Raw genomic sequence first — 64,603 nt, 5'->3', positions numbered from 1 at the left:
GAAACCCCCTGGGCCTGGAAGCACTCTGGGTCTTTGGAGCCTGGCACTAGGCCGGGGAGGGATTGTGAGTCCAAGGGGGCTCCCCCACCTCCAGATCTGGAGTCTGAGGCCTGTCACAGAGCTTGCCCCCTGTCCAGCAGTCCCTTCCCCACCTGTGGAGGCCCTCCCTGCGATTCCTACTTACAGACTCTGCCAAATGAAGCACAAACTTAACTACATCACCCCCCTGACAGGACAGGGGAGGGGCCGGGGCAGCACACTGGGCTGCTCAGTCCCCCAATCTAACCGCTGGCGGGGGTCATTTCAATTACAGACACCAGAGTGTGCGGGGGCCTGGCTGCTCATAAGAGCCTCCATGCTGTTGCTCCGCTAATTACGAAGCTCGTACCACCTCCCTCGGCAGGTAAATAACAGGCCTGAGAGGCTCAGGCTGCTGAGATGGAGTGTGAGCCAGGGATCGGGGCAGGGAGGTGCCTGGACTTGCAGGGAGGGAGGCACAGCCTTCCTGGAGGGAACATAGAACCGAGGCCTCTGCCCTGAGGTGACCATCCACCGTCCAGGAACTGGTGGATAAACTCCTTACCTGCACACCCAAGATCTGGAGTTTTTAGACACCTCAGGGCCGCAGGGCAGCCTCAAAGCTGTAAGCTCCAGCCCTTGCTCCTGGCCTCTCCTGTGGATGCGTAGGTCCTTGAGGAGTGAGAGGCCCTGGGGAGCCCAGTGCGGAGGGGAGGGCTATCTGTCGGGCGGTCTCATGCTGGTAGCTCTCTCATTGGCTTCCTGGTCTGACCTGTTCAGGCTTAAAGCCAGACCCCGCAGATGGTTGGGTCCTGGACATGGGAGAGACGAGGGCTCAGCTCCTTGCCCACTAAAGCTCCTCTCCTCTGCACAACCCAGGAAGGAGATGGGGTGTCTGGGAGGAGAGCGAGACCCTCTGCCACCGAATGAATGGCCACACAAAAGGCTGCAAAGGCTCCGAGAAACCGAGCAGCACCGGCAGTTATTCTGAGACGTAACGACGAACAGAGGCTGCCTGTCTAGCCGGCGGCTGTGCTTAACTACCTCTATTCCAGACGCCAACGTCCCCAGAATCGGAGTGTGGTTTCTTGGTGAGTGCGGAAACTACCTTCGGTTCTGGGGAACAGCAGATGGCAGGAGCACTCACAGCTGGGAAACCCCATTTCTGCTCTGTTCCTCAGTTCCCTTCCCCTGTGAAATAGGCAGCATGAGATTTATAAACACTTGGAGGGGCTGAGCTAAGGCTGCTCTGTAAATAGGGCTCCTGGCACCCCATCTTCCTCCCATGGTGGAGGGACACCACCCGGGAGGAGGTCTTCTGTGCCACTTGTCTTTATATATATATATATTTGATTTCAGAGAGAAAGGGAAAGGGAGAGAGAGATAGGAACATCGGTGATGAGAGGTAATCATTGATCCCCTGCTTTCTGCACGCCCCACACTGGGGATTGAGCCTACAACCCGGGCATGTGCCCTGAATAGGAATCGAACTGTGACCTCCTGTTCATAGTTGATGCTCAACCACTGAGCCACGTCGGCCAGGTGCCACTTGTTAGTAATGACATTTCTCTGGATGTAGAGCTGGCCCTGGGCCTGCTTTCCATGTTGAGATCAGTATCACTTGGCACATGAGCAGAGGAGGCCACACTGGCACCCAGCTTATCGGCCAGTCTTCATTCCTAAAGGGCTGCTTCTTATGGGCTGATGTAAAAAACTTGAGAGATGTTCTTTTTTAAAAATATTTTTAATTGAGTTTAGAGAAAGAGGAGGGAGAGAGAGAGAGAGAGAGAGAGAGAGAGAGAGACCCACTACCTCCTTCATGTCCCCTACTGGGGATGGATCCCAAAACCCGGACATGTGCCCCCGACCAGGATTCAAACCAGTGACCTCTCAGTGCATGGGACGATGCTCAACCAACTGAGCCACACCGGCCAGGGCTTGAAAGACCTTCTCTGGGAAGGGAGCAAGGAAGGAGCTGTGATAGGAGTGGGATAGAAAGTCCCTTTGGCAGCTCCTCCCCTCCCAAGTCCCCTACAAGGAGGCATGCGATGGCTTCAGCCTTGACCTTGGGATTCTAGAATAAAGCACTTCGGGAAGTACCAGAGACAATAACTGGGTTCTGATAGAGGTGGCTGGAATGGGAGCCCACACCAAAGACTCAAAACTGGAACCCATCTGCTCATAGCAAGCAGGTATTTTTATTTTGTGGTGTATTATTTACTCTTCAAAGTGCTGTTGAGTACATTGCTTCATTCTGATCTTAAAAATTCTGTGATGTGGATAGAGTAAGTATAAGCAGCCCCAATGTCAAATACTGTAGTTAAAGCTGAAGCTCTGAGAAGCTAAGCTCAAGGTCCCCCCCGTAGACAGTGGTGGCGCCAGGACGAAAACCAGGTGCTTTCTCCAAGACACGGCTGGAAAGGAAGGAGACTCCATAGCGGGGAGTTCGCCGCCAGCTTTTCCTCCTCTAGCAACGGAGGAAGTGAAGGGGGATTGAAGGATCGACTTAGAGGCTCACTGAGCAGGTCGAGGCAGAGGAAGCCAGTGGTACAAAGTAGGAAGTGGGGAGGGAGACAGGTGGAGGCTTGCATGGACACTTCCTGTTCACAAACTTCTTATGCTCCTCATTTCATTAACAGCAGCAGTGGAATTTCATGGGCAATTGGCATTGAGCACTAACTGGGAGGTAATGAGAGAGAGAGGATGCAGGTAAAGGCTGTTTGAATTTAAATTCTTTTTCTTTGGGGGCAGGGGGAAGGAGGGAGGCAGATTTTTTTAAAAGGCAATTTGAGTGCTGGAAAAGTTTTTAGCAAACAGCTTTGGACTTTTGCCTCCTCTGTGGCAGCGTTAGGAGTGATGACTGTCATCCAGCCCATGGTGCTCTCCTACCCACCAGCTCCCGGTGGCTGCCTTGGAGTGAGAGACGCGGAGGGACTGGGTGTTGGACCTTAGGCAGATGCTGCCCCTCAGACTTGGGAAGACACACTGGGAATATGTGCACCATCAATGAGTTAGAACGAGTTGCTCTGTAATAGTTATTGCAGAATTGCCATAAGCAAAACTCGGTATGGACCTGGGCAGAGATGAGGGATAAACTAGAAATAGAAAACAGGATTACTGCCCTAGGAATGTGTGATCTATTTGACAAGTGACGTACACACACACACACACACACACACACACACACACACACACAAAACATTCAAAGGGAGGAGGGTAAAGGGTAATGTAAGACTAAAGATAGAGAAGAGGGCAGGGTCATGAGGTGACAAAGTGACAACGGTTGGGGGAAGGAGGCTGCTGTGCACAGGACTCTCAGTGACACTCAGGTTAGTGAACTGAAGGGAGAGGCTTAGATGGAAGTAAGGCTCCCCAGGAAGGTGGCCAGCAGGTCCGCTTGCCTGGACTAAGGACTGTCATCGGAAGCAATGAGAAATGAAGAGAGTCAAGTGTAAGGGGAGGGAAAATTTGTGGAAGGCTTGAATTCTAATCTTCGGATTCAGGTTATGAAGCCACTGGAACTGCCACAAAATAGGCGAATCAATGCAGATTTGGCTACGAAAGAGTATAAGCCAGAAGTGGATTGTGTACCCAGGTGCCAGGTGATCAGGGCTCCTTTGTTCAGGATGAGGAGCTGTGGGCACAGATAGGAAGCTAAGGAGCCATTGGGGTGGTGAGGGTTAATTTTATGTGTCAACTTAGCCAGGCCATAGTACCATTCTAGATGTTCCTGTGAAGTTATTTATTTAGATGGGGTTAATATTTAAGTCAGTAGAATTTGAATAAAACTGATTATCCTCAAGAAAGTAAGTGGGCCTCATCTAATCTAATCATTTGAAGGCCTTAATAGGAAAAGACGGACCTACCCCGAGAGGAAACCCTGCCTTTAGACTCAGACTACAACTCTCCCCGAGTCTCAAGCCTGCCAGCCTCCATAATCACATCAGAGTTATGGGCTGAATTGTGTCTCCCCAAAATATATATGTTATATCTTACAAAATGACTATATTTGGATATAGGGCCTTTTAAAAGGTAACTAAAGTTAAATGAGGTCATTAGGACATGAGGTCAAATATGACTGTGTCCTTATAAGAAGAGGAAGTTTGGACAGACACACACAGAGAAAAGACCACATGAGAATACATGGAGAAGACAGCCATCTACAAACCAAGGAGAGTGCCCTCAGAATAAACCAACTCTGCCAGCACTTTGATCTGGAACTTCCAGCCTCCAGAGCTGTGAGAAAATAAATCTTGATTTAAACCACCCAGCCTGTGGCATTTTGTTATGGCGGCCCACGCAGACTGAAACAGGATAGATTATAAATTCCTTGAACCCAAGGGCCATGCATTGAGCCCGACCCTCAGCTCAGTGCCTTGCATGTGGTGTGTGCTGGCTGTGTGGACCTAGACTGCCCTGGAAGCCTTGGCACCTGGTTTCCCTCCAACAGTGATGCACTGGCTGCTGAGGCAGCAGAGGAAGATGGACTCACAGCGGAACAAGAGCTTCAGGATACAGGCATGGTGGAGAGGCTCAGGCTGCTGAGATGGAGTGTGAGCCAGGGAACAGGGCAGGGAGATGTCTGGACTTAAGGGAACTGAAGGTTGATGCAAGGTTGACCTCAGGAATCCAGTCAAGGGAAGGATGAGCTGTGACTAACTTGTTTTGTATTTTCTGGTGTGCTTAACACAATGCCTAGAATTTATTTGACGCCCAATGAAGGTTTTGTTGAATGACTAAATAAGTGACCCAGACAAGGCTGGGAGATGGAAGGATCTTACACTTAAATAAACCTGCTGAAACATACATGCATGCTGGATGTACTTAGGGATTTTCTGAAAGAGATTGCTAACTTTCCCTGTATGCCCCAAACTGTTATGCATTTTCATCATGACTACATTACTCCCGGGTCATTTAATCTCTCATTAGGTGTGCATACCTGGACTGAATGAAAAGAGGCAACAGGGGCTGGAGAGCTTTTAACCCACCATTCCTCTCCTCTAATCTCCCCACAAAATTTTCAGCCTCCACCTGCTGCGAGAGCACATTGATGGAGACCAGCCAAACTCGTCTTCACAGGCGGCTCCACAGTGCCCAGAGGGAGCACAGCGTGATGGCGTAGAGTCCCAACATCACAAGGTAGCCTTGAAAGAGCAGTCGGTCAACGCGTTCCAGGAGGGCCAGCCACCCGACCTCCTGCTGGGCCGCCTGGTCCTGGGCTTGGAAGTAGTTGCTGATGGACTGAAGCTGGGACAAGACTTCCTTCAGGGTCCCTGAGGGGGCCCGGTGCTCTCGACAGACAGGGGACTCTGCGTGAGAGAGGAGAACACCCCAGTCAACCGGGGACGGCCAAGGCCCCGTGGACTTCCCACTGAGGCTGACGGCCTCCCCCTTCAAGACAGGTTGTAGGCGAAACTGGGCAGTGGGCTGAGTTGGGGTTGGGGACTCTCTTCCCACCTGCTGAGGGGTTTAGAATGTAGAAAAAACCCTTTAAGTTTTTACATAGAACTAATATCAATATTACTAATAATTATAATAACTAGAAGAAGCTACCATTTCCTTACCACTGCTGTTTGCTAGGCACCAGACTGTGTTTCCTATGTTTTGTCTTAGTCAATCCTCACAGCAACTCTAGGGCTGGGTATTCTTATCTCCATTTTTATAGACAAGGAGCCCCAGGTTCCTAGAGATGCAATTGCTGAAGGGAGCCCCGGAGAGCATATCTATGTGGGGTGTCCAGGCTAGACCCATCCAGGAGGCTTTCTGAGCTGGGGCCAGCCCATGTTGACCCAGGCAGACCTTTGTGGCAGAGATGATTTTTAAACCTTTGCACATTAAGCAACTTTGCAATCCAAAGCTACACCTACACAGTGTGTGTGTGTGTGTGCGCGCGCGCGCGTGCGTGTGTGCACACAGCACCTAGGAAATAAAACAAGCTAAGGGAATTGAGGACCTGACCTCCAAGCTGAAATGAGACTTTCTGGGAAGCCAGCAGGAGTTGGTGGCCTTCAGTCCCCAGAAAGGCCATGTAAAATGCGGCACAGAGGCCGAAGAGCAGATGTTTCAGACTTTTCACGCAGCCCGGTGCTCCATCAGTGGGAACGGGTGCTGAGGGTAGGGACCTCAACGCTTCTCACAAACCTGTCACCCCAACAAGCTGGGCCCTGCGATCCATTATAAGCCCATCAGCATCAGTGTCCCCTCCAAGGCCTAGGAGGGGCCGCTCCTGCCCGCTGTGCTGCTGATCGTGAAGGAATTTGACCAACAAGATGGATTTAGACAAGCTGAGAACCAAGAAGGCCATGCAGACGGTGAAGAAGACGCCTGGGGGAAGGAACCAGGAGGTGGGGTTAGCTGGAGTCTCGGGGGCCTCTCCCTCCCCAGATCTGAAACGCAACAGCAAATCTTTGCCAGGAAAAAATGCAAGACAAATGTCTGGCGACCCCAAGGCTGCTCACCGATCAGAGGGGTGCTCACTGCGCTCTGTGGCATCTCGTCAGACATGTTGACCCTGAAAACGGTGTAGCCCACCAGCAAGCTGGTCTTGAATATAATCCTGGCACGGCAGGCGGGGGGGATGTAGAAGCTCCCCAGGTCCACGAGCATGAGGAAGATGCTGGGAATCAGCAGGCTCACCACATAGACCAGCGGGCGCCTGCGAATCACCACCTGGACAGGGACAAGAAATCTGTTGAAAAGAGAGTCTAAGCTGATGAACTAACATTTGGCCAAAACCAAAGCCAAGAAGTCCTAAATAGGACTTAGAAATAGGAGACTATTTTGTGGTTTAGAACCACCTGCTGTTTGCTAGGCACTGGACTAAGTGTTTCCTATGTTTTAATCTTAGTCAATCCTCACAGCAACTCTAGGGCTGAGTATTATTATCTCTGTTTTACAGACAAGGAAACCAAGATTCCTAGAGATGAAATTGCTCGTGTAAGCTCACATAGCTGGTGAGTAACTGTTTAAAACCAGGGCTTACACTAAAATCTTTCCTCTTAAACCATGTGTGATGCAACATATTGTGTGTATGGGATCTAGTCTGTCTTCTTACTTGGAATGCGAGCTTCTTAGCACCTGTGAGTGTATCCGTCGGAGTCTGGGCAGGAACAGAGCATAACTGACTTAGGAAATCTGAGGAGGGCTTAATAAAGAGATGGTTTACAGGGTGCGGGCAGGGCACAGGAGAGCCACAGGAAGGAGGGCAGTGTCCCATGGGCTGGGGGCACTGGTGAGCTGTTCCATCCCTCAGGCCTGAAGGGACCTGAGAGAAGCTGTGGGGGTAGGACTGCGACAGTTGTGCCTTCCTCTTAGGGACAAAGCCAGCCTGGCTGCGATAATGGAGAGAGAAGCACCCACTCACTCCCATCTTCTGCCTCTGCCCCTATTGGCCAAACATGGCCAGGGCTCCCGTCCCGTCCCTGCAGGCCACAGCTCAGTCTTGGGAGCAGGGAGCAGGGGCAGGAGGGGACCCGCCACAGGCCGACTGAAGAGGCCCAGCGGGGCTGGCATGCAGGGTGCTGAGTGGGTTTTGTAGCTGGAAATCTGAGTCTCATAAAATCACTATGATTGTTGTTGCCATTTTTTTTTTCGTTTCTCTGGGATGGTGACGGGAATTGTCTTTAATAAACACAAACTAGCCTCCTCCCTTGAGAGAAACCAGGGAATGACAGGGCTGCTTTCCTCACCAGACAGTGGACCTTTTGAGGGTGAAAACAGCAACCTGTTAAATCTCCCACACAGCCTAAAGGAACACCTATTTTGTAGCGGGTATTCCATGAGTGCTTGCTGATCAAATGAATGGTTTGGGACCTTACTGTTGGGGTTTGGAAAAAAACAACAGTGTCTGAAATTTCCTGTTTCTCTGATTCTCAAAGCAATAGAAGGTTTTCCACGTGTCAGAGGGTGTGCTTGGTGAGTGGTCTTAGGCACATGGTGTGGTTTATTTAATCCTCGCTGCGAGCTTACTGGCAGGTAACCTAATAGGCCTGCTTTATAGATTTTAACAAATGAAGCTCGGCCCCTCAGTGAGGTGAGTTGGTGGCAGAGCTGGGAAGAGCCTCGATGTCTCCCAATTCCAAGCCCAGGGTTCTTTTTCATACAGTGTAGCTACAACTCTTGATCTGGCCAGACCTCTGAGTTGAGTTCAGGGTTCTTCTCCCCCCTCTCTGTCTCCTGTTCTGGAAGAGAACCACAGAGAAATAAGCCAAGACAGAGGCCAGGGATGGCGCAGACAGTGGCAGGGCAAGAGCTTGCCTGGGTGAGGCCAGACAGCACCTTGCTGATGAGAGCGGGGACCCTCCCCCTCCAGCCCGCCATTGGGTCTGAGAGCATATTCCGTCTCAGTGGTGCTTGACAGGCCCGAGTGTTTGGCGGATTGCAGTCTGGCTGTTGTCTTTCACATTAAACATAATTGGCTGCAGATACCTAAACCAGAGCAACACTCACTGCTTTGCAATAATTCGGTTAAAACACATTTGTACCAAAGTGCAATCAACAGCAAAACAACAACAAAATGAACTGTCGTCAACCTGCACTCCCCCCCCCAGCTCCTGTCATCACGCTGCGCCTGACTGTGGTTAGATGGGGCAGTGAGCGGGGTGCCCAGTGGGCAGAGTCCATGGGGTCCTGGAGTGTGGGCCCAGGCTAGCCCACTGGTGATCTGGACATACGGGTGGGAGGTGACCAAGCCTGCTGTCTCTGGTGGGTAGAAGCAGAAGACCCCCCTAGAGCAGCGGTTCTCAACCTATGGGTTGCGACCCCTTAGGGGTCGCCTAAGACCATCCTGCATATCAGATATTTACATTACGATTCATAGCAGTAGAAACATTACAGTTATGAAGTAGCAATGAAAATAATTTTATGGTTGGGTCACAACATGAGGAACTGTATTTAAAGGGCCAGAAGGTTGAGAACCACTGCCCTAGAGACTTCATGGTGGATGTTAGATGAAGGGTGAAAAGAAAAGCATAGGTGGGCACACTGGTTAAGCAGAGAGTCCAGACGTTGTCCAGGGAACAGGGCTGCAGAGCCCTCGGCCCCAGGTCCTACATGTGCTGGTTTCTGTGATCCCAGGTGAGGTATTTAACCTCTCCATGCCTGATTTTCCCTTTTTAAAATATTTATTTCAGAGATGAAGGGAGAGGGAGAGAGATATAGAAACATCAATGATGAGAGAGAATAATTGGTTGGCTGCCTCTTGCACACCCCACCCACACCGGGGATAGAGCCCCACAACCCCGGCATGTGCCCTGACTGGGAATTGAATCATGACCTCCTGGTTCATAGGTAAGTGCTCAACCACTGAGCCACACAGGCCGGGCTGCTTTCCCTTTCTAAAAGAGCAGTTTACTGTAGCCTTGCCGAACATCTTGGGTGCAGTTGAGATTACCGTAGAACTCCCTCAGTGGAGTTCCTGTGTAAAAGCAGGAGCTCTCCAGCCAGAGGCGGCTGCAGGGAATGAGGGTAAACCAGGGCCAGACCCAAGGATGGCAGCGTGGCTCCTCCGGCCCCTGGTTCCAGGAAGGTGCAGTTGCCGGGGAGAGCTGTGGCAAGAGCTAAGAGGTCGGGAGGCAGGCCGGCTCCCGGGGCATGGAGCCCGTGCACTTTGTTAATGCTCTGCTGGTGCCATTTTAAAATTGTAGTAATTTTTGAACAAGGGGCCTTTTCACTTTGCACTAAGGCCACACAAATTCTGCAGCCAGTCCTGTCGGGAGGGTATTCCTCTCTGAGCCAACAGTAGCTGAAAGCAGAAGGAAAACGGTGGGCACAGAAAGAGACAGCTATGATGTAACGTAGAGCAGAAACCGCTCCTGTCTGTGTTTGGCTTATAAAATTATGAACCTAGACAGGCCCTCCAAAATGACCTCATCCATCTTCCTACCTGTAGCAAGGATGCTCCCGTTCCGAAGACCAAATAGTGCCTATAGTAGTGATGGCGAACCTTTTGAGCTCGGCGTGTCAGCATTTTGAAAAACCCTAACTTAACTCTGGTGCTGTGTCACATATAGAAAATTTTTGATATTTGCAACCATAGTAAAACAAAGACTTATATTTTTTATATTTATTTTATATATTTAAATACCATTTAACAAAGAAAAATCAACCAAAAAAATGAGTTCGCGTGTCACCTCTGACACGCGTGTCATAGGTTCGCCATCACTGGCCTATAGTTTGGATTTGCTTCAAGAGCGAAGGAGCCGCCTTTTCCTCTAAGTTGATTTAGGGGCAATGTTACCTATGTAGGCTAATTTTCTCTACAAGCCGAGGATTAGCCTAAAGAAATATTAATCTTACCACCCAGTTTTCAGAAATGTTTTGTTTTGTTTTCTCTTTTGATCCTCAAAGCCCTTTATTCCCTTGTTCAAGAGACATTAATTGAGCATAAACAGTGTCAGACTCTATCCTAAATATTGGAGTCAGGACTATTAATAGGAAACGTCCCCATCTTATGGGGTCAGGAACCAGACTCTGGCGGTTAGATGTTTCCCACGTCTACAGAGGGAGAGGAATGGACCATGCCCAGAGCCTGTGCCTGCTTTAGATGGTGAAATTTGGGTTCTTTTGAGTTTATAAGATGATATTTTGGTCTTAGAGTTGGAGCAGGAGTGGGGTAAGATGTTTGGGGGTGCTGGGACAGGGTGAATGTATTTTGGGACAGACACAAATTTTCAGGAGCCAGCGGGTGACAGACTATAGTGTGTTGAATAATGAGTCCAAGAATCCATGCCCTCCTGGAAGTTTATCAAGTGACCGAACTTGGCAATGGTAATTAGTTAAGAGGAGGTTGCACTGGGGAAGATGCGCTCTTCATCCAATATGACTAGTGTCCTTTTACGAAGAAGAGACACAAAAAGGAGAAGGCCATGTCAAGATGAAGGCAGAGATTGGAGTGCTACATCTGTGAGCCAAGGAATGCTGCAGACTGCCGGCAACAGCAGAAACCAGGAGAGAGGCACGGGACCGATTCTCCCTTGGAGCCCAGAAGGAACCAACCCGGCTGACACCTTGATTTCAGGCTCTGGCTTCCAGAACTAGGAGACGAATCAGCTCTGTTGTTTTAAGTCACACAGTTTGTGGTACTTTGTTATGGCAGCTCTAGGAAACTAATACGGGTGACTTGCCCAGTAACACACAGTGCACAGATGCCAAAGAATGGACTGGAATATGCTGCATTATGTTTAGTTGTATCATCATCACATAGGACTAGGCATAGTTTCTCGTGTTAGATTGCCTGGGCTCAAGCCCAGGCTCCACTAGTCACCCCATTACCTTGGTAAATTACTTAACTTCTCTGCAGCCCAGCTCATCCATTTGTAAAAACACAGACGCTTAGAGCACCTATCTCATAGAGGTGTGAGGGTTACATGTACAAACTCGTGAAACGGTGCCTGACACAGAGTAAATGCTCACTTCCGTGGTTATTGTTAGTATGTCTCCCTGGGCGATCGTGAGGTCTATGACAGGTCCCAGGAGCCTTGTTTTATTCATGTTTGTGTCCTCGGTGCTTACCATTGAGCCTGGCACAGACAAGAGCTCGAAAGATGTTTGTTGAGTTGCATTGTAGTCAATTAATAATTCTATGTTTAGTTCAATGGGGTGGGATCCTGGGAGTAGCCCAAATGGGGGCTCTGCAGCTGAGGTCAGCCCTCTGAGGGCTACCTCTCCTCGGGTACACCAGAGGCAACAGCCCTGCTAATTCTGGGGGAAGGTACGTCACCAGCTCAGTGAGACGCTGCTCTCTGCGGAGCTGCCCCTACCTAGAGCCCATCATTTCTAATGGACTAAGGGAGCTGGTGCCTTTAAATTTCACAGAAAGGGAAGGAAAAGCACTTTAGTTTCAGTCTGTGTTCTCCATTAGACACCCTTCAGGTGTTAGCAATATTATGCCACAATTTCATTATCCATTAAAGCCAGGTAATAATAAGTACACAAAGGTATTTGGAGCCTATTGTTGTTAATGAAAGAGATCAATCTAATTCAGAATGTGTGTGTGGAGAGCTCCTTGGAGATGGAATAGGCCCCAAGGTTAGCCTCTAATTGCCTCGGTGATGGTAGACCCCACCAGCACTCAATTTTGCATGACCGTCTTTATGACATAGTTGGAATTTTGACGCCCAGGCTCCGGCTTCATACCGAAGCCCATTTTCCTCTTCTCCCAAGCCCCTCTCCACATTCCTAATTCAGAAAGAATGGGAAAGTGGCTGCCATCTAAGTAAGATCCTTCCACCGAGTGGGAGTTTCTCAAACCCGGATCGTGGCTCAGCGGGATTAGCAGAGTCCGTGAATCTGGGATTACCTGAGTGACCCTGGAAAGACTTCTAGGGCTCTAAATTCATTCTCTCTCTCTCTCTCTCTCTCTCTCTCTCTCTCTCTCTCTCTCCCCGCCCCCATCCCCATCTCTCCCACTCTTGAACTGGTGGTGCTCAAAAGGATCTTCTATCAAGTTTATGAGCTGCATTCAATAGATATCTGAACAAAACAACTCTATCCTAAACTAGAAACGAAAATCATGTCAGGAAAAGAAGACGAGGCACCTTTCTTTCTCAAATGGCCCTCTGCATTTTCCTGGACGCCCCCTGTGGACCCCCATTCCTGCCTGAATGAGCATTTACTCAGTGTGCGGCACTGTGGTTGGACTCACTTTCGTTCCCACCGCGTCCAGCCTCTTCTATCCAATGTGAGTTCTTAAATTTTATTCCTACCTCCTCCCCTTCTACCCTCATTCTTTAAAAAACAAAACCAAAAGGCCACCATACCAACACCGAATGCTGGCCCTGCTGTTTCTGGGAACTAGCACCTCCGAGGGGTGTTGGGAGAAACCTCCCCTCCGGTGGCTGCTGGCTCTGGTGCCGGCTGCTCACAGACATCCTCGTAGGCAGGGGGGCTGTGCTCTGGGCCCCCCGGGGCTGCAGCCTCACCCCAGGCTTCGGCAGTACGTGCCCCAGGGCTGGCACATATGATTGTACATTCGCTGGAACTAGCGGGGTAGCCAGAACGTTGGATTTGGTTTCGATGGCAACAGTCCACCTCAGGCCCAGGTGACAATGTATTTAGAACAGATCATTGTAGCTCCTGCCTACCCCACCTGTCCCCGACCCCCTGCTGTCCCAGCCTGGACTGGGACACAGCAGGTGATCAGACTCAGAGGGCAGTGACTCTGCTGTCAGGACCCCAGCAGCGCAATGTCTGAATGGAACTGGGCTCCCAATGTCTCATCATTGGCCACGGGCTGCTGAAGGACACGTGCCTCGGCTGCTACATTCAGAGTAGGATGCGTGGTAGGAGGTCAGGGCACCTGAGCCCAGCCACAGTGCACAGAGCAGAAATGGGGAGGCAGGGGCCTGGCAGAGGCCAACGGAGACAGAATTGGGATAGTCACCAAATCTCCTTTAAGCTCCTCCCTGCCCAACCACAGACCACTGTGCGTCTACTCAGGATTCTTACTCTAGTCTGTTCTGGAGGACCAGGGTAGCCGCCAGCCCCGCTAGATCACCCACCTTCGGCCCCAGGCAGAGGGCCTCAGGGAAGAGCTCTCAGAGCCTGAAACCTTATCTCTGCCCGCCTTCAGCCCGCCCATCATAGACACTGAGTGGAGAATAAAGTGCCAGGACCATGGCTCCTGAGACCTGGGGGCCTCTCCTTTCGTACACAACCTTTCACACCACTGGTCATCGTAGTGCACAGACAGGCCTCAGCCAGTGTTGAGATGACAGATTACTACTGAGGGCAAAGGGTGACATGTGTCTACCGATATGGCTGCCTATGGAGAGAGTGTGTGTGTTTACCTACCCGTTTTCTGCTTTCCCTCGTCTCTCTCCGTGCAGCGTAGGTAATGGCGTGTGCAGCGTTCGCGGGGTGCTTGGTAGGTGCCTGTGTCCCACCTTGCATGTGCTGCTCCCTCACATTTCCCTTTAATGCTCTCCATTATTCGGCTGCATTAATAATGTTTGCGGGCTGATATCTTTAAAATTAATGAGGTGTTTACTCTGAGCCAAGAAACTCATTGAAATTAAAAAAGCTTTCTTTTCTCCACTCCCTTTCCCTCACTAAAAAAAAAAAAAAGTGGACAAAAGAGCCACAATGCAGGCTTTGCTAAAAACCAAGCAGAATAGGCAAGAACCCAGACCCCACCACTGGGAAGATATGAGTTGCGATCAGCCAGTGCCCAGGGTTATACATGGGCCAGGTTCACACAACAGCTGTCTCTAAGCGGGTCTAACTTAACAAGAGCTTTCCTTGAGAGCTGCAGACACCTTTCCACCAATGCAGGGGCATCTGTGCCCCCAATAACAGCTCCTTTCACAGCCACGATCCCTTAACATGCAATTATCCATTGTAACCATAGCACCTTCGTCTAGTCTGAATTTTCCTTCTTATCCAAAAGGCTTGTTTCCAGGACAATTCATCTTGTGTATCCTGGTCTGTCTGTAGTCTCTATTTTTCAATGGAATCCCTTACCTGACATAAAGGAGGCCCCCTCCTACCACTCCCCAAACTGCCACCACCACCGGCTGACTCTGTGCAGGAAAGCAGAGCTGAATACTAACGATGTGAGTCTATCGGTTGCATGGACTTGCTTTTGCTCACACTCAGGATGGTTTGCCAGGAGGGCCAGGGAGGGGAGAATGGCTCACTGGAGTGCAGAGCAGCAGGCTGCACTGTCCTGCACCCCACCCTTACCCCCCCAGCCCTGCTGTACAAATTTCTCTGTGAACAAGGCAGCCAAGAGCATTCGGGGTGGCACGTCTGAGCAGTTCGGGTTTTCATCACACCCTTTTAGGGCAGTTGTTCTCTCTGATCCGGAAACCACCAGCGGTCTCTGCGGATCCTGCAGGTGATTTGTTAGCTAATCTCTCCAGATATCCAAGTTAATAATATGGTAATTTTATGCACCTGCATCTGGAATTAATTAATAATTTACTCAACTAAAAACAGGACAATAGCGCCGAAGAGGCATTCTCTCCCAATTGGTGGTTGTGCGTGGGTTTTCTTTGGTTCCGCTCCGTGGGGATTGTAGGTGGCGGTGTTGGTGTGAACTAACAGGCCTGAGTGCCTGCTGTGGTGGCTCATGTCTTTGGAGTCGGAAAACCACTCTCTTTATAGTCACGTGGGGAACGGCTACAGCAGGAGCCCAGGGTCTGCGCCTGCCCCTCTGGCCTCTGAAACGCCGAAAGCCAGTGGCCGTCCAGAGCCGGCTGAATCGGCTGTTCCCGATGATAATGAGAATAAGCAACAGAGTAGAGATCCCTCCGCCCAGCAGAGAAGGCCAAAGAGTGCGGAGAAGTGGGCGGCGGTGACAGGAAGGGAAGGACCTACGTGAAACTGAATCTGCGCGAAATCTCCAGCGCTGCTCTGCAGGATGCTGTAGGCGGAGGACACAGAAAGAAGTTCCCACTCACTGTCATTGGAAAATGCTTTTCTGTCGTGCTTAATGTCTTCTCTGCTCCGCAGGAAGGCCAGGTCTACATCTTCCACTGAGAAAAGCAGAAACAGTGGGCACCAACACAAAATCCTTCCTTTCACTCCTGCCCCGCCATGTCCAGCCTTATTGAGATGGAGTTGATATAACCGTGTTGAATTAGGGGTAGAGGTGTGGGATAAAATCTTTCCAGCCATGGAAAAAGCATCTATGAATTTAGGGCTTGGATCCCACTATCCATACAGTGATGGAGCTGCCCCAGTGACTTCTATACCATTCCCAATGGCAGTAGAGGCCTAATATTGTCTTCCCAAACAAAGAGCAGCCACTGGGCTGTGCGTCTGGGCCCAGCGCCGCACTTGGTCTGAATTACAGCAGGAGCCAAATAATGGCAGGAAGAAATTTAGGTTTGCAAAACGTTAATTATGTGCAAGAATGAAATGGACCTGAAGAGTGGCATAATATCATTACACCAGTGTGTGCCAACAAGCCAGCACAGGCATGTTCCCCCCGAGAAGGCTGTACCCCTCCTGGCTTACCTGTGTGCAGAATGCTGTTGAAGGTTAGGCTGCAATTCTGGATATCAAATGGAAAAGCGTATGTCTCTAAACTGCAGGCAGAGACCACCTGGATGGACTTAGAGTTCCTAATGGTCCCGGATGAGTTCACATACACATAGTGAAGTTCAGGGAGTCTTTCAATGTCCACGCTGTATGAAACGCAAGAGAATTTGTTGTTAGAGAGAGAGCTTTAGTCATTCCAATGCGCAGAAATGATTGTGAGATGGTGGTGACGCCGACACCCAGGACTAACCTACAAGCGCAAGGACAGTCACTTTCCCGAGATGATTCACCCTAGCAAAGATGGATTCAGCAATGACACCTCATAAATTAACTCGCTACTGTTACGATACAAACACACTCCATGAGTAACCTCAAGCATTATCGACCAAATCCATATCTTAAACCAGTGGTTCTCAACCTTCTGGCCCTTTAAGTACAGTTCTTCATGTTGTGACCCAACCATAAAATTATTTTTGTTGCTACTTCATAACTGTAATGTTGCTACTGTTATGAATCGTAATGTAAATATCTGATATGCAGGATGGTCTTAGGTGACCCCCGTGAAAGGGTCGTTTGACCGCCAAAGGGGTCGGGACCCACAGGTTGAGAACCGCTGTAAAACAATGTCAACTTATGGTACTTTTAACCTGAATATTCCCAACAATATGCTGGTCTTTAAGTTGAGAAACAAAAAATAGCAACAATGAGTGAATGTAAGCAGAAACTATCCTGAATATTCTAAGACGTCTATACCCCACAGAAATACATCCAAGGCACTTACAATTCATTAATGATGATATCAGGGGCCCAGAGGGCACTTAGCGGTAGGGAGATCTGGCTAATATCATCGAACATGCTGGAGTTCCATGATAAAAACTCATCGTCCCAAACCTGTTAGGAGTAGCCAGAAAGGAAACTTATCAAAAAGGGGCAATATCAACTTTACCAAAGAACCGAAAAGAGACTTGGAGAAATAGCCCAACGGATCAGCCTGTTGGTACTGTTAGGGCAGAGGACTTCCCATCCAACACCAAAAGATGGTAGCGTCAACCAGGAAACATGGCCTCCACTTACATGGATTCTAACAAGTTAGGTTTGCTGCAGATCTAAGGAACTGTAAACACAGAGATAATGTCTATTCCTCAGAGTACTAACATGCTTCAACAGGTCAAGATCGGGAGGGCAGCATGCACAGAAGGAAGCAGTCCTTTACCTCACTGTACCAGACATTTGTCTTTAATTTTTGGTTCTGTGCATCCTGCAAAGCACAAAGAAAACACACACCAAATATTAGCATGTCAGCAAATCAAAGCCCAGTTCAACAACACGACAATTCAGAGGAAGAAAATCAAATGTAAATAAATAACGCTGATTTTAGAAACATTACCTTGACTCTCCAAGATTGGAGTATTTTCAGTTCCTATTCATTACATACACCCGTCACTGTGAGCTTTACTATATTGTCTATGACAAAATGGCACTTTGACTGCACTTGACATCTTGAATGATTTGCTAATCTCTTTCCCACTCTAATTAGTTACTCTGTCATTAATCAGACTAAAAAACGATATGTAGTCGTGGTAAGTTCTGGGCTAAAAGGATGAGACCAAGCTTATATTTGTAATCAAGATATTATTCATGCCTTTCAATGCCTGTTATCTCAGTCACTATTGGCAGCCATTCCTCAGTTACCTTATGTTTGGATTTCCATTCTTATAAATAGACTAAATGAGCATATGCAAATGAGGTATTTTTGATGATATAAATAGATGATTTCCCATGTCTGCAATGAGTCAGTGATTTTTTAATAGACCCCCAAAAAGAACAACCAAAATAAAACCTCCTTACTGATTTTTATATCTAATCTAGTAAAAAACAGTCTAAAACTACTATGTCCTAAGAGATTTAAAAGTTTTATACCATATAAAAATGAACTTGAAATGAATCATAAATCTTAATTTAAAAGCTAAAACTATTAAACCTTTAGAGAAAACACAGGAGTAGTCTTTCATGACTCTGTATTAGGCAATGGCTTCTTAGATATGACACCACAGGAACAAACAACAAAAGAAAAAGTAAATGAGACTTTATCAAAAATAAAAGCTTTTGCATTTTAAAGGACATCATCAAGAAGTAAAAAGACAGCTCACAGAATGGAAGAAACTATCTGCAAATTATTTATCTGGTGAGGGCCTTGTATCTAGAATATATAAATAACTCATAACTCAACAACAACAAACAGACAACCCAAATTAAAAATGGACAAAGTGCCAAAGCAATCTTGAGAAAGGAAAATAAAGCTGGAGGCATCATGCTCCCTGATTTCAAACTATATTACAAAGCTATAGTAAATAAAACAGTATGGTATTGGCATAAAAATAGACACATATTTCAATGGAACAGACTACGGAGCCCAGAAATAAACCCACACATATATGATTAATTAATTTATAATGAAGGAGCCAAGAATATACCGTGGGGAAAGGATAGTCTCTTCAATAAATGGCATTGGGAAAATTGGACAGCCACATGCAAAAGAAGGAAACTGGGCCACTATCTTATACCAGTCACAAAAATTAACTCAAAATGGGTTAAAGAATGAAACCATAAAACTCTTAGAAGAAAATATAGGTGGTAAGGTCCTTGAAATAGTTCTTGGCAATGATTTTTAAAACCTGACACCAAAAGCAAAAGCAACAAAAGCAAAAATAAACAAGTGGAACAGGACTACATCAAAATTAAAAGCTTTTATACAGCAAAGGAAACCATCAACAAACTGAAAAGACAACCCACTGAATGAAAGAATATAATTATTAAATATATATCTGATAAGCGTCAAATATCCAAAATATATAGAGAATGTATATAACTCAATAACAAAAAACATCTAATTAAAAATGGGCAGAAGATCTGCATAGACATTTTTTCAAAGAAGACACATAGGTATATGAAAAAATGCTCAACATCATTAATCATCAGGTAAATGCCAATCAAAACCACAATGAAATATCACCTCACACCTGTTAAAATTGCTATTATCAAAGGACAAGAAATAACAAGTGTTGACAAGGGTGTGGAGAAAAGGAAACCAACCCTTGTACACTGTTGGTGGGACTGCAGATTGGTGCAACCACTATGCAAAACTGAATGGACTTTCCTCAAAAATTAAAAATCAAACTACCCTATGGCCCAGCAATTCCACTCCTGGGCATTTATTCAAAGAAAATGAAAACATCAATTCAAAAATATATGTGCACCCCCATGTTTATTGCAGCATTTATTTACAATAGCCAATTTGTGAAAACAACTTAAGTGTTAACCAATGGATGAATGGATAAAAAAATTGTGTTACATATATAATGGAATATTATTCCACCATAAAAGAATAAAATCATGCCATTTGTAACAACATGGATGAACCCTGAGTGTCTTATGCTAAGTTATAAATTAGACAGAGAAAGACAAATACCATACGATGTCTCTTATATGTGGAACCTAAAAATAAAAAACAGCAACAACAAAATCCAAGTTTATAGATAAAGAGAACAGATTGGTGGTTGCAAGAGGTAGAGAGTGGGAGGTGTTTTGTTTTGTTTTTAGTTTTATTAAATTAAAATGTAAAATATTTTTAAAAGAAAACAAAATAACAACTTGATTTTCAATCATAATAAATGTTTAAGGGCTTTGCAAGCACTCTAAGTCATTGATTGTAAGTAGCTACTTACAATAAAACATTAGCTTTCCAAATGATATTCAAATGATAATTAAATTTGACCATAAACAATATAACAATTTGAAGAGAAAGCTTTGTAGTAAAAATAATCTGAAATTTTGTATTTCATAAGAAAATGTCAACATTCAAAAGAAAGCACACAAAAGAATATCTACAAAGGCTTTGAAGGCTATGTGCTTTATGTAATGTTTATTGGCTTCATGGTTAAATACACAATTCCAACTGGTTTCTTTTTAACTGTAAGGACAAAATTTAATTTCTCTATGAGAAAATACCTTACAGAAAAAAATGGACAAAGGACTGAATAGACATTTCTCCAAAGAATATATGTAGTCATATGCTGATGATAACTGGGTAATTTCTGAGAAATGTGTCATTAGGTGATTTTATCATAGTGCAAACATCATAGAGTGCACTTACACAAACATAGGTGGTATAGCATGCTACACACCTAGGCTTATGATATAGACTATTGGTCCTAGACTACAGCCTGTCCAGCGTGTTACTATACAAAATAACAGGAGAATAAATCAAACACAAGAGGAAATGATGCAATCAAATGCAGTAAACATGAGATGTATGAGGCTGCTGCCAGCATAACACAGCATAACACAGTTTTACTGCAAACTTTTTTACAAGTAGAAAGAGTATACCTTAAAATAACAATAAAAAGTATATATAGTAAATACATAAACCAGCAACATAGTTGTTTATTATCATTGTCAAGTATTATGTACTCTACATATTGTATGTGCTATACTTTTATACGACTTAGTGCGGTAAGTTTATTTACACCAGCATCATCACAGACACGTGAGTAATGGGTTGTGCTATGATATTACTAGGCGAGAGAAAATTTTCAGCTCCCATTATAATCTTACTAGTAGCCCTGTGCATGAATCCTTGCGCCAGTAGTTTGCCAGTAGCTTGCTGCTGCCCTCCAGTAGCTCTCTGCCCACTACTCTACCCTCCTGTAGCTCCTCCCACCCCCCACCCCGCCACCCCTAATAGCTTGCTGCCCTGCTCCCTCCTGTAGCTCTCTGCCGCCTGCTTGTAGCTCGCTGCCCCACCCTCCTACCGATCCGTGATCTAGTTGTTATGTGTAATGACCATTTGCATATTACATTTTTATTATATAAGATGGGACCACCACCATCCATGCAGTCCATCATTGACCAAAAGATTGTTATGCAGCACGTGACTATACAAATGGCTAATAAGCACATGAGAAGATGATCAACGTCACTACTATAGACCAAATTGTGTCCCTCCAAAGTTCCTGTGACTATTTGGAGATAGGGCTTTAGGAGGTAATGAGGTTAAATAAGGTCATAGGATAAGGCCCTAACCCAATAAGATTGGTGGCTTTAGAAGAAGAGAAAGAGAGAAAGATCTCTCTCTCTCCTCCACGTGAGGACACAGTGATAAGGCAGCCATCTACAAGCCGGGAAGACAGCTCTAACAAGGAACAAAATTGGTTAGAATTTTGATCTTGGGACTTCCCAGCCTCCTATTGTTTAAGCCACCCAGTCTATGATATTTGTTATAGCAGTCTGATTGACTAATCCATGTATAAAAATTGCATTCTTAGAACAAGAAAAAGAGAAATGGAAAAGTCAAGCAGAAGATGTGAAATAAAATGTGTAAAATGTTTCCCTTGATGATTTAGGTTCAGAGCTGAGGAGTTATTTAGATATCCTTTGTATTTGTGTAGTATTTAGTAAAATATCAAATTTTAATGAAATAATGGAGTTTGGGCGACTGGTGTCAAAAAGCAAATAGCAACTCAATTTTCCTCCTAGAACAGGATATATTAAACAAATTATCCAACCACATCAAAAATGTATAATTTTTGTACACAGGTCAAGACCACTACTCTCTTCAGTCTATGTGTGGTAGGTGACAGGGAGATACCATTGCTGTTTAGTCCATGCAGGTGGTGTACCTGGAATTGTGCAGTACACAGGCTATACAGACATACACAGGTTGGCATCATTTGGAAGAGAAACAATGAACTTTTTAGATTAAAGCTCCCCCTTTTTGCAATCAAGAAAGCAAGTTGCTAATGAATAGGCATTTTTAGGCATCTTGAGAAAGAAGAAAGGATTGTGAGCAGATATGCGGTAGCCCTGTTTTATGGGTCTTGACAGGGTCTGGCCTGAGTGAACTTGCCGTACAGATTTTTGTGGACTTCTGAATGGATACTTGGAAAAGGCTGGTTATAAAGTAGTATACAAAGTGAAAAAACTGAATTCACAAGGTTTTCCACAAGGAACAGCTTGGAGGAGAAACAGAGGGGATGCCCAGCCAAGATCAGCAATGCATGGGGCCTGGTAGTAAAAAAAAAAAAAAAAGCCAAAACCGGTTTGGCTCAATGGATAGAGCGTCGGCCTGCCGACTGAAAGGTCCCAGGTTCGATTCCGGTCAAGGGCATGTACCTGGGTTGTGGGCACATCCCCAATAGGAGATGTGCAGGAGGCAGCTAATCGATGTTTCTCTCTCATCGATGTTTCTAACTCTCTATCTCTCTCCCTTCCTGTCTGTAAAAAATCAATAAAATATATTTAAAAAAAAAAGTCCTCTGTTGAGAGCTCAAGGTTAGGTGACTCCACTTCCTTCCAGTCTTACCAGCTGAGAGACCCTGAAATTAGTCATGTCTCACCCAGGAAAGCACAAAAGTCTCTAGGCTTAGTTGCAATCAACAAGGGTTCCCCACTAACAGGGGAAAAAGCAAGTCCAAGTGCAGTTCATTTCACTGGGAAATACAGCTGTTAACTACTCTTTTACCACAAATACACTTCTACATCTAGGAAATGCCTTCAGCAGTTTCTTTATCACCGCCATGCCAAGTCAGGAATCTCGTTGACTCAGTCATGTAGCTGGGAGAAGGTCTCTATGGTTTTCACTTTATTTTTTATTTTTGGTTGATTCTTATTAAGTACCATGTTGAAACCTTAGCTCATTTTTCTCTGCTTACCCATTGCTTTGTCATATGATATATAATACTAGTGTTCAGAATTTCTTCTCTAACATCTTCTGGGGGGGTGTGGGAGGATTCGTCATTCAGCCCTAAAGAACACAATGTCAAAAAGGAGTCTGAGGCTGAAGCTGAAATCTTTTTTGTCAAAGGAAACAAGTTTCTCAATGCCAGCTGGTGAACATAATTGGTTCTCTAGTGGCATTATTCACAGCGTTTCCCTCTGTGTCTCTCTCTCTCTCTCTTTCTCTTTAGATAACTTCCATCTTGCTTGTTAAAAGCAGAGGATATTTCAGAGAATTGGAATTCATTAGTCTTCCTAACAGAGGGAGTCTATTTAGATCTAAATTGGTGGTTAGCAAATATATAGATAATTCCCGCACATTCTTATTTCTCTTTCCCAGTCCCGAAGACTATAGAAACAGATGCCTCAGCGTCTGGCTGGGAGGCTCTACTCAGTGTACTGGAATACAAAGGTATCTGGGATTCTGAATTGACAAAACTCAATAGAAACAAATTGAAACTTTCACTGTTGAGTAGATTATCTCTATAATCAGATTTCCCTAAGGTACTCATAATACCCAGAAATTCTAAGAAGAGACTATAATCTTTCATAGAAACAGAACAAGAGGAAGAACATTATAATGAAAGCGAGGTGTTATGATGAAAACTGGGCTGGAAGCTTTCTCCAAACAAAAGTTGCCAGCAGTTCAGCTGCCGGCAGTTGCATCCAACAAGTTATCTATTCACATTGGGAATGTCCTTGTCTGAGCTGAATCTGTGCGTGATCTGATCAAGTCCTTCAAACCTGGTCTTGCCTCTGGAATTAACTTTAGGTTTAGCCCAACTGAACGTCATAAAGACATTTGCCAAGCATATTAGTCATAAAAGCAATCCTAGAATTTGTAGTTATACATTGTAATTAATTAGTTTGTTAGGCAAACATCTATCCACTATCTTTGAAGTAAGATATATTGTGTTGCCCGGCAGGTGTGGCTCAGTGGTTGAGCGTCAACCTATGAACCTGGAGGTCATGGATTCCATTACCAGTAAGGGCACATGCCCAGGCTGTGGGCTTGATCCCTGGTGGGGGGCATGCAAGAGGCAGCGATCAGTGATTCTCTCTCATCATTGATGTTTCTCTCTCTCCCTCTCTCCCTCCCCCATCCTCTCTGAAATCAATACAAATATATTTAAATTTTAAAAAAGATATAGTGTTGCATATTGGGGGAAATATGAGTTAGAAAGTCCTTCCCTCAAGTAGCTTATTAATAAATTAGGGTATGTAACATTTTAACAACTATGTGCATTGAGAAATACACAGACTTCAGTGGATTTAAAGAAAGGAGACACTGCTGTCAGCTTGGAGAATTGAGGGGAAATTACACTAGGAGCTAAGACTTGAAGGACTATACTATTCTGCAGATGGAGAATGAAAAGAAAGATATTTCATGGAGAAAATAGCAGAATTAATGGCATACAAACAGGAAACAACAAGGGGTTCAGTTGCAATGTAGTCTTGAGCACATGTAGATGATAAAGTTAAGACAGCAGATAGGGATAAAAATAGAGGAAAGGGATATAAGGGAAGTTTACCATGCCCAATAACATGATATGTCTAACTATTCCAGTAAAAATTAATATATTCCACAACAGTGGAGAAAAACACACCTTTGAAAAAAATAATGTTCTCCTTAGTTGCCATAAGGAATCCGATTTCATTTTTCTTATTAAGGTAGGAAGAAAGAGTTAGGTAAAAGTTTTCAATTTGATATGGTTGTCCTAAGGGGAAATCCTATATAATAAAAGGCTAATATGCAAATCGACCAAACAGCGGAATGACCGGTCACTATGATGCACACTGACCATCAGGGGGCAGATGCTCAACACAGGAGCTGCCCCTGGTGGTCAGTGTGCTCCCACAGGGGGAGCGCTGCTCAGCCAGAAGCTGGGCTGACAGCTGGCGAGCGCAGCGGCTATGGGTATTTATGTAAAAACCATACTCCTTTTCTATATTTACCTCCAAAAAGCTTCTAAAGGAAAGTCTGAGCAATTTTACTCTATATGAATCAATTTAGAAAGTAGGAGGAAGAGAGATCCAGAAGGTAGTCTTAATCCCCTACTCAAGGCTGGTTATTCCTCTGCCCCGAGGTTTCACATCACATGGTTCACATCATGTGTCTATTCAAATCATGCTTTTTTCATTGTATGGTGTCTGATAATAACCCACTGACAACTAAGCAGCAAGGACTAATATTTCTCAAGTAGGTAAGGATATAGCCCTAGGAAATTGTTTCCAAAATTCTAGTTCAATATCCAATTAGGAAAGAGATTTAAAGAAGTTTTCTGTTGGAGTTTGTGTAACAGGAGGCCTTTGGGAGCAGAGGTGGGTGTTTCCTGGCATTTAATTAAACAACATTTTTTAGGATCTTAGATCCAGTACTTTCACTAGTGTGAATGAGAAAATAAAGCTAGGAAAAGTAAAATTGGTTGCTAAAAGGGGGATTTTTTTTATTAGTTTAGCTTTCCTGTTTGTAAAGAAATAATGACTACAGGGGTATATAAGCTGGAGGAAAATATTCTATAATAACTTGCATCAGACAAAAATAATCATTTAAACCCTGTTATAACATATCCATTATACTTTTAGTTTCAAATTATTTTTATCAATTGCAATGTCTAGTTCTTAATCAGAAAATCAGAGTCTGTAATGCATAGCATAGCAGTCAGATATTTACATAGAAACCACCTCCATGGGTTCCTCAAAAGCTTAAATATGGAACTGCCTTATGATCCAGTGTTTCCACTCCTGGGTATATAGCCAAAGAGGCCCCAAACACTAATTTGAAAGAATATATGCAAATATATGCCATATGTTCATTGTAGCATTATTTACAATAGCCAAGATAGGGAAGCAACCTAAGTGCCCATCAGTAGACAAGTGGGTTGACCTAGAGGGCATTATGCTAAGTGAAATAAGTCAGACAGAGAAAGACAAATACCATGTGATTTCACTCATATGTGGAATCTAAAGAGCAAAATAAATGAACAAGCAGAACAGAAAAAGACTCATAGAGAACAGACTGATGGTTGCCTAAGGGGAGGAAGGCTGTTGGGGGGACTGGGTAAAAAAGGTGAAGGGATTGAGAAGAACAAATTGGTAGTTAGGGAATAGTCACAGGGTTGTAAGAGTACAGCACAGGGAATATAGTCATTAATATTGTAATAACTATGTATGGTGTCAGGTGGGTATTTGAAATATTGGGAGGACCTCTTTGTAAAGTATATGGTTGTCTAACCACTATGCTGTTACACCTGAAACTAATACAAAATAACATTGAATGTAAACTGTAATTGAAAAATAAAATTTAAAGAAAAGAGAGAAAAACACTTCCATTAAAATAATTTAAAGAGGAATTATTGTTATTTTAACTTAATTCAATATAAGTACATTAAAACAATAACACTGGATTGTGAGGCATATTATGTATGTAAATGTAAAATTGAGGGCAAAAGTAGTACCAAGGATGGGGAGCAGGTAAATGGGATTTTACTGCTGTAAGACTCGTACATTTTATGTGAAATGTAATAACATTAATTCTAAGTACATTATATTAAGTGAATAATGGATCTGGAACTCTGTAAGCCAACATTGGAAAATAAAACAATATAAAGAAGGGTACTAAAAGGCCAATAGAAGAACTAAAATTGAATATTAAAATTTTTTAATTGACCTAAAATAAGGTTGGATATGAGAAAAAGAAGAACATAAAACAAAACAGATGGGACAACTAGAAAACAAATAACAAGATGGCATTGGTAAATGGATGAAACACTTCAATAAAAATGCATAGATTGACGGTTTAAAAAAGCAATACCCTGGACTACTGCTTGGTTACAGGAATGAACTATTGATACGCACAACAGCTTCGAAGAACAGTAAGGGAATTAGACTGAATGAACAAACTCAATCTTGAAGGTTACATACTGAGTGGTTCCATTATAATAGTCTTGAAAATATAGTTATAAAGAGAGAAAATATTGACTGGTTGCCAGTGGTTAAGGATTGGGAGGGAAAGGGCCGGGGCTGGGAGGAACAGTACCAGGAAGCCCTGTGGTGGCGACGGCATAGCTTGAAGTGGTGGTGATGGTGACTACACTATGATAAAATTACGTAGAAGCACACACACCGATTCGAATACATGTAAAACTGGAGAAACCTGAATGAGCTCTGTGGATTGCACAAATGTTATTTTTCTAGTATTGACACTCTACTATATTAATGCAAGATGTTACTATTGGGAGACATTGGGTGAAGGATGCACAAAACCTCCCTGTAAATTGATTTACAACTTCCTATAAATTTATAATTGTTTCAAAATAAAAAGTTGGGAAAAAATCAAGACCCACTACATGCTGTCACCAAGAAATGACTTCGAATATGACACAGCAAGACTGAAAATAAAAGAATGGCAATATACACGGTGGGCAAAAGTAGGTTTTTAGTTGTTCATATGGAAAAAGACATGCAGGTTATGATTATTACAATAGCTTTATTAACTCTGTGCTTCATGTACTCACAACTGTAAACCTAATTTTGCCTATCCCTGTATATACCATGCAAAAGTTAGCATAAGAAAAACTTGAAGAAAAACGAATATTACCAGAGATGAAGAGGGGCATTTCATAATGATCAAAGGGTCTGTTCGTCAAGAATACATGAAACCCTATATGTGTATGCACCCACGGACCGAGCAGACAATAGACAAACCACAATTAGAGCTGGAGATTTTAACGTTCCTCACTATAAAATTAATGGGACAACAACAAAAAATTTTAAAAGTTAGAAGAGACTTTAACAATGCTATCAAACATATTTATTAAATTGATATTTATAGAATAGTATATCCTTTTATTCAGCACTGTACTGAAAGTTCAAGCCAATGCAATAGGCAATAATAAAAGGAAAGGTTTAAAAAGCAGAAATAAAGAAGTAAAACTATCTCTATTCACAGACAACATGGTCTTCTACATAGAAAATCTGAAAGAATCTACCAAAAAAGCCTCTGAAACTAATAAGAGATGGTAGGATCACAGGATCCAAGGCCAAAATGTACAAATCAATTGTTGGGGTGTTTTGTTTTGTTTTGTTTTGTTTTGTTTGTATGCTAGCAACAAATGGAGACTCCGTTTAAAATACCATTCATAATAGCATTAAAAATATAAACTACTTATGAATAAACTTAATCAAATATGTACAAAACACTGAAAACTACAAAATATTACTAGGAGAAATCAAAGAAGAAATAAACAAATGAGATACTAGTACACTGTATTCATGGATTGAAGACTATTAAGATGTCAATTCCCCTCAAATTGATCTGTAGATTTAATGTAATCCCAATAGAAATTCTATCAGGTTTCTTTCCACTAGAAATTGATGAATTGATTCTAAAGTTTATATGGAAATACAAAGGATGTAGAAGAGTCAAAAGAGTTTTGAAACAGAAGAACAAGGTTGGAAGACACATTACCTGATTTTACGATTTCTGGAATGCTACAGTAATTGACAGTGTACTAGTGTAAGGAGGAACATATTGAACAGTTGTACAGAATACAGGACAGAAATAGACCCAAAGTACATATAAACAATGCTTGTAACTCAATAAGATAATAAGCAACCCTATTTTAAAAATGGGTAAAAGATTTTAACAAATACTTTACCCACCAAAACACACAATTGGCAAATTAGCTCACAAAAAGATGCTCAATATCATTAGTCTGTAGTCAAATGAAAGTTAAAAACCACATGAGCCACCACTACAAATCTACTAGAACCGCTAAAATGTTAAAAGACTGACAACATCAAATGCTGGTCATCATGTGAGGAACTGAAACTCTAATACATTGCAGGTGGATTGTAAAATGATACAGTCACTTTGGAAAACAGTTAGCAGACCTTTATGCAGTTAAATATAGACTTATCATACAACGCAGCAATCCCCTACCTAAGTATTTATCCAACAGAAGTGAAAACATATGCAAATGTTTATAGTGGCTATATTCATAATAGGCACAAGTTGGAAGCAGCCCACATATCCAACAACTGTTAAATAGATAAACAAATCGCAGTACATCTGTACAGTGGAATACTACTGTTGATATATGCAACAACACAACATGGACGAATCTCAATAGCATTATGCTAAGTGAAAGAAGCCAAAAACAAAGTGGAAAATGCTGTATGATTTAATTTATACAGCATTCTGGAAAGGCAACATTATAATGAGAAAAACAGCTCAGTCACTTCCAGGGACTGAGGATAGAAGGAAGAGATTTGCTTAAGAAAGATGAATTTCACTTTGTGTAATTTATACCTCATTTCTAAATGTTTCAAAATTTTGTAAGATGCAACAAAAGAAGTGGTTAGAGGGAAAATTATAACTTTAAATGCAAAATTAGAAAAGAAAAAGGATCAAAATCAATAAGTTTCTACTTTAAAAACAACTAGATGAAGAAAAATTAAATGCAAAAGAAAAAAAGATATGAGCAGATATCAATGAAAAAAATAAATAAAAATTGATAAACCTTTGGAAATACTGGCCAAAGAAAAATAAGAGAAAACACAAATTACTGATATGAGAAATGTAAAAGACGATATCACCATGGACACTAAAAGAATAAAAAAGCAATATCATAGCCCAGGCTGGTTGGTTGGAGCATCGTTCCATACACCACAAGGTGGCAGTTCGATTCTGCTCAGGGCACATACCCCAGTTGTGGCTTCAATCCCTGGTTAGAATGTATGCAGGAGGCAACCAATCGATGTCTCTCTCTCTCACATCGTGTGTGTGTGTGTGTGTGTGTGTGTGTGTGTATGTGTGTGTGTCTTTGTCTCTCCCCCTCCTTTAAAAATCAATGGAAAAAATCAATTCTTCCTTAAATATCTCTGTAGATCCCACATCATTTTAAACAAACTCTAAGCAGGGTGTGTGTGTTTTTAATGTTTAAATAGAAATGGATGGCGGCTTCTCTCTGAAGCACACCCACACCTTTCTCCTTCCCCAGGCTCCTTCTGTCTGCCTTTCTTTTTCTTAAGCTTCAAAGGTCCTCCCTTTGCCTCTATAACTTGTTTCCTGAGGCCACACAGCCCAGCTGGCTCACCTTTTCTACCTCTGAGACTTTCTAAATAAACTTTATCATATATATACATATATATATATATATATATATATATATATATAGAGAGAGAGAGAGAGAGAGAGAGAGAGAGAGAGAGAGAGAGAATGTTAGACAAGATGACTACAAAATGTATGAAGAAATACTAAGGTCATAAGAGCCAAACTATCTTAAAAACAAAGAACAAAATCCAAGGACTTATATTATCTGATTTCAAGAGAAATACAAAACAAAAAACCCCCACAAAAACAACATCAAAAACCTTGACCCATACCTCATAGCATCACAAAAATTAATTCTCAATAGATCATAGAACTAAATCTAAGGAGCTAAAAACTATAAACCTTCTGGAAGAAAATATTTTCGTGAATTTGGAGTAACAAAGGTTTCTTGGTACCTGAAAGCACTAACCATAAATAAATAATTGATAGAAATAGACTTCACTAAATTAAAAATTTCTGTTTGTCATAAGACCCATTAAGGGATGAGTCAATGAGCTGCAGACTGGGACTAAACATTCACAGTACATATATGACAAAGAACTTGTGTCCAGAATATGTAAACAACTCCAATAAATCCTACATGATAAAAGCCTAATATGCTAAGTGTCCAACTGTTTGACCGTTTGACCAGTCACTATGACATGCACTGACCACTAGATGGCAGACACTCCAAATGGTAGGTTACTTGCTGCTGAGGTCTGGCCAATCCGGACTGAGCGTGATGGCTGGACATGTCCTGGAGCCCTCCTGCAGTCTCTCCCCAACCCCCATCATGCTCTGGTGGAGTCCCTCGGCCTGGCCTGCACCCTCTCACAATCCGGGACCCCTCAGGGGATGTCAGAGAGCTGGTTGTGACCTGATCCTTACAGGCGAGGCCAAAGGACCCCACTGGTACATGAATCCATGTTCCAGGCCTCTAGTCTATAATAAAAAGACCAATAGCCAAACAAAAATAAGGAAAATACTTAAATAGATACTTTACAGAGAAGCTATGTAAGTAGCCAATAAGCACATGAAAAAGAGCCCCAAATCAGCCGTCAAGGAAATGTAAAGTAAAACCACAATAATATACCACCACACCCTACCAGAGTAGCTAAAAGTTAAAAGTTGATAGTATCAAATGTTGATGAGGATGTGGAGCAATGAGAACTCTCAGTGCTAACTGGTCGGAGAGTAAAATGACAACCATTCTGTAAATCAGCCTGGCAGTTTCTCAGTTATTCCACTTCTAGGTTTTACCTAAGAGAAATGAAAACATTTGAACGCAAAAGACGTGTACAGGAATGTTCATACCAGCTTCATTAATAATATCCTAAAACTGGACACAACCCAAATGCTTATCAACAGAAGAGTACATACATAAATCATGGTATAGCCATAGCCAAATACTGCTTAACAACAACATGAGTAAACCTCAAAAACATTACACTCAAGGAAAAATCCAGACACTATAGATCAGCGGTTCTCAACCTGTGGGTCGAGACCCCTTTGGGGGTCGAACGACCCTTTCACAGGGGTCACCTAAGACCATCGGAAAACACATATATAATTACATATTGTTTTTGTGATTCATCACTATGCTTTAATTATGTTCAATTTGTAACAATGAAAATACATCCTGCATATGAGATATTTACATGACGATTCATAACAGTAGCAAAATTACAGTTATGAAGTAGCAACAAAAATAATTTTATGGTTGGGGGTCACCACAACATGAGGAACTGTATTAAAGGGTCGCAGCATTAGGAAGGTTGAAAACCACTGCAATAGATGAATAAAATTTCATTCATATGACGTTCTAAATATGGCAGAAATAATCTATGATGAAAGAAATCAGAACAGTGGTTGTTTCTATGGATGGAGGGAATGGGGATTGACTGGGAAGGAAATGAGGGATCTCTCTGGGGTGATGAAAATGTTTGGTAATTGATAGGTATGGATTATGGATTATATGGGTGCACACAGTTATCAAACCTCATTGAATTGTACACTTAAGATCTATGCATTTCAATATATGTATCTTATACTTCAATTAGAAAAAAATAGTTTTGAGAAGTAAATTGAAAAAAATCATTAAACTACTTTAACAAAACAAGCTCAATAAAAGTCTGCTTATAAGAGAAATCAATGTATGGTGCCAGAGGGGTACTAGACTTATCAGGCTGGATCACTTCATAAGGTACACGAATGTCTAATCACTATGTTGTACACTTGAAAATAATTTAACATTGAATGTCAAATGTATTGAAAACATAAATTAAAATAAGAGAAAAATAAATCTGGGACCTACTGGTATGGAAGACTTTGTAATTAAGAAAAAGGAGAAAGAGCCAAGCTGGAGTGGCTCAGTGGTTGAGCATCAAGCTATGAACCAAGAGGTCACGGTTCAATTCCCTGTCAGGGCACATGCCTGGGTTGCAGGCTCCATGCCCAGTAGGGGGCATGCAGGAGATAGTTGATCAATGATTCTCGCTCATCATTGATGTTTCTATCTCTCTTTCCCTCTCCCTTCCTCTCTGAAATCAATAAAAAATACGTTGTTGTTGTTTTTTAAAAAAAAAAAAAAAGGAGAAAGGGGAAGCAAAAATAATCATCAAGACCATCATTTATTCACATGATTTTTTCTCATGTTATTCCCACAAAAACCCATTTTTCAGATATGGTAGGAAAAACATGCTTTAATAAACAAATCTTCTCCCACCAGCCTTAGCAAAAACCTTAGTTATAAGGCCCCTTATACACTCAACACCAAAGCACCTTTTTCTCTTTTTAAATTTTCAGGCAATACTATCACTAAGAAATGTGAACCATGGGGCGGGGTTGGAATACCTACTACCATTTTTTGTTTCAGCAATACTCATAAAATATGCACCAGATCTATGACCAGAATTCTTGAAGCATCTTTTTTTTTTTAAATATATTTTATTGATTTTTTACAGAGAGGAAGGGAGAGAGATAGAGAGTTAGAAACATCGATGAGAGAGAAACATCGATCAGCTGCCTCCTGCACACTCCCCACTGGGGACGTACCCGCAACCCAGGCACATGCCCTTGACCGGAATCGAACCTGGGATTCTTTGTTTCAGCAATACTCATAAAATATGCACCAGATCTATGACCAGAATTCTTGAAACATCTTATTCTGTGAAATACATATTACTAGATTATCTGCCCCCTCACGTGTAAGTTGGGGGCTAGAAAGCATGATTTTCCTAATAAATATTCCACCTCATGCTCACTGCAAAACTGAGCCTAGCACAACCCCCCTACCATTTCAACTAAGAGTCTCAAGAACAAAAGGATTCCTAAGCTCCTGTGAAAACAGCAAGTCCCTTCACACCGGGGCAGCAGGAACAGGGAAGGGTAAGTGGTCCTTACCACATCCAGGACCGCACGGACAAACACGTCCAGGTAGACAGTGGTGGCCTCCGTCCAGTCGTGAACTGGTCTCACGTCCTTCTGATACCTCTGCAGTAGCTGCTTGGTGAGATGGTACAGAGCAGAATTCCTGGGATGAGGTGTATCTATGGCTAGGATTCCTGAACAAGAAAATGATCATTGTGAAGTTGAAAATCAGAGGAACTCAGCATCTTTAGGAGAGTTCAGACAAACTCCTAGCAGAATATAGCCTCAGCTCACCCCGATCAGCCTAAGTCCACAGGTAGGTTTTTTGGCAGACAGTTTTAAACAACTGATGTCAGTAAGCTGATGGCCTTGGTGCCCAATAGAGAAATCTCATTGCAAAGATAAATAAATCAACTCCATCTTCAAGGAAGCCAAGCTGCACCCACAATTTCAGTTTTAAGCAATCGTGCATCTTGGAGACGATTCCTTTCCTTGCTCCTGTACTGCCTCTTCCTGTACATGAGACAACCTTCCTGTACACTTAGCCAAAACTGAACTTTCCCCTCAGGATTTTCTTTTGATTTTCCATTTTTAATTCAACAGTTAAAATAGAAAACCCAGGCAAAAACATGGACCAACCAATAAATCCAAAGAGCTGTGTGGATTTCTAAATAATGGGATTAATGAGATTCCAATTCCTTTCTCCTAAAAAAGAAATCACTTTTCTCACTCGGTCTGTCTTTAAATAAAATGCACTTGTCAGAAAATGAGATCTTCATTTGGGGAAATTCTCTCTAGTTCCAGGAGCACCCATTTCCTACGGCCCAGGAATCTTGATTTGTAGAGGAGCAGGGATTGGTGTTGGGGGAGGGGAGTCCAGGGGAAAAGAAGCAAGAGAAATGAGCATCAACAATTGGAGGTGACAAATTTGTGAGGGTTTTCTCTGAATTGCAGAAAGATATTTTGTTCACAAGCTTTGCCAGCCCTCGGGGGATTCAAAGCCTCGCTAAGTCATTGGACTGAAGCAAATTGCGCGCCTCCTGCCACGGCGCGTGAGTGAAATCTATCTGCAGTGTCCTGCCTGTGAATTCGCCGGCGCTCGGTGGTTTTGATGGCTATTTTGATGAGCTGCCGAAGGTGTGCACGATCCAGCAGGAAACTGTAAATGAGATATCTTCTCCCTGCGCGACAATCCTGTTTATACCCATTTCTCTATGAATGATGTCATGTCACTTGCAGCCACAGGCAGCAATTTCTATGATTTATCAATGTCATTGTGACCAAAATGCTAACGACGACGCTGGAGGTGCAATTCCAGACTCCTCGCGGGCAGTGGAATATTCACTTTCATTACCCGCGGAACTGGGAGCCTAATGAGAATATTAACTCCCTAACTGCTCACCTGAGAGGTGCCTGGAGTGGCAATGAGCTATTCAGGCGCGCAGACCCAGGTGCGTGGCTCGCATCAGGCGTCATGTTTAGGGTGTTTGGTGAACTCTGATTGTCAAAGAATGTGCTGTGACTCTCTCCACCTGAAGCCATCTCTCGCTGGCGTACCCCAGGGGACGGAAGTCAGAAGCACAGAGACAAGCTGGTCTGGTGCTTTCCCTGCGAACTCCGCTGTGGGCAACCTCACTTTTACCTCGCTCGGAAGCTCCCAGTTCCAGTCCCAGTTGGGGAAATACTGAAATCGCATGTCTCAACACAGTCAACTGCCCAAGACAGAATTAAAACAGTTCTGAGAAATGAGCGTGTGTTCCCTACACCCTCTGCTCACAAAGACTCAGATTCCCCGCTACTGTCTTTTCTAGGAGGCAATCGACAGGTCCCCTTGGATAAACACTTATTTCCCAGAGCATGTCAAGGTCTTTGGGTAACAAGAGCAAATTCTGGAAGCCAGAACTAGGAACAAAAGAGAAATGAGTGTTGATAGGAGAAACAGAAGAAGCAAAAGGAAGCGGGCTTACAAAAACTGTAAGAGGAAAGAGTTCTTTGTTTAAAATGGGAAGAAATAATAAATTACATTTCTATGGTGGATGCAAATTTGCCTGAGGAGAAAGATCTATAACAGGAGGGAGATTAAGGATCTAAGTGACCATTAATTAACAGTAAATTATGCCCCTTGAAAGCTAATGTGACATTCACACGAGCGCTAAATGACTCACAGTGAAGTGATGTTTCAACAGACACTGATGGACGCCCTTGGCAGACACCGAGCGGAGTGCTCCTAGCACCGCCTCCTAACAACCAGCTTCAAATAACTCACTCAAGATCGCGGGAAGGGGGAATGTGATAGGAACTGAGATATGAAACACTTTTAGGTGAAGAGAGGGTTTTTTTTAAAGATAAGAATACAGTAGAATAATTCCTTTGTTTTCCTTATTTGAATGAGTTTCTCTGACACACACCTATCTTACAGTGTTCTGCATTTTGATTAAAAGAGCTGTTCTGGCTTTAGTGAGTATACCACCTTTAGGATTCTGCAAAGTATACATACATTTGAGAGGTTACAAGGAAATAGAAGTTTAGGTGTGTGTTTCCATGGAATACCTAATACTGATTGAATAGTTGCATATGTCAGGCACTAGGCTAAAGGTGCTTTCCATGAATTCTCTCATTTAACATTTGCCACAGCCTGTGAGATACATGCTCTCCAGCCCCATGCATCACGATTATTACAGGTGAAGGGCTACGGCCTTGGTGACGTTAGTACCGCCTGCGGTCATAGAGCTTGCAAGCAAAGAGGCTGGGATTTAACCACAACTGATCTGTGGCCCAGCTTCCTGAAAATATTAGCCACCGCGGTGAGTAGCCTTTGCAAAGAGAGACGGATGCATTGCATTGTACACTGTTGGGCAGAAACAGCCCCTTGTGTTTTCAGGCCAATCATAGCTTCTGTTTGTGTTGCACCTTCCAGTTCACCATGCTGCCTTGTCTGATCTTCATGAACATACAAACTAAATCGTTAACTTGCAGGAAAACTGAATCTCTAAGAGATTAACTGACTCGCCAGGGTCACCTGGCTGGCGAGGAGTGGCGCAGGAACCAGCAGGCTCTCTTCATCCGTCTGCCAAGCACACCGCCTCCGGCAGCAGCCGTGAAGTGGCGGCCGGTTCAGTGATCTCATATTTACAAACCCTCTTGATACTAACCCGTTAGAATTCCCGAGGGTGGATTTTTCTGCAACTAATGTGCTCAGTAGGATTTATGCTCAAGCACAGATTACTAGACACTGTTAAAACACCTTTGTCTGCAACATTTAGAACAAAAATCAAGCATAATACAAAACATTAGGAAGAGACGTTGTTAAGAAGAATTTCTTCTGTTTTCTTACCTTCATTTTTCTGTTTTATCTTAGTTTAATGCTCATAATTATTTTCTGCTAAGAAACCCATTTGGCATTTAATGAAATTTCCTCTGTTTTCATTTTTATAATTAAGATAGGCTTTTATCCTTTAAGTTCAATAATCAGGATTTTTATACTTTAATGATAAGTGGCTACTTTTTTTCTCCACTGAATAAAAAAATCATTTCCGGCTTCTTGACTACCAAATTCCTTCCTCATCTCCATAATTGACTCATTCCACTTCCAGTTATATTTTAAAGCATGGAAATTCAGATATGGGCTCTAGGAGAACCCTCAAGAAAGGGGGCTATTGGGAAATAGCAGCATAAAGATAAATTCTTTATTTGTGCATGTTTCCTAAGAATCAGTTGTGTCCTAACTAAAATGGCTTAATCCAGTAGAGTTAATACTGGACTGTGAGTGTTCCGTTCCAAAATTTTGGGGGGGAAAATACGTTAGCTTCTAAGAGGAGTTGTTTCCTAACCTTAAGAGGAATTGTGCACCCAAAACATGTGAGCTGACAGCGCGCGTCTTTGGACACAGACTCGCCTGCACAGACTGTGTGGGTGGATGGAAGCCCTGAAACCAAAATGGTCTTCAGGCGTCTGTAGCCACAGTGCGTCCAAGGGCCTCTCTCTCTGGGTTACGAAAAGCTTATGATGATGCCAAGACCATTTTGGATAATAAAAATGTTCGCTTCTGACACAAAAGCAAACCTGAGAAAGAACGCCCCACACGCTCCATGGACACTGCAGCAGAGAGAGGGGTCCTAGGACAGCAGAGATTCGGCAACAGGGCACCCAGAGGCCACGCTCGCTCCGTGGGAACGCCTGGCCCTGGGGCCCCGTGTGTGCACGTGTGTGTAACTGCAGGAGCAGGGTCTCCATGGAGCTTCACAGGACGGGCCTGTGGCAGATGAGGTAGTCACATGGCACAAGTAGAAAACATTGTCTCTAGTTCCTCAGAGTTAGTACCCGCCCAGTTAAATCCCCAGAGGACTCACCTGACGCAGCCACCAGGATGAAGGACCACAGAGGAGCCATCGCACTTGCCAGGAATGGCACTCAGTCCTGCCTAGCGGGCTCCTCTCCACTGGGCTGCTCTCTGCTGCTGTCCCTGCTGCTGCTACTTTGCAAACACCGAATGGAAAGCAGAGGCAGTACCAGCACCACAGAAATGTTTTGGAACTGGTGCCATCGCGATAGCCCTGAACTTCTCCGCTCGGTTCTGCCCCAGGATCCAATCATGGCCAGCGCTGCCATTCCCCCCGACAGGAGGTTTCTAAGTGAATAATGAAATCTAAGAGGAGCCCCTGAGGACGGAAAATTCCACACTAATATGATTTCCTTGGCAGCCTTTACCTAAGGCAATGCTCTTGCTAACATGCAGGACACTAATCTCATTAATAACTGAGACCCAAATCGCCGTTCCAAATATGCAATAACATCTTCAGCCTTCGCAAGGTTATCGGCCCTCGGAGCGAGTGGAAACCCGGTGCTGCCTCACGAAGAACAGCTGCTGACATGCAGTGTGAAGGGCCTTTTGTTTTCCCTAAGCCCCTCTCATGAAGGTTTTTGGTTTTTGGTAAGGGGGAGTGCTTTTTAAGTTTCCATTGCCCACAATCCAGAAAGTAACTATGTAAGAGAGGGCGGTCTAAGCGTAGTGGACATGAGAACTGCTGAAGTTTAACATCATTCAATAAATTTTTTCTTCACTTTTTGACTGAGTGCCCATTATCTCTTCATCATTTAAAAAAAGCTGCATAATTCTATATAATATCTCTATCTTCCAGTAGTAGACTCCTAGATGCTCTAGAAACAAATACTGCATTTCATACCATTTTTCAAAAGCTGCCTTCTTTTTACTATAAATGAGATTGTAGAGGCACAAGTGTGAGATATGTTTTTGCAAGCATATTGGGGTGGTGGTGGTGGGGGGATATACCTGATCCCTGTTCTCCTAAGTATTCAGTCCCTTTGTTTAGAATCCTTGGAGTTCTCTTCCTAATTTTCATTTACCAATAAAATGTAGCCCGATGGGCTTCCTCCTGTTGGTGAAGACTTACAAATATGGAAAAGGAGAAAGCTAGGATGACCCCTGTGGTGTTGAGTCAGTTTGGGGCAGAACAGTGTGAACTCGGGGTTTTCAATATATGTAGCTCAATATAGAAATAAATACAAATGTAAATGTGTGTGTACACATGCTCATATACACATAGCCCAATGAGGACAGCTAGTCCCCAGATCTTAGTTTCTAAATACCATATCACCTAAAAGGAAGAAATGGAGAAACGACGGATGCCAGGGCTGAGAAGGGGATGGTAGAAGAGCCTAGAATATTTTGTTGTATCATAAAGTAAAGAAATGCTAAAGGAATGATGGGGGCATGATAAAAAGACATAGGAGCCAACTTGAAGGGGCTCCCAATTGCCAAGTCTGGGACATTTCAAGCATCAAAATCAATAATGATGGTGAAAAATCATAATGCGCTAAATAACTAATAATCCACAAGTCCATACTGATTTAAGTAAATAAGTAAATGGAAAGAAAGAAAGGCCTTTCTTAAATTAGAATGCCAACTAGTAAGTATAGAAGGAATGATGGATCTTCCTAGTAATAATTCACTCAAGAAACACCAATGATAAAAACTAGTCGGGGAAAGTTTGATGAGGAACAGAACATTTACCCAAGACAGTAATTACAAAGATTGGGGCGGGGGGGACCTTCCAGTGGAGAAATCTGGCAGGCAGTACCTTAATCAAGTGATGAAAATGAACATCACCAGTCGTGGGAATGGTGTGCCACGAGGTAGGAGGAATGGAGAAGACACAGCTGCACTTCCGTTCTCCTGCTAAAAATTCATAAACTTGAGTCTACCCAGGAGGAAACGCCAGACACCCCATGATGTGGGACACACTACAAAGCAGCAGGAATGTAATCTTCAAAAGAGCCTAAGTTATGAAAGTCAAGGAAAGACTAAGAAACCGCATCAAACAAAAGCAGGTTAAAGATACAAGACAGCCAGGCCCATGTGTGTGTGCTTGGTTGGCTGGGCATTGTCTGTGTTGAACCATGTCGCTGGTTCAATTCCCAATCAAGGCACAGGCCTGGGTTGTGGCTTGATCCCCAGTAGGGGGATGTTTCTCTCTCATCAATGTTTCTGTCTCTCTCTCTCCCTTTCTCTCTCTGAAATTAATAAAACATTTATTTTAAAAAACCATCATGACTCACTTTCCCTTAAAAAACAAAAAGTACATGACAACTCAATGCAATGTGTGACTCTGAATTGGATACTGTTATTATAAAGAACATTTGGGGGGAAATTGGTGAAACTCAAATGGAATCTGTGGGTGAGATAACAGTAATGATATTCTGATTTTGATTATATTGAGAGTATATAAAAATATTCTTGCCTGTAAGAATAAAACGCTAAGTGACAGGCAAAAAGATATCAGATGGCAACTTACTCTCAAGTGGTTGGTGGTGGTGGAGGTGGGGGTGTGTACTATTCTTCCAATGTTCTGTGCATTTGAAGGTATTTCCGAAGGAAACAAAATGAAATGTTACCTGGTAGAGGAATTTTGATACAAAGTTATAGAAAGCTTATTGGAGAAATACTCATCAGAGATATTTATCTCTAGATTTATTCATCTGGTGACCAGATAAATGGGGCTTCATCAAGAGGTAAGATCAAACAAACGACAAGTGCTGGCGAGGATGCGGAGAAAAAGGAACCCTCGTGCACTGCTGGTGGGAATGCAGACTGGTGCAGCCACTATGGAAGACAGTATGGAGTTTCTTCAAAAAGTTAAAAATGGAACTCCCATTTGACCCAGTGATCCCACTTCTAGGAATATATCCCAAGAAACACCAATCAGAAAGGATATATGCACCCCTATGTTCATAGCAGCACAATTCACCATAGCTAAGATTTGGAAACAGCCTAAGTGCCCATCAACAGATGAATGGACTAGAAAATTGTGGTACATCTACACGATGGAATACTATGCTGCTGTAAAAAAGAAGGAATTCTTACCATTTGCAACATCATGGATGGAACTGGAGAGCATTATGCTAAGTGAAACAAGCCAGTCAATGAAGGAAAAATACCACATGATCTCACTCATTTATGGATAATTAAGACCATTATAAACTGATGAACAAAAATAGATACAGAGCAGAGCAGCATTGAACAGACTGTCAAACTACAACAGCAAGGTCAGGGAGGGTTGGGGGGGCCGGGGTAAGAGATCAACCAAAGTACTTGTATGCATGCATATAAGCTTAACCAATGGACACAAGACACTGGGGGGTAGGGGAGGCCGGGGGAAGGTCAAGGGGCAAAAAAAAAAAAGAAAAGAAAAAGGAGACATATGTACCACTCTTTGTAATATTTTAAACAATAAAACAAAATTTTTTAAAAAAAGAGGTAAGATCACCAGGGATTGGTCTGGCCATCAAAGTCCCAGCACTTCCCATCAGTTCTCCGAACTGTTGGCTTCTACCTATGAGATGAGTCTGGACCAGAGGAAGGCAAGCTGCAGGCAGCATTTCTATGCGGGCAGCACCACGGGAAAGCACAGGAGCTTGCCTTTTGCGCAGAGGTTTCATTGAGATGATGATGGACACTACGTTCTCGCCAGTAAGAACGACTCTAAATCAAACGCTCCCATTTCTCCTCACTTCCCCGCACACCCATCTGTTCCGGGAAGGCCTTTGCTAATGATGTGTAATACAGGTACATTACGACCTTCATTAGCTAATTTAACAACAGTCTGGTGCTCCTGCCCATTATAGTGCCTTATTGACTGATTATTCTGCCAAGAGGGGAAAGGCTTTGTGTGAGCGACTTGTCTTCAAAGTGCTTTGTATACAGATGCTTCCTGGTCCTTCCTCAGCCACCCTGCCCCACACAACCAGGCGGCTTAGGTCTTCCTTTTCCAGCTTACGATCCTGTCTGCATGTGGCTGGTTTACTGGGTGCCTTTCAATTTGGTATCTCTCCTCTGCTCGACCTACACTTTTCCATGAAAATTGTTGTTTCTCACTCCTTAAATACGGCACTTTTAACTCGCACTGTTTCTTATACTCCCTTAGTCAAAGATTTCACACACACACACACACACACACACACACACACACACACACCCCCCGTATACATCTCCTTAGGAAGCATGAATATTGAGGTTGCAGGAAATTCCATTCGGGTCCTTCAAGCAGATTAGTGTTTAAATAAACAACTAGAATTGTCACCTGGGAGAAAGAAAGACTTCGTAATCTGAGGCTTGGATCTGCCCTTCTCTGACCGTGGTTCAGGACAGGCCTGTCATTAGGAGAGTACCTGGTACGAACTTCTTTCTGTAGTCCCTCCACCCCCCTACCCCCCACCCCCCACACACAAACACCCGTGAGCCCATGCACTGGTTTCTTTTTGTTGTTGTTGTTAATTCTCACCCGAGGATATTTTTCCATTGATTTTTAGAGAAAGTGGAAGAGAGAGGGAAAGACAGAGAGAAACATCGATGTGAGAGAGACACATCGATTGGTTGCCTCCCACAAGTACCCCGACCAGGGCCTGGCCAAGGAGGAGCCTGCAGCTGAGGCACGTGCCCCTGACTGGAATCGAACCCGGGACCCTTTGGTCCGCAGTCCAAAGCTCTATCCGCTAAGCCAAACCGGCTAGGGCTCTCCATCGCTTTCAAGTAAGATATGGCACCCCTTAGATCAGTGGTTCTCAACCTTCTGGCCCTTTAAATACAGTTCCTCATGTTGTGACCCAACCATCAAATTATTTTCGTTGCTACTTCATAACTGTAATGTTGCTACTGTGATGAATCGTAATGTAAATATCTGATATGCAAGATGGTCTTAGGCGACCCCTGTGAAAGGGTTGTTCGACCGCCAAAGGGGTCGAGACCCACAGGTTGAGAACCGCTGCCTTAGATGGAGCAGTGTCTTTTGGAGGAAGCAGAGGAAGAGGGTTTATTATGCAAATATAATAAGGAAGTGTTTATTATGCAAACAGCAACTGAGTTATGTGTCCTTTAAGACTACTAAATAGTTTTTAATTACTGCTATATCAGTAAATCCTATAAATATGCAAATGCAATTAGTTCATAAAATAGGCCTTTAAATATCTCTATTCCTCTCCAACAAAGTTCTTTGAAGTTAATCGCCAGCTCTCTTTGTCTGCTCCCTTGGCAGCCCTGCTCAAAGTGACAGAGATTTTGACAGATGTACATACTCGGAGGGAACCAGATTTTCTGAGCACATCTGGTCAGGCCAGAGGAGAAAGGCAGACACGGACGCTTTCGCCAAACTCAAATGGCTAATGAGGAGAGCCCCATGTGAAATTCCTTCTCCTCCATAGCATTGTCCTCTGAAATAAATACCCAGGTAACCACAGGCAGCACTTCAAGTCCAAAGCCACACTCAATACTTGATTTTCTTCTGGCTCAGAATTTCATTAATAATAATAATAATGCACATTTTTCTGGTCCCTAAAAAAATAAAAATAAATGCAGAAATAGAGCCCCCGTGACTCTGGCCCTCAGGGTCTACATGACGCGTGTTCTGGGGGAGGTCCCAGGACACAGGAGCTGGGGTCCCAGGCTTTAAAGTCAGACACACTTGGTTTTCCCTCCCAGCTCACTGTTAGATGCTCATGGCTTTGGTCAAATTGCTTACTGTTTCTAAGCCTTAGTTTTCACACCTGTAAAAAGAGTGCCACGGGCTCTGGTTCATTGCTTATGGCTGCATAATGAGTTGCCACACTCCTAGCAGCTGAACTCAAGCATCAGCTCCCCGTTCTGAGGGCCCGAGCCCAGACACAGCACGGGTGGGCCTCTGTGCGGGTCTCCGGAGGCAGAAGCCACGTGGTGATCTGGTGCCAGCGGCGCCCACCCCTCCCGAGTGTGCTCAGGGACAACAGGGGGGCAGCTTGGAGTCAGCCATGATGGGAGTATGTGCCACATGGAAATCGGAAAGCACTACGCATCGGGCCGCTCCAGCCCCTGCTCACTAACCATCGGCAGCGCACCTTGGTCACTCCTGGAAAGCACCAGGTCTCGGGGGCACCCCCATTATTGCACGCATTCAAGTGCGTTGTGACTGTCTTTACTTTCCCAGCTCTGTCATGTGAATTCCTTGAAGGCAGAGCACTGTATCTTACTCATCTTCGTATCTGCAGCCCGGAGCTCGGTACCTGGTGAGTGCCCACTGCATGTTTGAGAAGAATAGAAGGAAGGGAGGGATGGAATAATTAAACGGGCAGGAAGGAACTTTGGTTTATGCACGAAAGATGACTGCTGAATGAAGGGTCTAGCTTTCCCACAGCCACATCCAACATGCCTTCCTTTCACCACCGCTCTCCCAAAGACGGGGTGAGCGTGACGGCCTGGGTTCAGAGCCAGACTGCTCTTGTGTGGGTTGCTGCACAGCCAGCCAGCGAGCAGTGCAAAGGACAAACATGGGACACAGAAACCAGCAGTTCCTGCCTCTCTGGTTCTCTCCGAGGGTGCGGATCTCATAGCTGCCTGGAGTGAGATGTCCCCCCTAAAGCCAGAGGAACAGGGATGTGGGCTCCCTGCTTCTGTTTCCGCCTCCCACTGTATCCATTCAACAAAGTGCTTAGGCTGCAACCGGAGGCAGCCGGTCCTACCCAGTGAACTGTGCTGCTCAGGCCCCTGCACAGATCGCAGGCCGGCGGGCCTTGCTGTGCCAGCGCCGGGGCTCGTCCCTCTCAGTGCGCACTGCAGGGCCCAGGGCCATTAGGCCCATTTAGGAGTTGTCTCTGGAGAGGCCTGGATACTGTCAACCACAGCAGCCAATAAGATATTCTGATCCAGGTCTGCAGTTCTGGATATTTCCATCTCAGCTGTGGACTTAAGATGGGGCGCGGTCTTTGATCCTTTCGAGCTTGTTGCATTTATTTATTCATTCATCCGCTCACTGTGCGGGGCATTGTGGTAGACACTGGGGATATGTAAAGATAAGAAAGCTAAAGGAGCCAGGGGCAGAGGTGACGGATAGGAAATGCTTAGAACACAGCGAGGTAAATGCCAGCAGGTGAGTGACCCGGGGAAGATGAGGGTAAAAGGAGCCCAGGCTTGGGGCGGGTGAGGGGAAGCTGTGCTTGGTAAAGAGAGACCCGAGGTGAGGAGAGGGAGAGGGGAGCTCTGGCAGCAGGAATAGCGTGTGGAAAGGCAGGATGGTGAGAGGAGAGCATCGCACCTCCAGGAGGCTGGCAAGCCTCACTTTGGAAAATCGGGGGGTGAGGGGAGCAGGTAACTCCAGATGAACATGAGTCGAGTGGATTAACAAGTTCGTGTTACCAAGTGTTGAGGGAAATAAATAGAAAAGTGAAATACTGTCTATGTCTGTATAAGTGCTGTGATTATAAAGCTGTCCCCCAATGGCCTGCAGTAATTACTCTCAAATGCACAGCAGCTGTATTTGTCCCCTTCCTGCCATTGCTGAGATTCACACTGTCATTGCTCCAGGAGGAAGGCTTGGCACTAATAACAGGTTGGCTGACTATGGCTGAAGGGTGACAGACCTCTAGTTAGAGCCCTTAATGACTGCAAGCAGAGTGGGGAAGTGGAAAGCTCGGTGGAAACAAAGTGAATGTAGTCAGAGCGCCGCCTTGTGGCAGCTGTCGTGCCTGCAGCCCCAGAAAACAATGTATTTTATATTTTACTAGTGGTCCGGTGCACGGATTTGTGCACATTGAAAGGGAAATAATTAGAAGAAATATTTTAATATTGCTATTTGCCCTTTCTCTCTCAACACCTGGGAGCCGGGAGGTGGCCCCGCCCCCTGCCGCTGCTGATCACTGTCTGTGGGGTAATCGGGCCTCTGCTTGCACCCACCTTGGCCTGGTGCCACCTGCTCACCTGCTCCACCATCCCACAGCAGGACCACTCTCATCAGGGCCGGCAGCGCCTGCACTGCCGCCTGCTGCCAGCACCGCGTCACCAATGCCCACCATGTTCAGCGCCACCCCCTGCTGGTCAGTGCACGTCATAGCAAACAGTCGAACTCCCAGTCAAACCACCGCCTGAGGGGACAATTTGCATATTAGGCTTTTATTATATAGGATTATATCTGTGATTTTCAACTGATGTCCCACATGTAATACCCGACTATTTAGTCAGCGACATTGACCTCTCTTTCCTTAGATTTTTAGATAAAATAAATGACAACAGCCAAAACAGCAATAGCTGTCCAGTGTGAAGAAATCAATATTATACCTACTAGAGGCCATGCATGGGTGCGGTGTCTAGGCCTGGCTGGTGATTGAAGCACAAGCATCTGGCATGGAAGGGTAGGTCCCAGCTGACCGCTGGGCCCTGGGCAGCACCTGGGCCCATGGACCCCTGTGTACCCCTCTCTGCCTGAGTCATGGAGCCCGAGTCCCCACACAGAGATGCAGTGAGAGTGGCCAGACGCTGCAAGCCAGGGCACAGCGTGGGCCTCTGGGCCACCCAGCAGCGCTACACGGAAGCCAGGCAGGCAGCGTGCTTGCGGCCTCACAGACTGGCTTCTGTGCAAACCCACTAGGAGCCTGACCAGCCCCTGCGGTCCTGGCAGCTGCAGCCCGGCTCACCCAGAAGAGGCCGCACGGGTGCAGGGTGGGCTCCTCACAGGCACCCGGCACTTGAGCGTGGGGGCTTCCCTGGCATGCGAGCCCTGGTGTCCTGGGGGGAGGGTAGCAGGGGGAGTGAGAGCAAACTCGGACACCCCGCATTCTCACCGCACCTTAATGACTGCAAGCAGAGTCACCCCCACCCCCAGGTAGCAGGCGAGAGGTCACAACATGTTCCACATCACCCCCTGGTGGTCAGCGCACATCATCACAACCATCAAACGACTGCCCAAAGGGACAATTTGAATATTAGGCTTTTATTATATAGGACTTTTTTTGTCATATCCGAAAAAATATATATATTTTTGGTGTGCTGCAGAATTTTAGTAATTAGCTTATATGTGCTGGGGGGTGAAAGAGGTTGGACATTGTTGTTTTATCTGTGTACTTTTAGATGACTTGAAAGTCATGTCATGCTCTATTCATGCCTCCACTCTTTCTCTTTGCTCTAAGTATCCCTCCTCAGGTTCCCCAACATCAACTCACACCAACTATGCAATTTATTTCTACTCAGCTCACAACTGTCAATGGACTCCTCCCTGCTTACTTTCTTACTCTCGTGCCTCCAAATGTTTTAGCCCTATGAGCTCTCAAGTTCCCCAGTAAGACAGCGACTTCTCAAGGGATAACTTCTCTACTCTCTTCCTAACAGTAGAATAAATAAAGCTTTGGTTGTCTTCCTCTGAAAAGTTATAAACAATATTATTAAAAGCCATATAGAGCCTGGCTGGTGTGGCTCAGTGGTTGAGCATGGTCATCCATGAACCAAGAAGTCACGGTTCTATTTCCTGTTGGGGCACATCCCCGGGTTGTGGGCTTGATCCCCAGTAGGGGGCATGCAGGAGGCAGCCAATCAATGATTCTCTCATTATTGATGTTTCTCTCTCTCTCCCTTCCTTTCTGAAATCAATAAAAATATATTTTTTAAAAAGTCATATAGATTTTTTGTTAATCCTCACCCGAGGATATTTTCCCATTGATTTTTAGAGAGAGTGGAAGGGAGGGGGAGAGACAGGGAGAGAAACATCTATGTGAGAGAGGCACATCGATTGGTTGCCTCTCACATGAGCCCTGACTGGGGCAGGGGATTGAGCCTGCAACTGAGGTATGTACCCTTGACCAGAATCGAACCCATGACCTTTCATTCCGATGGCCATGGAACCAAACCGGATAGGGCTAGAATTTCAATATTAGATATAAAGGGTAAAATTCCAGAATGTTGACTTAGACTGGGTTTTTCTGAAGCATAACTGATAAGGATTTGTGTTTATTACAGAAAGACACACAAAAGAAACAGCTAAGGAAAAAAGGTGGTGTTAGCCTGGCCCTGCAGGGAAACTTGACGGTGAAAACGACACTAAGAGTTTGTTCCTTAGTAAGGGAGCCTGGCTGGCACTCACTCACACCTGTCAGGGGCGGGGGTGGCAGGTAGTGAACTCCCAGGCGCTTTCTGCTCTTTTCCTGGGCAAGCAAAATACTGAGCAGCCCAGGCAAAGAATTCTAGGTGTGGGCCTTTGGGAGCAATAGCACACAGAAGCCGCGAGAGGGAGCACAGGGACCGTGAACGGGGACCTGGGAAGATCTGGAAAATCACTATGGAGAGTGGAGATTTCGGAGAGACGCTGCTCATCTCCCCAAAGACAGTTCCTTTCTAAGGAACCTGGTGATCAACTTCCTCAGAGCCTAATCATACAGAAATATACACATTAGCTTTTGTCAAATTAACACTCTTCCTCCTGAAGGAAGCTCTCTCTCCTCAAGATACTCAGTGATGATTTTACCATAAAACTGCAGAGGCACGTGGTTCCTAAATTGATCACGTTTTTAAAGACTCAGATACGGGCCCTGACCGAGTGACTGAGCTGGTTGGAGCGTCGTCGTCCCGAGCACCAAAAGGCTTTGGGTTCAATTCCTGGCCGGGGCTCCTATAGGAGGCAACCGATCGATGTTTCTCTCTCCCTTCCTCTCTTTAAACATATCCTCAGGTGAGGATTAATTTTAAAAAGAATAAGATATGAAAACATAAAATCTGAAGTCTTAAGTTATACTGATGTGAAGTCTAAACAAGTAGTTTGCAACCCTGACAGAACATTAGGATCCTCTGGAGTGTTTAGAAACTTTTAAAAAATTACCTGGGCTCCACCTCCAGCGATGCTGATGTTATAGAACAAGGTGGGGACCAGGCGCTGGCGGGTTTCTGAAACTGCACCGGTGACTCTGATGTGCAGCCGGGTCTAAAAAACACACGTTTAAACCAACACAAACAGACTCTCTTGCAGATGCACGGGATACATTTCCCTTCATTCAGTTATTATTGAATTCCACCTTGATGCTTATAAAAGGAAACTGTTGGGATATCTGCCCCGTCTACACTCCCTTCTCGAAGAATTGCCTTTTCCTCCAGCTCCAGAGGCCATATGTGTCCCGTTAGCTCACCCTCTCTGACCAAAGCCAGTAGGACAAGGGGACAAGGGCTGGACATCTGGACAAGTGGACCTCTAGACTCCCTCCTAGAACTGGAAGCCAGTGGGTAGTGGTGCTGGGGCTGGGGAAGTATTGTGGACCCAAGGCTGGAGCGATGGCAATTTCCACCATTTCCACAGAGAAGCGCAGAATGCTGGGCAGAGAGGTGAGGATGAGAAACCACCCGGGCCCGCCGCCGGAGAGGAGTCATTTCGAATCCTGGTGATTCTTTGAGAACCGGTCCCAGCTGACTCCCACGAGATCGCTATGTGGCCTCTAAAGAAGTCAGCCTCCCTCCACGTATGAGAGCTGCTTTGTGCTGGTTTCTGTTACTTGCAACTAAAAAGCCTTTGTTAAAACAATGGTACTTTGGCCAGGTCCTAAGTTTGTGCCAAAAATATCTTTGTTAGGTAAAATGTGTAGAGGCATGTAAGCGATAGTGCGTATATACGCTCCTGAGCCTGTGTAGACATTCCTGGCCACCATGTGTGCCTGCCTCCCCTGAGGTCACGTCATCACCCAGCCATCACCCAGCACGTACAGTGCTATGGTGGAGGTCCAATCAGTGGTTGTTGAATTCAACTATTGGGCTTGTCAAAGAATATGTATGTATTAGTGTGCAAGGGCTGCCATGGCAAAGCACCGCAGATGGGGTGGTTTAAACAACAGAAATTTATTTTTTCATGAAGATGTCAGCAGGGTTGGTTTCTCCTGAGGCCTCGCTCCTGGGCCTGCCCTTGGCCATCTTCTTGCCGTGTCTTCATGTGGTCGCCCCTTGGTCTGTGTCCTAATCTCTCCTGGTAAGGAGCCCAGTCATATTGGACAAAGGGCCACCCTAACACCCATTGTAACTTAATCGCCTCTTGAGAGGCTCTGCCTGCAGGTACAGCCACACTCTGAGGTCCTGGGGGTTAGGGCTTCATGAGAATTTGCAGGGGACACAATTCAGCCCATAACAATGTATATTCACGCATTTGTTTATTCCAGACACTTTTGTGGATCGCACTGAAACAGGCCTAGTGTGATCCTCCAAACCAAAGCCTTTAATCAATGCCAAATGTGCCAGCTCCTTCATAGTGTCAGTTTATAACTTTCAAAGCATCTTATAGCTTGAATTGCTCCAAATTACATGATTAACTCTTGGAGGAAATCTAAGGCTACAAACTTCAGAAAAATAGGTAAGTTCCCAGCACACAGTTTTATTAACAAAATTAGAATGGATACAGGTTTTTTAAAAAATTGCCTTATTTTCATTTTTTTTTAAATTAAGACTTTATTTTTGAGAGCAGTTTTGGGTTCACAGCAAAATTAAGGGGAAGGTACAAAAATTTCTCATATACAACCTGCTCCAAAACATGCATAGCCTCCCCTAGTATCAGAGTGGTACATTTGTTACCACTGATGAACCTACATGGACATGTCATAATCACCAAAGTCCATCGCTTACACTGCAGTTCATTCTTGATGCAGTTGCACATTCTATGGGTGTAGGAAAATGTATCATGACACGTCGCTATCATTGTGGGATCATACATAGTATTTTCACTGCCCTGAACACCTTCTGTGCTCTGTCTATCCTTCCCTTTTAACCCTCAGCAACCACTGGTCTGTTTACTGTCTCCATAGTTTTAACTTCTCCAGAATGTCCTATAGTTCGACACAGACATTTCAGATGGACTTTTTTCACTTATTAATATTAATTTAAGATTTCTTCATGTCTTTTCCTGACTTAATAGCTCATTTCTTTTTAGTGCTGAATAATATTCGATTGTTTGGATGTACCATCATTTATTTACCCATTCACCTATTGAGGGACATCTTAGTTACTCCAAGTTTGGCACTTACTAGTATGAATAAAGCTGCTATAAACATCCATGCACAGGTTTTAGAGTGGATGTAAGTTTTTAACCCCTTTGGGTAAATAACAAGGAGCATAATTTGGGGATCATATGGAAAGAGCATGTTTAGTTTTGTAAGAAACTGCCAAACTGTGTTCTAAAGTTGCTGCACCATTTTTCATTCCCACCAACAATACACGAGAATTCCTGTTGCTTCACAGCCTCGCCAGCAGTTAGTGCTGCCAGTGTCCGGATTTGGCCATTCTAGCAGGTGTGTGCTGGCATCTCATTGTTTTAGGTTGCACTTCCCCTGAAGACAAATGATGTGCAGCCCTTTTTCATGTGTTTATTCACCATCTGTTTATCTTCTTTGGTGGGATTTGTTGAGGTCTTTGGCTCGTTTTTTCAATCAGGGTGTTTGCTTTCTTATTGTTAAGTTTTAAGAATTCTTTTTATATTTTGGATAACAGTCTTTTATCAGACATATATTTTGTAAATATTTTCTTCAAGTCTATGGCTTGTCTTCTCATTCTCTTGACATTGTCTTTCAGGAAGCAGAAGTTTTACTTTTAATGACATCTAGCTTATCAATTATTTCTTTCACGGATTGTAACTTTGGTGTTGTTTCTAAAAAATCACCCACATACTCAAGGTCATTTGGAGTTTTATAGAGTTGTGTTTTACATGTAGGTCCGTATTACATTTTGAGTTAATTTTTATGAAGGTGTAAGGCATGTGTTAGGATTAATTTTTTTTGCATGTAGATCTCCAGTAGCTCTAGTACCATTTATTGAGAGGACTGTCTTTGCTCCACTGTATTACCTTTGCTCGTTTGCCAAAGATCAGTTGACTGTATTTATGTGGGTCTAATTCTGCACTTACTATTCTGTTCCATTGTTCTATTTGTCTATTCTTTTTCCAGTGCCATACTGTGTTGATTCCTGTAGCTTTCTAATGTCTAATGTTGAGTAGTATCAATCCTCCCACTTTGTTCTTCTCCTTCAATATTGTGTTGGCTATTCTGGGTCTTTTGGTTCTCCATATAAACTTTAAAATCAGTTTGTGGATATCCACACGATAACTTGCTGAGATTTTGGTTGGAGTCGCATTAAATCTATACATCAAGTTGAGAAGAACTGACATCTTGACAATATTGGGTTTCTTATCTACAAACATGGTCTAGCTCTCCATTTATTCATTCATTTGTTTACTTATTTTAAAATTTTATTTTTTAAATTACAGTTTATAGTCAATATTATTTTGTACTAGTTTCTCTCCATTTATTTTCCCTCCATATATTTTGTTCTTTGATTTCATTCATTACAATTTTATAGTTTTTCTCACATAGATCTTATACACATTTTGTTAGATTTATACCAAAGTATTTCATTGAGGTGGGGGGGATATAAGTGGTTTATAATTTCAAACTCATCTTGTTCATTCTGGTATACAGGAAAGTGATTGACTTTTTTATATTAACCTTATGCCCTATACCCTTGTTGTAAACACAGATTAGTTCCAGAAGTGTTTTTTATTTGCTTGTTTGTTTTGCCAATTCTTTTGACTTTTCTACATAGGTGATCATGTCATCTGTGAATAAAGACAGTTTTCTTTCTACCTTCTCAATCTGTACACCTTTTATTTCCTTTCCTTGTCTTAATGCATTAGCTAGAATTTCCAGTAAGTTGAAAAAGAATGGTGAGAGGGAACATCCTTGCCTTCTACCTGATCTTAGTGGAAAAGCTTAGAGTTCCTCACTATTAAGTATAATGTTAACTGTAGGCTTTGTAGATATGTTTTTATCAAGTTGAAGGAGTTCCCCTCTATTGCTAGTATATTGACAGTTTTTATGATGAATGAATGTTGGATTTTGTCAAATGCCTTTTCTGCATCTATTGATATGATCATGTGACTTTTGGAAACAGTTTTTTAAAGGCTTTTATTGTAGTATTCACCCTCAGTTTGACCAACTCACTTTTTAATTATTTTACTTCTTTTTCTTTTCTTCCTTTTTGTGCTTTGTTACTGTTCAAAGGAGGTAATAATTTAAAGTGCACAGGTATTAAATGTGCAGTCTTATGAGTTTTGAAAAATGTATAAATTCTTCTAACCAACAGCCCTATCAAGATATGGTACATTTCCAAAAAGTTCCTTTATGTTCTTTGCCTATTTTAGAATTTCCTATAATTAGAATCATATACAGTATGTACCCTTTGTGTCAGGGTTCTTCCTCTCAATGTTTTTGAAATTCACATATGCTGTTATGTATATCAATAATTCTTTGATTTTCATTGCTGAGTGATATTTTATCATGTGGATATTATACAATTTGTTTATCTAATCTCCTATCGACAGATATTTGGGTCATTAAAATCTGGGACTGTTATAAAGAAAGATACTATGGACATTTTGGAGCAAGTCTTTTCGTGGATCCACACTTTCATTTCTCCTGGGTAAAAACCCAGGAATGGATTGCTGGATACAAGATGTGAATGTTTAACTTTTAAGAAACTAAAAGTTTTCCAAAGTAGTTTTACCATTTTATATTCCTACTAGAGGCCTGGTGAACAAAAATTTGTGCACTGGCGGCGGGGGGTATCCTCAGCCCCACTTGTGCCCTCTCACAGTCTGGGACCCCTCGGGAGATAATGACCTGCTGGCTTAGGTCCGCTCCCGGGTGGCAGAGGGCAGGCCCAATCCCTAGGTGCCTGCCCTGCAGCCCCTGGACGGGCTCAGAGCAGGGCGGATCAGGGGGTTGTGGTGCCACCCCTGTCATATACAGAGCCGGCTGATCGGGGGTTGGGGCACTGCCCCCTGTCACGCACAGAGGAGGGCCCATCAGGGGGTTGGGGAGTTCCCCCCCTGTCACCCACAGAGCAGGGCCAATCAGGGGGTTGGGGAGCTCCCCCCGTGATGCACAGAGCAGGGCGGATCAGGAGGTTTCGATGCCACCCTCAGTCACGCTCAGGGTAGGGCCGATTGGGGGGTTGGGGCGCCACCCCCTGTCACACTCAAGGCAAGGTCGATGGGGAGGTTGCGGCGCCACCCCCTGTCACGCACAGAGTAGGGCAGATCAGGGGGTTGGGGCACTCCCCCCCCCCCCATCACACTCAGGGCAGGGCTGATGGGGAGGTTGCGGCTCCACCCCATCACACACAGAGCAGGGCCCATGGGGGGGTTGAGGCACCGCACCCTATCACACACAGAGCCGCAGGGCCGATCAGGGGGTTGGGGAGCTCCCCCCTATCAGGCACAGAGCAGGGCTGATCAGGGGGTTGGGGCGCCTTCCCCTGTCATGAACAGAGCAGGGCGGATAGGGAGATTGTGGCCCCACCCCCAGTCACACACAGAGCCGCAGGGCGATCAGGGGATTTGGGCGCTGCCCCCTGTCACGCTGCTCCAGGGGCCAGGAGGCCTCGTGGCTCCACTGCTGGGAGGCCTCAGGGCTCCGCTTGACACCGGGGCCGTGCGGCCTCGCTGCTCAGCTGATCCCGGTGCTGGGAGGCCTCGTGGTTCCACTTGACACAGGGGCAGTGAGGCCTTGCTGCTCCGCTGATCCCAGTGCCAGGAGGCCTTGCGACTCCACTGATCCCGGGTTCGGGAGTGCTGGGGTGCAGCCCCAGCAGGTCCAGGGGTCCCCAAAGGTGTGGACAGAGTCGGCGAAGAATGAATGACATGGAAACTGGTTTCAGTTCATCAGCATAGCGAGGTTCTCCCTCCAGGATCTCCAGTGAAGTTCTGGTCAGGATCTCCAGCGAAGTTCTGGTTAGGAACTCCAACCAAGTTCTGGTCAGGATCTCCAACCAAGTTCTGGTGCCATGTTCTCTCGCTAGGTTCTCCAGCTAGGTTCTCCAGGTTCTCCAGCCAGGTTCAGTCACCAGGTTCTTTAGCCAGGTTCTATCCAGGTTCTTTTGCCATGTTCTGTCTAGGTTCTCCAGTGAAGTTCTGTAGCCAGGTTCTGTCCAGGATCTTTTGCCATGTTCTCTGGCTAGGTTCTCTCTCTAGGTTCTTCAGCCAGGTTCTCTCGATAGGTTCTGTTTCTAGGTTCTGTGTAGGATTTCCAGCCAAGTCTTGTCTCTAGGTTCTGTGTCTTGTTGTCTTGTTACATCTGTATTTATACCAGTTGATTTTAATCCTGTCAATTTCTATTGCAAAGGTTAGGGCGTTTCTTATCTCCATTCCAGGGAGTAAAGATTATGTAGCTTAAGGGTGATTGTTTGTAGTTAAAGTGATTAACTACCCGCCTGGCACTTAGTTAAGAGGTTTTATCCCCTCCTTAACTTCAGGGAAAAATCCCTACCTGGGAAAACAACCTTTCTCGGAGAGGTGACCTTGGTTAAAACACATAGTGCTAAAGGAGCAAACATATTAAGAACAGTATGCCATATACGCAGGTCCCTTGAAACAGCAAGGATGGACCAGCTCCCGGCACGGGAGGCCTTGTGGCTCCGCTGATCCCAGGCCGGGAGGCATATTACCCTTTTACTATATAGGATAGAGGCCTGGTGCACGGGTGGGGGCCGGCTGGTTTGCCCTGAAGGGTGTCCTGGATCAGGGTGGGGGTCTCGCTTGGGTGCCTGGCCAGCCTGGATGAGGGGATGATGGCTGTTTGCAGCTGGTCACACCCCCTTCAGGGTGGGGGTCCCCACTGGGTGCCTGGCCAGCCTGGATGAGGGGATGATGGCTGTTTGCAGCTGGTCACACCCCCTTCAGGGTGGGGGTCCCCACTGGGGTGCCTGGCCAGCCTGGATGAGGGGATGATGGCTGTTTGCAGCTGGTCACACCCCCTTCAGGGTGGGGGGTCCCCACTGGGGTGCCTGGCCAGTCTGGGTGAGGGGCTGAGGGCTGTTTTTAGGCTGGCGGGTGACTGAAGCTCCCAACCTGTCCTTTTTTTCTTTTCTTCTTTTATTCTGGGTTTTGTTTACCTTCTATGGCTGTCACTGGAGCTGAGAGCCAGCTTTAGCTCTGAGGCTCCGCTCCAGCTCTGAGACCTTTGGCTGCTGAAAGCAGGTTTCTGGGCTTTGTTTACCTTCTGTATTTGAAACTTTGTTGCGACTCCAGCTCTGAGATCCCGACTGGCTGAAAGCAGGTTTCTGGATTTTGTTTAGCTTCTATATTTGCAACAATGTTTCTTAGAGAGCAAGCTCAGAGCTGGGCAGCGGCAGGCGGGGAACCTTGGCTTCCTCCTTCACTGGAGCAAGCAAGCCTCCAGCTCGCTTCAGTTGCCTGGCTGCCGGCCACCATCTTGGCTGGCAGTTAATTTGCATATCTCGCTGATTAGCCAATGGGAAGGGTAGCGAAGTTACGGTTAATTACCATGTTTCTCTATTATTAGATAGGATTGGTAATGTATGTGAGTTTGGGTTGCTCCACATCCTTCCTAACACTTTATAAAGTCTTTTAGCCTGGGCAGGTGACTCACTTGGTTGGAGCATTGTCCCATATACCAAAGGGCTTTGATCCCTAATCAGGGGCATGTGTGGGAGGCAACCAATCGATGTTTCTCTCTCTCTCTCTCTCTCTTTCTCAAATCAATTTTAAAAACTTTTTTTTTAAAAAGTCTTTTAAATTTTAGTCACTTAATTGGTGTGTAGTAATAGTACATTATAGTTTTAATTTGTAATTCTATGATAACTAATGCTTTATTGACCATTTATATATGTATCTTACTTTGTAAAGCATCTGTTAAAGTTGTTTACCCGTTTTTATTTTTTAATTTATTTGTAAATCTTTATTGTTGAAAGTATTACATAGGCCCCCCATTTCCCCCCATTGACCCCCTCCAGCCCACCCCTGCTCCCCACCCCAAGCAGTCACCACCCTATTGCCTTCACCATGGGTTATGCATATATGCATACAAGGTCTTTGGTTGATCACTTAACACCCACCCACCCTCCCCATCTTTCCCTCCGAGATTCTTTTGCCCATTTTTAAACCAAACTGTATTTTTCTTAATGATTTGTAGGAGTTCTTTATACATCTGGTTATGAATAATTTTCTCAGAATATGTATTATATTTTCTCCCAGTCTATGGTTTACCTTTCGATTTTATTAACAGTCTTTTGTGGAGCATAAATTTTTTATTTTGATTAATCCAGTTTATTAATTTCTTCTTTTATGTTTAGTGTACTTTATGTCAAGTCAAGCTAATCTGCTATATCCCGGTAGAGAAGGTAATCTCATGTTGTCTTCTCTCTAGAAGCATTAAAATTTTAGTTTAAAATTTATATATATGGCCATCTTGAATTAGTTGTGATATATGATGTATGATTGAAGTTGTTTCATTTTTTCCCATACAAGTATCTTATCACCATTTATTGAAAAGACTCCTTTCCCCACTGAATTGAATCAGCATCTTTTCTGAAAATCACTTGACTCTGAATTTATTTCTGGACTCTCTATTCTGCTGCATTGATATGTTTGTCTATCATAAGGTTTCTCAACTTCAGTACTATTGACATTTTGGGTCAAATAATTCTTTGTTGTGGGAGCTTTCCTGTGCATTATAGGATATGTAGCAGCATCCCTGACCTCTACTCATTAGTACCTACTCCCTCAATGTGACAACCAAAAATGTCTCCACACATTACCAAATGTCTCCTGCGGGAAAAAATTTCCTTGGAGGGGAGAACCACCGGCATATCCTTTTGCCAACACCAAACTTGAAACGAGTCGAAAAGACAAAAGATATATCTTAGTGTTTCTAGTATGGTTAAACCAGGGTTGGGCAAACTTTTTGACTCGAAGGCCACAATGGGTTCTTAAACTGGACCGGAGGGCCGGAACAAAAGCATGGATGGAGTGTTTGTGTGAACTAATATAAATTCAAAGTAAACATCATTACATAAAAGGGTACGGTCTTTTTTTTTTTAGTTTTATTCATTTCAAACGGGCCGGATCCGGCCTGCGGGCCGTAGTTTGCCCACGACTGGGTTAAACACTGAGAACGAATTCCTAGCCATGAAAATAACATTTTTGTTTTATAATCTTGTTTTAAGCAACCTCCCTCAAGCAATCTCTAGAATCTGCTCTGAATGGCTTGGCTTATTTGATAATGTCCACAAAGTGATGTAAAAGAGGCTCTTTATCTTATCCAGTTTGAGCAATGCATACTTAGTTTTTGTAAAACTCAAAGCTTATTCAAGTGTCCCTGCAAAATGTTCAAAATATTTTCATGTTCTTCAGATAATCTTATAACCAGATCGGACACCACAAGACCTACTCAGCATGATCAAGTGATTGCATCGGTTTTGCCTTCATCCCATTCTTTTTGTCTTGCCAATGAAATAATGAGATTTAGCATAAAACAACAGTTGTTCAGGTCACTGCTCATCTTTTTGTAAAGCTGAGGAAACGAAAGTTGAGAATCCACTACTTTCAAATAACATGACTAGCAATGTTTCAGTGGAAGTACTTTCTTGAAGCTTTTTCTCCTAGGCACTAGAACTCCTTGATTGGCGCAGGCCAAGTCTCCAATCTGTTGGCCCCAGGAATGCCGTTCTTGACCTGCATTCCTTAAAGCACCAACACCCACTCTACAGGGTTACAGCTCTTCACAAAAATGGCTGGAGTCCAGACACTCGATTCAGCACCCGTTTCTTTGGTTTTAAGTTTCATGTTATGGATTACTCTGGAGAAGTATTAGAGACAATAAGTACTACAAAACAAAATTGTTTCAGGACTTCAGAGTTTGAACCTTTGCCATTCCAGACCTGAAATTCTAAACTCTCTTCTCCAGTGGGGACTGAAAGCCCCATGCATCTCTGGCTTTAGTGTCTACCTCTCTGGCAGAGACCATCTACTATCTTCCCTCCTTTTAACTCCACTCCGTCTCCAGCTCTTTGACGATTGCCCTGAGGACACTTTGGCCCCAAATGATGATTGAAGTTGGCTTACAAAATTGGAAAAGTTGCAATCCTTAAGGGCACAGGACTCCAGGTAGTGATCCCACACACTTTCATTAGGGTTCCTCCTATTGCCTCTGGCTATGTTCTTTAGAAACAGATTAGCCCAGTTTTGTTAATGATACGTGCTTATCAGATTTGGCCAGCGATCTGCATTTTAGCTGTATTTGAAAGACTGGGAAATTCTATGCTAGGAGTCTCTAGGACCATTGCTTAAATTCAAGATGAACTGCTCTGTAAGTAGGGAGACACTGTAATTTATCGTGCCAACCTGGAAGTTTGAGAAAGGAGGAGCTACTGACAATCATGCTGGGAAAACAGGGATAAACAAGAATAGTCCCAGGCAAGGTGGGACTTGTGATTATCCCAACCACACCAGCTTTCCCTGCCTCTCAACTCAGCCCAGGTGGCACTCAGAATAGTCTTTACGGGCTGCTGCTTCTTTAATTATTCATCTTTCCCAGTGAGAGTTTTCCTAAACCAAAACCTTCTTATCTTTTACCCCACACTGTAGAAAAAGCTAGACTGCTTGGTTAGAAACCTGGCTTTACCTTTATTAGTAAAGACCTTGGGCAAATTACTTAACCTGCCTGTGGTCATTTACTCATTTGTAAAGCACATCCTATATAATAAAAGGGTGACATGCAAATTGACCCTAACAGTGGAACAACCAGAACAACCACTTGACCAGTCACTATGAGGTGCACTGACCACCTCTGTCCCTTTCCCTGGCTGGCAGGCTCTGATCGCCTAATGGCAAATGGAGAACGGGTGTGGGTGGCAGGGGACAGGGGCAGAACCAGGCCAAGGCACTTGCCCCACCAGTCGCCCCACACACAGAGGGCAACCCGTGGTGGGGGCGGGGCCAGTGAGCGTGTGGGAATGGCCAACCTCTCGGTCCCTTACCCTGGCTGTCAGGCTCCAATTGCCCGATGGTGAATGGGGAACTGGGGTGGGTGGCGGCAGGGGGGTGGGGCTGGTGAGCAGGCGGAATGGCCGGCCTCTTGGTTCCTTCCCCTGGCCAGCAGGCTCTGATCACCTGATGGCGAATGGGGAACAAGGGGTGGGTAGCAGCGGCGGGTGGGACTGGCTGCAGGCAGCCAGGGAAGATGGCCCTGAATGCAGGCCAGGCCTAGGGACCGTACCCGCACACAAATTTTGTGCACTGGGCCTCTAGTATTTATAGTAACAGCATTTACTTTTGTTGACCATAAGACTGAACTGATTAGGTACTGCATTACCAAAAAGAAGTTATTCAGGAACTAGAAAAGATTGCAATCCAGTGCAGTGCCTGCAGCCCTGGAGAACTTTGTGGAGCTTCATGCCCAGATAAAGGAGGTACTTTATCCAGGGGAAGAGGAAGTTGTAGGGAAGCACAGGACTTGGTTGGAAAGTCTGTAAGGAGGAATCTCCAAAAGATCAGGGGACCTTGCCGAAGGTGGCAGCCCCTGCCTTGACTTTTCCAAACAAGTCTAAGCCCCCAGGTGTTTCAGGGGAATCTTTATATTTAGACTTAAAAACATTCTTGCTTAAAGAATGCTACAGATGTATGTGTCTTCTCAAGAATGCTTACCCTGCTGATAATATCTAATAGTTAATTTTAGTTCAAGCTGTTGTTTCAATAAAAGCCTAAGGAGGCAGGCAAATGGGACTGTTTTGGTTCCTATAGCCAAACAGCCCCTTAGTCCTCTCTTTCACAGAAACATGTGTCAGAGTAATCCATTCATCTGTTGCTAAGGGGCTGCCACACTATAGAGTTCTGTTGTGAACATAGAGTCAAGGAAGACTTAAGGCTTTTCTAGGACATAGGGTGCAAGAGCTTCATCTACAGTCCCTCCAATTGATTATGTCCAAATGAAGATTTTATCATTTCATTGGTTATTATGAGGATAGAATGAGTTCACACATGGAAAGGACTTAGAACACTACATAGCTTCCAAGTGCTGGGTAAAGTTAGCTCTTACTTTCTCCAAAAATGTTCTCTTTTTTTTCTAGATTCAAGTATCAGAATCTATAAAACTTCAATAAAAACATTTGCATTTCTAAAGGCAAGTTTGGGTTTTTGTTTGTTGTTTTTTTGCCTCATCTATGCTTTCACATCTTGCCTCAGCTATTCTTTCAAATTTTGAGAAGGAGGGTCTTTTTACTTCAGTGGTGTCCTGGATGAAAAAATTCAGTCACCTGGTGTCCCAATTTATGTGCAAACACTTGCAGCATTACACAAGTTTCTATTTGCTTTTTCTGGGTAGCTTTCTGTTTTTCATTTTAAGTCATGTTTTTGGTTTCTGCAGTCAGCTTCTAAAGAATTCTTCCCCTAAATTTTGGGAGCTAAAAGAGAAAATATTTTGCAAAATAGACTTCAAAAACTCCTTGGATATCAACAAAAACATGGATTTTTTTGCACACTTTTGCATAAAATGGAATGGTAACATTATTCATTTATTTTACCTTAAAAACAGTCAAATCATAACTTTTACTTAATAGGAGAGAATGTAAAATGTTTGCCTCATGCCTCAGCCAGTATAAAAGAATTATCGCCTGTAAACTAAAGAAACTTTATATTTCTCAGTATTTTTGGTGGACACAAAAATATTATTAGAGAGTGAGGATGGTATGTTGTTGTTTTTTTTAAATATATTTTATTCATTTTTTACAGAGAGGAAGGGAGAGGGATAGAGAGTTAGAAACATTGATGAGAGAGAAACATCAATCAGCTGCCTCCTGCACACCTCCTACTGGGGATGTGCCTGCAGCCAAGGTACATGCCCTTGACCCGAATCGAACCTGGGACCTTTCAGTCTGCAGGCTGACGCTCTATCCACTGAGCCAAACCGGTTAGGGCAGAGGATGGTATGTTTTTAATCTTTATTATTAGAATAGTTTTCTTTTTTTTGTTGTTTTTTTGTTGTTTTTTTTTTAAATATATTTTATTGATTTTTTACAGAGAGGAAGGGAGAGAGATAGAGAGTTAGAAACATCGATCAGCTGCCTCCTGCACATCTCCTACTGGGGATGTGCCCGCAACCCAGGTACATGCCCTTGACCGGAATCGAACCTGGGACCTTTCAGTCCGCAGGCCGACGCTCTATCCACTGAGCCAAACCGGTTTTGGCAGAATAGTTTTCTTTTGATCTCTTGTTTTATTAAGTAATTATAAAATCTATGTAAAATGATATAATGAACCCTCATGTATCTACCTACCACCTGACTTATGAAAATAGAATATTACCAATATCTGTGAAATTCCCTATATGCTCTTTCCCCATTTCTTCCCTTCTCTTTCCTTCCCTCAGAATTTTGTGTTTACAATGTACTTGCTTTTATTTGTACTTTATCTCCCTAGACAATTATTATTTAACTAGAGGCCCAGTGTACGGATTCGTGCACCAATGGGGTCCCTCAGCCTGGCCTGTAGCGACTGGGCCAAAACCGGCTCTCCGACATCCCCTGAGGGGTTCCAGATTATGAGAGGTTGGTTCTTGGGTGACACACCCCGGAATTGGGCTCCCTCCTCTATGGTTCTGGGTGCATCACCCGAGAACCGCAGCTGCCAAGTCACCGCAGCTCGGCAGCTCCTACATTGAGCATCTGCTCCCTGGTGGTCAGTGCGCATCATAGCTACTGGTCAGATGGTTGAACGGTCAGCCGGTCGCTTAGGTTTTTATATATATAGATATTGCTTTTGTAATTTGCATAAATAGAATCATGTTGTATGTTATCTTCTGTGATTTGCTTTTCACCCCACAATACCGTGTTCCTGAGAATCAACCATGATATTAATAGCACAGCTGTAGTTCACTCATTTTTCTGCTATATGTTTCATTAAATGACTATACAAAAATTGATCAATTTTACCGTTGATAGATTTAGGTTGTTTCCTGTTTTGTCTGCTGTTAAAAGTGTTATATTTGTATACATATATCCTGGTAAAAATTTTTTGCTAGGATACTATTTGAGAGAGGAATTGTTGGCTGTGAGGATGCACAACTACAAATTTTAGTAGTTGATATTAACTGCTTTCCAAAGTAGTTGTGCTAATTTATACTACCAGTGTAAGGTCCTCCCATCACTCCACATTCCCAGCAACATGTTATTGTGGTATTTAAAAGATGTTGCCAATTGTATGCATAAAATGGTATCTTTATGGCTTTAATTCATGTGTTCCTAATGACCAGTAAGTTCAGCATCTTTTCATACACTTGGGATTCTTTTCTGTGAAGTGCCTGCTTAAGCCTTTTGTCCTTTCTATTGCATTGTCTTTTTCTTCTAATTTGTAAGAGTTTTTTACCTAGTTTGGACCAGTGGTTCTGAGGAGATTTTGCCCTTTAGGAGATACAAATGTTGAAAATATTTGGCAATATCTGGAAACATTTTTTTTATTGATTTTTTTTTTTTTTTTACAGAGAGGAAGGGAGAGGGATAGAGAGTTAGAAACATCGATGAGAGAGAAACATCGATCAGCTGCCTCCTGCACGCCTCCTACTGGGGATGTGCCCGCAACAAAGGCACATGCCCCTGACCGGAATCGAACCCAGGACCCTTCAGTCCCCAGGCCGACGCTCCATCCACTGAGCCAAACCAGTCAGGGCTGGAAACATTTTTAATGGTTACAACTGGATATGGGAGAGCTACTGGCAACTAGAAGGTAAAGGCCAGCGATGATGCTAAAGCAACCTACAATGCACAGGATAGCCACCACAACAGAAAATTATCTGGTCCAATATGTTAATAGTGCCAAAGTTGGGAAACCTTGTTCTAGATCAGCGGTTCTCAACCTGTGGGTCAAGACCCCTTTGGCGGTCGAACGACCCTTTCACAGGGGTCGCCTAAGACCATCCTGCATATCAGATATTTACATTATGATCCATAACAGTAGCAACATTACAGTTATGAAGTAGCAACGAAAATAATGTTATGGTTGGGTCACAACATGAGGAACTGTATTTAAAGGGCCAGAAGGTTGAGAACCACTGTAATCTAGACACTAATGTTATCAGGTATATGTGTCAAAAACATTTTCTCCCACTTTCTGGATGTTTTCATTTTTCTCATGGTATCTTTTAATGGAGAGAAATTCCTCATTTTAACATAATTGAAGTTGATCTATTCTTTTATGAGTTGGGCTTTTTGTGCCTGATTTAAGAAAGATCCCTTATCCCCAAAGCATAGGATTCTCCAAAGGTGTTTCACAAGTTTTTAACTTTTTTTTTTTACACGCAAATATACCTAAAATTGATTTCTGTTTATGATGTAAGGTAAGAGTCCAAAATTAAATTTTATATGGATAACTATCAGTCTGAGCACCATTTATTAAGAGCCCATCCTATTTTCACTGGTCTTTGATGCTGGTCTATTAAAAATCAAGATTGCAGCCTGGCTGGCTTGGCTCATGCCCAGGTTGTGGGCTCAATCCCCAGTAGTGGGTGTGCAAAAGGAAGCCAATCGATGATTCTCTCTCATCATTGATATTTCTCTCTCTTCTTCTCCCTTCCTTTCTGAAATCAACAAAAATATATTTTAAAAAAATAAGTATTGCAGAAATGGCCTTACTTCTAGTTCTCTATTTTATTATACCTTTAAAAAAATACTTTTTTATTTTTCAATTACAGTTGATGTACAATGTTATATTAGTTTCAGGTGTCTAACTCAGTAAGTGGCCATTTATATAACCTATAAAGTGATCACCCCAATAAATCCAGCATCCATCAGACATCATACAAATTTCAGGAAGGTTGGAACTGATTTTTCAACTAGCAAAAACAACACCTATAATTTAACCTCAACACTTACACATCATCTAAATCTTTAATCTGTCCTCCTTCTTCCCTCTGTAGTAAGAAAGGCCCTTTTTGTAACTGCCGAGACGCTGGCCCTTAAGGATATTTCTAGATCATCCCTGGAAAAGATCCTATGGCTCAAAGAACAGCCACTCCTGTCAATCAGCCTCGGCCATCAGTTTTCAACTCCAGTTGGTCTGAAGCCAGTGGCAAAAACTATTTATAGAGTGAAGCCCAAATGAAATGCAAGTATACATTTTTTTCTTTCCCTTTTTCTTTTTTCTTTTCCTAACTCCTTCCCTCCCTTCTCACTTACCCCACAAAGATTGATAGAAGCATTCAATAACATTGAAATAGGATCATTTTATTATAATACAAACTATATTTGGA

The 64,603-nt window shown here is 43.8% G+C and overlaps 1 protein-coding gene across 1 annotated transcript; it reads right to left on the bottom strand.

Annotated features, from left to right (window-relative positions):
* Positions 1-5,091: 5,091 nt before the first annotated feature.
* Positions 5,092-37,784, bottom strand: HTR3B (5-hydroxytryptamine receptor 3B). The gene is made up of 10 exons (XM_006093522.1): positions 37,751-37,784; positions 37,591-37,650; positions 33,275-33,435; positions 17,216-17,260; positions 16,784-16,893; positions 15,979-16,148; positions 15,337-15,494; positions 6,477-6,687; positions 6,160-6,342; positions 5,092-5,327 (listed from the first exon to the last, which is right to left on the bottom strand). Exons 1-10 carry the CDS (start codon positions 37,782-37,784, stop codon positions 5,092-5,094), a joined length of 1,368 nt encoding a protein of 455 aa, XP_006093584.1.
* Between the last annotated feature and the right edge of the window lie 26,819 nt (positions 37,785-64,603).

Source organism: Myotis lucifugus, unplaced genomic scaffold (assembly GCF_000147115.1).
Source record: "Myotis lucifugus unplaced genomic scaffold, Myoluc2.0 scaffold_117, whole genome shotgun sequence".
In the NCBI taxonomy this organism is placed as follows: domain Eukaryota; kingdom Metazoa; phylum Chordata; class Mammalia; order Chiroptera; family Vespertilionidae; genus Myotis; species Myotis lucifugus.
Note: the sequence above shows the minus strand (reverse complement) of the source record. Positions and strands in the feature narration are given on the sequence as shown.

Excerpts from the sequence above, each read along its gene's own strand:
- HTR3B (XM_006093522.1), bottom strand. The coding sequence starts at position 37,784 with ATGGCACCAGTTCCAAAACATTTCTGTGGTGCTG. Across the intron at positions 37,651-37,750 it reads AAAACATTTCTGTGGTGCTG|TGCCATTCCTGGCAAGTGCG; the intron begins GTACTGCCTCTG and ends GGCAGGACTGAG. Across the intron at positions 5,328-6,159 it reads CCAGCTTGTTGGGGTGACAG|AGTCCCCTGTCTGTCGAGAG; the intron begins GTTTGTGAGAAG and ends TCTCTCACGCAG.